Raw genomic sequence first — 64,248 nt, forward strand, 5'->3', positions numbered from 1 at the left:
CCGGTCTCCCGGTCCCGATGGAGTGATCCCGCCATTCCCAGTCACATCCCAGTCCCATCCCTGCTCCCCACAAACCTCCCGGTCCCGATGGGTGATCCCGCCATTCCCAGTCCCATCCCTGCTCCCCACAGACTTCCCGGTCTCCCTGTCCCCCGGGTGATCCCACCATCCCCAGTCCCATCCCAGTCCCATCCCTGCTCCCACAAACTTCCCGGTCTCCCCAGTCTGATGGCCCCCTCTTCCCGCTCCATCCCGCTCCCCTCCGCATCCCCGAGGTCCCTCCCCGATATCCCCCTCGGTGTCCCACAGTCCACTCTTCCCGCGGTGTCGCCCCGTTACCCCCTTGGTCACCCCCGTCCCCCAGACCCTTTTCCTCCCGCATTCACTCCCTCCCGATCCCCGTGTATCCCCCGTGTATCCCCCGTGTGTGCCCTGCCGATGCTCTCCCCGTGTATCCCCCCGTGTATCCCCCGTGTCCCCCCCGTGCTGTCCCCCGTGTATCCCCCGTGTACTCCCCCGTGTGTCCCCCGTGTATCCCCCGTGTCCCCCCCGTGTATCCCCCGTGTTCCCCCGTGTATCCCCCGTGCCTCATCCCCCCCGTGTCATCCCCCGTGTATCCCCACGTGTATCCCCCGTGTATCCCCCCGTGTCCCCCGTGTATCCCCCGTGTCCCCTCCCGTGTCCCCCATTGTCCCCCGTGTATCCCCCGTGTCCCCCGTGTGTCCCCCAGTGTGTCCCCCGTGTCCCCCAGTGTCCCCATCCCCCGTGTATCCCCCGTCGTGTCCCCCCTGTGTCCCCTATCCCCCGTGTATCCCCCGTGTCCCCCCCGTGTCCCCACGTGTTCCCCACGTGTATCCCCCGTGTCCCCCGCGTGTCCCCCGTGTCCCCCGTGTCCCCCGTCGTCCCGTGTCCCCCGTGTGTCCCCCGTGTATCCCCCGTGTGTCCCCCGTGTATCCCCCGTGTCCTCATCCCCCGTGTATCCCCCGTGTTCCCCCGTGTATCCCCCCCGTGTATCCCCCGTGTCCCCCCCGTGTATCCCCCGTGTATCCCCCGTGTCCCGTGTCCCCCGTGTATCCTCCCCGTGTCCCCCAGTGTATCCCCCGTGTATCCCCCGTGTATCCCCCGTGTATCCCCCGTGTCATCCCCGTGTATCCCCCGTGTATCCCCCGTGTATCCCCCAGTGTCCCCCCGTGTCCCCCGTGATCCCCATGTATCCCCCGTGTATCCTCCCGTGTATCCCCCGTGTATCCCCAGTGTATCCCCCGTGTCCCCCTCGTGTCCCCATCATCCCCCGTGTATCCCCCGTGTATCCCCAGTGTATCCCCCGTGTATCCCCCGTGTATCCCCCGTGTCCCCCGTGTCCCCCCGTGTATCCCCCCGTGTATCCCCGTGTCCCCCGTGTCCCCCCGTGTATCCCCATGCTGTATCCCCCGTGTATCCCCCGTGTATCCCCCGTGTCCCGTATCCCCATGTATCCCCCATGTGCCCCCGTGTATCCCCCGTGTATCCCCCGTCTATCCCCCCGTGTATCCCCCGTGTATCCCCCGTGCCTGTATCCCCCGTGTCCCCCCGTGTATCCCCCGTGTCCCCCCGTGTCCCCCCCGTGTCCCCCTGTATCCCCCGTGTCCCCCGTGTATCCCCCGTGTGTCCCCCCCGTGTCCCCCCGTGTATCCCCCAGTGTATCCCCCCGTGTATCCCCCGTGTATCCCCCGTGTATCCCCCTGTATCCCCCCTGTGTCCCCCCGTGTCCCCCGTGTCCCCCCGTGTATCCCCCCGTGTATCCCCCGTGTCCCCCCCGTGTCCCCCCGTGTATCCCCCGTGTATCCCCCGTGTATCCCCCCGTGTATCCCCCGTGTATCCCCCCGTGTCCCCCCGTGTCCCCCCGTATCCCCCGTGTCCCCCTCCGTGTCCCCCCGTGTATCCCCCGTGTCCCCCGTGTCCCTCCCCGTGTCCCCCCGTGTCCCCCGTGTCCCCCGTATCCCCCGTGTATCCCCCGTGTATCCCCCGTGTCCCCCGTGTATCCCCACGTGTCCCCAGTGTCCCCCCGTGTATCCCCCGTGTATCCCCCGTGTATCCCCCGTGTATCCCCCGTGTCCCCCGTGTATCCCCCGTGTATCCCCCGTGTGTCCCCCCGTGTATCCCCCCGTGTATCCCCCGTGTGTCCCCCTGTGTATCCCCCGTGCATCCCCCATGTGTCCCCCGTGTATCCCCCAGTGTCCCCCGTGTATCCCCCGTGTCCCCCCTGTGTCCCCCGTGTGTCCCCCCCGTGTCTCCCCGTGTATCCCCCGTGTATCCCCCGTGTATCCCCCCTGTATCCCCCTGTGTCCCCCTTTGTCCCCCATGTCCCCTTTGTCCCCCAGTATCCTCCATTGTGTCCCCCAGTATCCCCCCTTTGTCCCCCTTTCTCCCCGTGTCCTCCCTGTGTCCCCCTGTGTGTCCCCCTTCTGTCTCCCATTGTCCCCCTGTGTCCCCCGTGTCCCCCGTGTATCCCCCGTGTCCCCCTTTGTCCCCCTGTATCCCCCATGTCCCCTTTGTCCCCCTGTATCCCCCCTGTATCCCCCATATCCCCCTTTGTCCCCCATGTGTCCCCCTTTGTCCCCTTTGTCCCCCGTATCCCCCGTGTCCCCCCTTTGTCCCCCAGTATCCCCCGTGTCCCCCCTTTGTCCCCCTGTGTCCCCCTGTATCCCTCCATGTATCCCCCTTTGTCCCCCAGTATCCCCCGTGTATCCCCCTGTTCTCCCGTGTCCCCCCTGTGTCCCCCATATCCCCCATATCCCCCCTTTGTCCCCCCTCTCACCGTCGCTCACGAGCATCGCTCTGGCCCCGCAGCTCCTCAGGCGGTGCCGGAGCCCTGCGGGTCTCAGCGCGGTTCCCAGGAAGGCCGGGCGGGCTCCGAGCGCGGCGAGCCCGAACCATCCCCACACGAAGCGGGGCTCGTTGCCCACCAGGAGCCCCACGGTGTCCCCGGGGCCCGGCGGGGCCCGCAGAGCCCGCAGCGCGTTCGCCACCCTGGCCACGGCCCGGGCCGCCCTGCCGAGGGGCTGCGACCCCCGACCCGCAGGAAGGGCCGGGCCGGGGCCGAGCGGGCCAAGCGCAGGAACCGAGCGACCACCGAGCCCCCCGGGCCGCGCCCCGCCCGCCGCCGGCACCGAGCAGCCCGCACGGCGAACGCCAGGTCGGCCCAGAGGTGCGGCCGCAGCCGCCGCTGCAGCGCCAGGGCGGCCCCCGCGACCACCAGAGACCCCAGGGCCACCAGCGCCACCGGAGACCCCCGGCACAGACCCCCCAGCAGCGACCCCAGCGATCCCAGCGCCGCCGCCATCGCCCCCCCGCCCGCCCTCCCTCCCTCCTTCCCTCCCTCCTTCCTCCTCCCTCCTCCTCCTCCCTCCTCCCTCCCTCCCTCCTTCCCTCCTTCCTTCCCTCCCTCCTCCCTCCTTCCCTCCCTCCCTCCCTCCTTCCTTCCCTCCTTCCCTCCTTCCTTCCTTCCCTCCTTCCCTCTTTCCTTCCTTCCTCCTCCTCCTTCCCTCCCTCCTTCCCTCCTTCCCTCCTTCCCTCCCTCCCTCCTGGACGGGGCGGACACGCCCACTTAGGCCACGCCCACATTTTTTGGGTCACGCCCATTCACTTTTTGGTGGTCGCGCCCTCTTTTATTACGCCCACCGCGGTCACGAGCCCGCGGGACCCCCTCCCCGCGACATCCCCCGACATCCCCACGTTCCCCGTGTCCACCCTCCCCTGACATCCCCCACGTCCCCGTGCCCACCCTGTCCCCCCGACATCCCCCACGTCCCCCGTGCCCCTGCACCCCCACGCACCCTGTTGTGTCCCCACGGACCCCCTTGTCCCTTCCACGCCCCCCAAGCCCTATCCCCTTATCCCCCTTCACGGGCTCCCATGGCCAACTCCCCCGTGTCCCTCCTCCCCCGTGTCCCCTCCCTGTGTCCCCCTTCGCGGCCTCCCTCGTGCTCCCTCCGTGTCCCTCCCCGTGTCCCCCCTCGTGTCCCCTCCCGTGTCCCCTCCCCGTGTCCCTCCCCGTGTCCCCTCCTGTGTCCCTCCCTGTGTCCCCTCCTCGTGTCCCCTCCCCGTGTCCCCTCCCCGTGTGCCACCCCTGTGTCCCCTTCGCGGCCTCCCCTCGTGCTCCCTCCTGTCCGCTCCCCTCGTGTCCCCTCCCCCGTGTCCCCTCCCCGTGTCCCCCCGTGTCCCCCGTGTCCCCCATGTCCCTCCTCCCCTGTGTCCCTCCCCGTGTCCCTCCATGGCCTCCCTCGTGCTCCTCCCTGTCCCCTCCCCCGTGTCCCTCCCCGTATCCCTCCCCGTGTCCCCCTCCGTGTCCCCCCCGTGTCCCCCTCGTGCTCCCTCCCTGTCCCCTCCTCGTGTCCTCCCCGTCTCACCCCCCGTGTCCCCCCTCGTGTCCCTCCCTGTCCCCTCCCCGTGTCCCCCCTCGTGTCCCACCCCCGTGTCACCCCCCGTGTCCCCCTCCGTGTCCCCTCGTGTCCCCTGCCGTGTCCCCTCCACTGGCCTCCTCGTGTCCCTCCCGTGTCCCCTCCCGTGTCCCTCCCGTGTCCCCCTGTGTCCCCCTCATGTCCCTCCGTGTCCCCACCGTGTCCCTCCTGTGTCCCCTCCCCGTGTCCCCCTTCGCGGCCTCCCTCGTGTCCCCTCCCCATGTCCTCCTCGTGTCCCCTCCCCATGTCCTCCCCGTGTCCCTCCCTGTGTCCCCTCCCCGTGTCCCCTCCATGTCCCACCCCGTGTCCCCCTCCGTGTCCTCCCGTGTCACCCCCTGTGTCCCCCGTGTCCCTCCCCGTGTCCCCTTCGTGGCTCCCCTCGTGCTCCCTCCCTGTCCCCTCCCCCGTGTCCCTCCCCGTGTCCCCTCCCCGTGTCCCCCCTCCGTGTCCTCCTCCTGTGTCACCCACCCGTGTCCCCTCCTCTCCCCGTGTCCCCTCCCGTGTCCCCCGTGTCCCCTCCCTGTGTCCCCCTTCGCGGCCTCCCCTCGTGCTCCCTCCCTGTCCCCTCCCCCGTGTCCCCTCCCCGTGTCACCCCCGTGTCCCCTCCCCGTGTCCCCTCCATGTCCCACCCCCGTGTCCCTCCCCGTGTCCCCCTCGTGTCCCCTCCCATGTCCCACCCCCGTGTCCCCCTCATGTCCCTCCCCGTGTCCCCCTCGTGTCCCACCCCCTGTGTCCCTCCTCGTGTCCCCTCCCTCGTGTCACCCCCCGTGTCCCCTCCCCGTGTCCCCTCCCCGTGTCCCCCTCATGTCCTCCTCCCCTCGTGTCCCCCTCGTGTTTCCCCTCGTGTCACCCCCGTGTCCTCCCCGTGTCCCCCTCCCGGCCTCCTCGTGCTCCTCCGTGTCCCCTCCTCCCCGTGTCCCCTCCCGTGTCCCCCGTGTCCCACTCCGTGTCCCCTCCCTGTGTCCCCTCCCGTGTCCCCCGTGTCCCCCCATGTCCCTCCTCCCCCGTGTCCCTCCCCGTGTCCCCCCCGTGTCCTCCCTCGTGTCCCCCGTGTCCCCCCGTCCCTCCCTGTCCCAGATTCCCGGCCCGTTTGTTTTTGGGATGGGGGTGGATTTGGCAGCTCGGCATTCCCGGGGATCCACGTGCCCACGCGTGACCCCGCCCCAATTTCCCCTCCTCCCCTCCTCCCCCTCCCCACGACACAAAATCGGGGCCGTTTGGTACAAAAAACAGGGCGGGTTTTTATTGCTGGTTTTTGTTTGTTTTTTTCTTTTAAAAACACGAAAAACGCTGACTCAGCCCCGCGGGGGAGGAGGGGCGGGGTGTCACCCCTCCTCACTCGGTGTGACCAGGACCGACCCTCCCATCCAAACCCACCCCTCCCAAGGGGTCTCCCTTGTCGCCTCCCAAGGTGGGGGTGGGAGGGGCTCTGGGGGTGGTCGATGTGTCCCCTCCCCTCCCTCCCCCGTGTCCCCCTCCCCAAATCATCCCGGAGCATCGACAGTTCCACCTTTATTTACATTTCTATACCAAAATTTGGGGAGGGGGTTGAGGGGTTGGGTGTGTCTCCCCCTCATTTCACGTGTCCCTCAGGGAGGGACCCCATAGAGGATGGGGGACACTCGAGACCCTCCCCACCTTGTGAAGAAGGGGGGTCCTGGCCCTGTTCCCATGGGATGTGCTGGCACCGGTTTGGGGGTCCCCACCCTCACTGGGGGGGTCCCATCAAGATGGGGGGGTCCCAACCCTCACTATGGGGGTCCCATCAAGATGGGGAGAGGTCCCAACCCTCACTATGGGGGTCCCATCAAGATGGGGAGCCCATTGAGGTTGGGAGGTCCCATTGAGGTTGGGGATCCCATCAAGATGGGGAGGGTCCCAACCCTCACTGTGGGGACTCCCATCAAGATGGGGGTCCCAACCTCACTTTGGGGTCCGATCAGATGGGGTCTCAACCCTCACTGTAGGGGTCCCATCAAGATGGGGGTCCTATTGAGGCTGGGGTCCCAGCCCTCACTGTGGGGAGTCTCATCGAGTGGGGATCCCATTTAGATGGGAGGGTCCCATGAGGCTGGGGGTCCCAAACCTCACTGTGGGGTCCACTGAGATGGGGGTCCTATCGAGATGGAGTTCCCAACCCTAACTGTGGGGGTCCTATTGAGATGGGGTCCCATCGACCCAACCCTCACTGTGAGGTCCCCACGATGGGATTCCATTGGGGGAGGTCCCAACCCTCACTATGAGGGGTCCCATCAAGATGGGGGTCCCAACCTCACTATGGGGGTCCCATCAAGATGGGGAGCCCATTGAGGTTGGGGAGGGGTCCCATTGAGGTTGGGGGGATCCCATCAAGATGGGGGAGGGTCCCAACCCTCACTGTGGGGGGACTCCCATCAAGATGGGGGGGGTCCCAGCCCTCACTTTGGGGGTCCCATCAAGATGGGGGTCTCAACCCTCACTATGGGGGTCCCATCCAAGATGGGAGGCCCATTGAGGCTGGGGGGTCCCAGCCTCACTGTGGGGGGTCTCATCGAGGTGGGGGATCCCATTTAGATGGGGAGGGTCCCATTGAGGTTGGGGGGGGTCCCAAACCCTCACTGTGAGGGGTCCCACTGAGATGGGGGGGTCCTATCGAGATGGGGGTTCCCAACCCTAACTGTGGGGGGGTCCCATTGAGATGGGGGGGTCCCATCGACCCAACCCTCACTGTGAGGGGTCCCATCGAGATGGGGGATTCCATTGGGGGGTCCCATGGAGATGGGGGTCTCATTAAGGTGGGAGGGTCCCAACCCTCACTGTGAGGGGTCCCATCGAGATGGGGGATTCCATTGGGGGTCCCATGGAGATGGGGAGTCCCATTAAGGTGGGGGGGGTCCCATTGACCCAATCCTCACTGTGAGGGGGTGCCATGGGGGTGGGGGGTCCCACCCCTCACTGTGAGGGGGGGTCCCACAGAGATGGGGGTGTCCCAGGGGAGGAAAGGGGGGGTGCTCCCACCCCTCACTGTGAGGGGGTCCCATTGAGATGGGGGTGTCCCAGGGGAGTTAAGGGGGGGGTGCTCCCACCCCTCACTGTGAGGGGGTCCCATTGAGATGGGGGTGTCCCAGGGGAGGCAAAGGGGTGCTCCCACCCCTCACTGTGAGGGGTCCCATTGAGATGGGGGTGTCCCACCCCTCACTCTGAAGGGGGGGTCCCACAGAGATGAGGGTGGAGGCAAAGGGGGGGTGCTCCCAACCCTCACTGAGGGGGGGTCCCAAAGAGATGGGGGTGGAGGCAAAGGGGGGGTGCTCCCTCCCCTCACTGTGAGGGGGGGGTCCCACAGAGATGGGGGTGTCCCAGGTGAGGCAAGGGGGTGGGGTCCCACCCTCACTGAGGGGGTCCCACAGAGATGGGGGTGTCCCAGGGGAGTTAAGGGGGGGTTGCTCCCACCCCTCACTGTGGGGGGTCCCATTGAGATGGGGGTCCCACCCCTCACTGTGAGGGGGTCCCATGGGGTTGGGGGGTCCCACCCCTCACTGAGGGGGGGTCCCACAGAGATGGGGGTGTCCCAGGGAGGCAAGGGGTGGGAGTCCCACCCTCACTGAGGGGGTCCCACAGAGATGGGGGTGTCCCAGGGAGTTAAGGGGTGGGAGTCCCACCCCTCACTGAGGGGGTCCCACGGAGATGGGGGTGGAGGCAAAGGGGGAGTCCTCCCTCCCCTCACTGAGGGGGGGTCCCACAGAGATGGGGGTGGAGGGAAAGGGGGGTTGCTCCCTCCCCTCACTGAGGGGGGTCCCACAGAGATGGGGGTGTCCCAGGGGAGTTAAGGGGGGGTTGCTCCCTCCCCTCACTGAGGGGGGTCCCACAGAGATGGGGGTGTCCCAGGGGAGTTAAGGGGGTGGGGATCCCACCCTCACTGAGGGGGGGTCCCACAGAGATGGGGGTGGAGGCAAAGGGGGAGTCCTCCCTCCCCTCACTGTGAGGGGGGGTCCCACGGGGATGGGGGTGTCCCAGGGGAGTTAAGTGGGGGTTGCTCCCTCCCCTCACTGTGAGGGGGTCCACAGAGATGGGGGGTCCCAGTGGAGGCAAAGGGGGGGTTGCTCCCCCTCAGTCGCTGTCAGAGCCCACGGCGGACGAGCCTTTCCTTTTCCTCTTGGCGGGTTTGGGTTTGGTGTCCTCTTCCTCCTGCGTGGGAGTGGGGGATCATTTGTGGGGTGTGGGGGTGAGGAGGGGGTCCGGGGGGTCAGGGGGTGGGTTGGGGTCTCACTGAGGCGCTGCTGGATGCAGACTCCTCCTCGGTGTTGGGGGCTGCGCGGCGCTCTTGCGGCTCCGCTGGCTCGCCAGAGCCGGAGCCTTCCGGCGGCTCTTGGGGCTTTGGATGAGGAGTCCTCGTATTCCTCAGCCAGGAAAACAGGTCAGAAAACCTGGAAAAAGGGAAAAGGGGAAATCAGGGGTTTGGGGGAGGGGAGGAGGAGGGAGGGGAGGGAAGGAAGGGAAGGAAGGGAAGGGAAGGAAGGGAAGGGAAGGGAAGGGAAGGGAAGGGAAGGGAAGGGAAGGGAAGGTTTGGGAAGGGAAGGAAGGAAGGGAAGGGAAGGGAAGGGAAGGAAGGGAAGGGAAGGGAAGGGAAGGTTTGGGAAGGGAAGGTTTGGGAAGGGAAGGGAAGGTTTGGGAAGGAAGGGAAGGGAAGGGAAGGGAAGGGAAGGGAAGGGAAGGTTTGGGAAGGGAAGGTTTGGGAAGGGAAGGGAAGGTTTGGGAAGGGAAAGGAAGGGAAAGGAAGGGAAGGGAAGGTTTGGGAAGGGAAGGGAAGGGAAGGGAAGGGAAGGTTTGGGAAGGGAAGGGAAGGGAAGGGAAGGTTTGGGAAGGGAAGGGAAGGGAAGGAAGGGAAGGAAGGGAAGGGAAGGGAAGGGAAGGGAAGGGAAGGGAAGGGAAGATTTGGGAAGGGAAGGGCTCACTTCATCTTGTGGGCCTCGTCACAGCTGGCCTGGACGTGCTGCAGCGCCTGCAGGATCGGGGTCTGGCTGAAAACTGGGGGTGAAAAGCAGGAATGGGGGGTCATGGAATGTCATCCCACACGGATCCCACCCCACCTGGAGGCTCTGGAGATGGGGCAGAGCCTCCCAGTGCACTGTGGGGTCACTGGGATGGGAGAACCCCCCCTGTTGCTCCCATTATCCCAGGGTATTCCCACTGGGATGGTCCCTGCAGGCAGAGGAACCCCTCCCCATCACCCCCATCCCACCCCATCCCACATTCCCGGCATTCCTGGCATTCCCAACATTCCCAGAGCCCCTGGGGGCACCCACAGTTGTGTTTGGTGTTGGTGAGGTTGAGCCTGAGGTTATCCAGGTGCTCCAGGATCTGCTCCAGGGTCAGCTGGGCCAGTTTGCTGCTGGAGCTGCGCAGGCTGGGGGGGAAAAACACAGGGAATTTGGGATTTGGGATGGGAAAAAACCCCCCCCAAATCCAGGGGGAGGTTACCCAGGACAGGGCAGGACCCCTCCCGAAAAAACAAGGGGTGGGAATTGGGAATTCCATGGGAATGGGGTACAGCTCCTTTCCAGGATGAGTGAAGAACACACCAATCCCATTCCATAGGTTGGGAATTCTCTGGGAAGGGGGCACAGCTCTTTCCAGGACAGGTGAGGAACCCCAATCCCATTCCTTAGGTTGGGAATTCCATGGGAATGGGGCCTAGCTGTTTCCCAGGACAGATAAAGAACCCCAATCCCACTCCACAGTTGGGAATTCCATGGGAATGGGGCACAGCTCTTTCCAGGACAGCTCAGAAACCCCAATCCCATTCCTTAGGTTGGGAATTCCATGGGAATGGGGCCCAGCTCTTTTCCAGGACAGATAAAGAACCCCAATCCCATTCCTTAGGGGTGGAATTTCATGGCACAGCTCTTTTCCAGGACAGCTAAGAAACCCCAATCCCATTCCTTAGGCTGGGAATTCTCTGGGAATGGGGCACAGCTCATTCCCAGGACAGGGTGAGGAACACCCATCCCATTCCATAGGTTGGGAATTCCATGGGAATGGGGCCCAGTTGTTTCCTAGGACTGGTAAGAAATCCCAATCCCATTCCTTAGGTTGGAAATTCCAATGGGAATGGGGCACAGTTCTTTCCAGGACAGCTAAAGAACCCCAATCCCATTCCTTAGGGGTGGAATTCCATGGCACAGCTCATTCCCAGGATGAGGTGAGGAACCCCAATAATCCCATTCCATAGGTTGGGAATTCCACAGGAAGGGGGCACAGCTCTTTCCAGGATAGACAAAGAACCCCAATCCCATTCCTTAGGTTGGGAATTCTCTGGGAATGGGGCCCAGCTCCTTTCCAGGATGAGTGAAGAACACACCAATCCCATTCCTTGGGAATTCCATGGGAATGGGGCCCAGCTCTTTCCAGGACAGATAAAGAACCCCAATCCCATTCCTTAGGTTGGGAATTCCATGGGAATGGGGCCCAGCTCTTTCCTAGGACAGATAAAGAACCCCAATCCCATTCCATAGGTTGGGAATTCTCTGGGAAGGGGGCACAGCTCTTTCCAAGATGGGTAAGAAACCCCAATAATCCCATTCCTTAGGGGTGGAATTCCATGGCACAGCTCTTTTCCAGGATGGGGGATGGGGTGAGGAACCCCAATCCCATTCCTTAGGTTGGGAATTCCATGGGAATGGGGCACAGCTCTTTTCCAGGACAGCTAAGAAACCCCAACCCCATTCCTTAGGCTGGGAATTCTCTGGGAAGAGGGCACAGCTCTTTTCCAGGACAGATAAGGAAATCCAATCCCATTCCTTAGGCTGGGAATTCTCTGGGAATGAGGCACAGCTCTTTCCCAGGACAGATAAAGAACTCCAATCCCATTCCTTAGGGGTGGAATTCCATGGGAAGGGGGTACAGCTCTTTCCAGGACAGCTAAAAAACACCAATCCCATTCCTTAGGTTGGGAATTCCACAGGAAGGGGGCACAGCTCATTCCCAGGACAGGGTGAGGAACACCAGTCCCATTCCATAGGTTGGGAATTCTCTGGGAATGGGGCCCAGCTCTTTCCAGGACAGATAAAGAACCCCAATCCCATTCCTTAGGTTGGGAATTCTCTGGGAATGGGGCCCAGCTCTTTCCAGGATGAGTGAAGAACACACCAATCCCATTCCTTGGGAATTCCATGGCACAGCTCATTCCCAGGACAGATAAAGAACTCCAATCCCATTCCATAGGTTGGGAATTCCATGGGAATGGGGCCCAGTTGTTTCCTAGGACTGGTAAGAAATCCCAATCCCATTCCTTAGGTTGGGAATTCCATGGGAATGGGGTACAGCTCCTTTCCAGGATGAGTGAAGAACACACCAATCCCATTCCTTAGGTTGGGAATTCCATGGGAATGGGGCCCAGCTGTTTCCCAGGACAGATAAAGAACCCCAATCCCACTCCACAGTTGGGAATTCCATGGGAATGGGGCACAGTTCTTTCCAGGACAGCTAAGAAACACCAATCCCACTCCATAGATTGGGAATTCTCTGGGAAGAGGGCACAGCTCTTTCCAGGACAGCTCAGAAACCCCAATCCCATTCCATAGGTTGGGAATTCTCTGGGAATCAGGCACAGCTCTTTCCAGGACAGCTAAGAAACCCCAATTCAATTCCTTAGGTTGGGAATTCTCTGGGAATGGGGCCCAGCTCTTTCCAGGATGAGTGAAGAACACACCAATCCCATTCCTTGGGAATTCCATGGGCAGGGGCACAGCTCATTCCCAGGACAGATAAAGAACTCCAATCCCATTCCTTAGGTTGGGAATTCTCTGGGAAGGGGGCACAGCTTTTTCCCAGGACAGATAAGAAACACCAATCCCATTCCTTAGGTTGGAATTCCATGGAATGGGGCACAGCTTTTCCAGGACAGATGAGGAACCCCAATCCCATTCCTTAGGTTGGGAATTCCTGGGAAGGGGCACAGCTCTTTCCAGGACAGGCTGAGGAACACCAGTCCCATTCCATAGGTTGGGAATTCCATGGGAATGGGGGCCCAGCTCTTTCCAGGACAGATAAAGAACCCCAATCCCATTCCTTAGGTTGGGAATTCTCTGGGAATGGGGCCCAGCTCTTTCCAGGATGAGTGAAGAACACACCAATCCCATTCCTTGGGAATTCCATGGCACAGCTCATTCCCAGGACAGGTAAGAAACACCCATCCCATTCCATAGGTTGGGAATTCCATGGGAATGGGGCCCAGTTGTTTCCTAGGACTGGTAAGAAATCCCAATCCCATTCCTTAGGTTGGGAATTCCATGGGAATGGGGTACAGCTCCTTTCCAGGATGAGTGAAGAACACACCAATCCCATTCCTTAGGTTGGGAATTCCATGGGAATGGGGCCCAGCTGTTTCCCAGGACAGATAAAGAACCCCAATCCCACTCCACAGTTGGGAATTCCATGGGAATGGGGCACAGTTCTTTCCAGGACAGCTAAGAAACACCAATCCCACTCCATAGGTTGGGAATTCTCTGGGAAGAGGGCACAGCTCTTTCCAGGATGGGTAAGAAACCCCAATCCCATTCCATAGGTTGGGAATTCTCTGGGAATCAGGCACAGCTCTTTCCAGGACAGCTAAGAAACCCCAATTCAATTCCTTAGGTTGGGAATTCTCTGGGAATGGGGCCCAGCTCTTTCCAGGATGAGTGAAGAACACACCAATCCCATTCCTTGGGAATTCCATGGCACAGCTCATTCCCAGGACAGATAAAGAACCCCAATCCCATTCCTTAGGCTGGGAATTCTCTGGGAAGGGGGCACAGCTCTTTCCCAGGACAGATAAATAACCCCAATCCCATTCCTTAGGTTGGGAATTCCATGGGAATGGGGCACAACTGTTTCCTAGGACATGGTGAGGAACCCCAATCCCATTCCTTAGGTTGGGAATTCCATGGGAATGGGGCCCAGTTGTTTCCTAGGACTGGTAAGAAATCCCAATCCCATTCCTTAGGTTGGGAATTCCATGGGAATGGGGCACAGCTCTTTCCCAGGATGAGTGAAGAACAAACCAATCCCATTCCATAGGTTGGGAATTCCATGGGAAGGGGGCCCAGCTCCTTTCCAGAACAGATAAAGAACCCCAATAATCCCATTCCTTAGGTTGGGAATTCTCTGGCAATGGGGCCCAGCTCTTTCCCAGAACAGATAAAGAACCCCAATCCCATCCCTTAGGTTGGGAATTCCACTGGAAGTGGGGGGGGGACACAATTTACCAACCAGCACCGGCACCAACCACCCTCCCCGCCCCTTTCTGCCCCTTTCCCGCATTCCCAAGGCCGGGAATGCCTCCCCACCTCTGCCTCTTCCTGGGCAGGCTGTTGTTCTTGATGAGCAGGGCCTTGATGTGCTCGCCCAGGAGGTCGTCGTGGCGCAGCCCCCAGTGCCGCAGGATGCTGGTGGTGAACTGGTCCTCGGGGTGGCAGGGCCGGCTCAGCACCATCTTCACCATCTCCTCGCTGGGCCTGGGGATTCCAGGGGATGGGAGGCATCAAAATCAACCCCCCTACTCATCCTCACCATCTCCCCCCACCCATCTTCACCATCTCTCCGGGCCTGACGGGATGGAGGCACAAATGCCAATCCCACCCATTTCATCATTTCCTCGCTGGGCCTGGGGGGTTTGGGGGATGGGAGGCATCAAAATCAACCCCCACCATCTCCCCCCACCCATTTCAGCATCTCCCCACCCATTTCACCGTCTCTCGGGCCTGGGGATTTGGGGATGGGGAGGCAACAAAATGACCCCATCTCACCCATTTCACCATCTCCCCACCCATCTTCACCATCTCCCCCCACCCATTTCACCGTCTCCTCGCTGGGCCTGGGAATAGGCATGGGGAGGCATCAAAACATCCCCCACCATCTCCCCCCACCCATTTCACCATCTCCTCGCTGGGCCTGGGGGATTTTGGGGGATGGGGAGGCAACAAATACCAATCCCCCACCCATCCTCACCATCTCCCCCCACCCATTTCAGCATCTCCTCGCTGGGCCTGGGGGATTTTGGGGATGGGAGGCACCAAAATATCCCCCCACCCATCTTCATCATCTCCCCACCCATTTCACCATCTCCCCGCTGGGCCTGGGGGGATTTTGGGATGGGAGGCATCAAATCACCCAATCCCACCCATTTCATCATCTCCTCGCTGGGCCTGGGGGGTTTGGGGATGGGGAGGCATCAAAATCAACCCCTACTATCCTCACCATCTCCCCCCACCAATTTCATCATCTCCTCGCTGGGCCTGGGGGATTCCAGGGGATGGGGAGGCATCAAAACCCCATCCACCCATTTCATCATCTCCCCACCCATTTCAGCATCTCCCCACCCATTTCAGCATCTCCTCGCTGGGCCTGGGGGGTTTGGGGGATGGGGAGGCATCAAATGACCCAATCCCACCCATTTCATCATCTCCTCATTGAGCCTGGGGGGATTTTAGGGGATGGGGAGGCACCAAAATATCCCCCCACCCATTTCATCATCTCCCCCCACCCATTTCACCATCTCCTCGCTGAGCCTGGGGGATTATGGGGATGGGGAGGCATCAAACATCCCCACCCATTTCATCATCTCCCCCCACCCATCTTCACCATCTCCTCGCTGGGCCTGGGGGAAATCCAGGCATGGGGAGGCATCAAAACATCCCCCACCCATCTTCAGCATCTCCCCCCACCCATTTCACCATCTCCTCATTGAGCCTGGGGGGATTTTAGGGATGGGGAGGCATCAAAATATCCCCCCACCCATCTTCATCATCTCCCCCCACCCATTTCACCATCTCCTCGCTGGGCCTGGGGGGATTGTGGGGATGGGAGGCATCAAAACCAACCCCCTTACTCATCCTCACCATCTCCCCCCACCCATTTCAGCATCTCCCCACCCATCTTCATCATCTCCCCCACCCATCTTCACCATCTCCTCGCTGGGCCTGGGGAAATCCGGGCATGGGGAGGCATCAAATCACCCCATCCCACTCCATTTCATCATCTCCCCACCCATTTCAGCATCTCCTCGCTGGGCCTGGGGGTTTGGGGATGGGGAGGCATCAAAATCACCTCCATCCCACCCATTTCAGCATCTCCCCCCACCCATTTCACCATCTCCTCGCTGGGCCTGGGGGATTTTAGGGGATGGGAGGCATCAAAATCAACCCCCCTACTCATCCTCACCATCTCCCCCCACCCATTTCACCATCTCCTCGCTGGGCCTGGGGGTTTAGGGGATGGGGAGGCATCAAATGACCCAATCCCACCCATTTCAGCATCTCCCCCCACCCATTTCACCATCTCCCCCCACCCATTTCACCATCTCCTCGCTGGGCCTGGGGGGGATTTCGGGGATGGGGAGGCATCAAATGACCCAATCCCACCCCCCAGAGCTGCCAGGAGTACCCCCAGGGTGGGGTTTCCCCCCCTACCCCACCCCAAATGAGGGTTCCAGGGGGTTTTCCCAGGGGATCCCGCTCCTGGGGGGCAATGGGGTGGCTGGAACTGCCCCTTGGTGCCCCCACAAACCATCCCCAAATCCAGGACCCCCAGGACCCACCTCGGATCCCCCCGGACCCCCTCAGTGACCCCAGACCCCCTCAGTGCCCCCAAGACCCCTCAGTGCCCCCAGGACCCCCTCAGTGCCCCCAGGACCCCTCAACGACCCCAGACCAACCTTGGATCCCCCAGAGCCCCTCAGGACCCCTCAGTGACCCCCCAGTGACCCCAGACCCCCTCAGTGCCCCCAGACCCCTCTCAGTGACCCCAGACCCCCTCAGTGACCCCAGGACCCCTCAGTGTCCTCCCAGGACCCCCTCAGTGCCCCCCAGGATTCACCTTGGATCCCCCACAGACCCCCTTAGTGCCCCCCTCCAGAATTCCAGGCACTGCCAGGGCTCCCTTCTATCCCAGTTCATCCCAGTGCATCCCAGCTGCCAGGGGACACTCCCAGTGCTCCCTGCCCCCCTCAGCCCCCCAGGACCCCCAGAGCCCCCAGGACCCACCTTGGATCCCCCAGAGCCCCCTTCCCCCAGAATTCCAGGCACTGCCGGGCTCCCGTTATCCCAGTTCATCCCAGTGCATCCCAGTTCATCCCAGCTGCCAGGGGACACTCCCAGTGCACTCCTGCCCCCTCAGCCCCCAGGACCCCTGAGCCCCCAGACTCACTTCTCCCTGCGCAGCTGCAGCAGGAGGCAGGACAGGGCCTCGGGGTGCTCTGGGGAAAGGAGGAGGGAACGGGATCAGCCCCGGGGGGGGTCCCAGAGTGTCCCCCCTGAGTCCCCCCCGGGGCTGGGGACAGTCCCCAACCTTGTGTTTGAGGGGCTGTAGGATTGGGATGATGATGGGGATGATGGGGATGATGGGGATGATGATGAGGATGATGAGGATGAGGATGATGGGGAAGGTCCCTACCCTTGTACTTGAGGTGCTGTAGGATTGGGATGATGATGGGGATGATGGGGATGATGATGGGGATGATGATGGGGATGATGATGAGGATGATGGGGATGATGGGAAGGTCCCTACCCTTGTACTTGAGGGGCTGTAGGACTGGGATGATGATGGGGATGATGGGGATGGGGATGATGGGGATGATGATGAGGATGATGGGGATATCCCTACCCTTGTATTTGAGGTGCTGTAGGATTGGGATGATGGGGATGATGATGGGGATGATGGGGATGATGATGAGGATGATGGGGATGATGGGGAAGGTCCCTACCCTTGTACTTGAGGTGCTGTAGGATTGGGATGATGATGGGGATGATGATGGGGATGATGGGGATGATGGGGATGATGGGGATGATGAGGATGATGGGGATGATGGGGATGATGATGATGGGGATGATGAGGATGATGGGGATGATGGGGAAGGTCCCTACCCTTGTACTTGAGGTGCTGTAGGATTGGGATGATGGGGATGATGATGGGGATGATGATGGGGATGATGATGGGGATGATGAGGATGATGAGGATGATGGGAACATCCCTACCCTTGTACTTGAGGTGCTGTAGGATTGGGATGATGGGGATATCCCTACCCTTGTACTTGAGGTGCTGTAGGATTGGGATGATGGGGATGATGATGGGGATGATGGGGATGATGGGGAAGGTCCCTACCCTTGTATTTGAGGTGCTGTAGGATTGGGATGATGGGGATGATGGGGATGATGGGGATGATGATGATGATGAGGATGATGGGGATATCCCTACCCTTGTATTTGAGGTGCTGTAGGATTGGGATGATGGGAACAGTCCCTACCCTTGTATTTGAGGTGCTGTAGGATTGGGATGATGGGGATGATGATGAGGATGATGGGGATGATGGGGAAGGTCCCTACCCTTGTATTTGAGGTGCTGTAGGATTGGGATGATGGGGATGATGAGGATGATGGGGATGATGGGGAAGGTCCCTACCCTTGTACTTGAGGTGCTGTAGGATTGGGATGATGATGGGGATGATGGGGATGATGATGGGGATGATGGGGATGATGATGGGGATGATGATGGGGATGATGATAGGGATGATGAGGATGATGGGAACAGTCCCTACCTTTGTATTTGAGGTGCTGTAGGATTGGGATGATGGGGATGATGATGGGGATGATGAGGATGATGGGGATGATGATGGGGATGATGGGGATGATGGGGATGATGGGAACAGTCCCTACCCTTGTACTTGAGGTGCTGTAGGATTGGGATGATGGGGATGATGATGGGGATGATGAGGATGATGGGGATGATGATAGGGATGATGAGGAAGGTCCCTACCCTTGTACTTCAGGTGCTGTAGGATTGGGATGATGGTCTCCAGGGGGATGCTGTGGGCCAGGAACAGTTGCCACGTGCAGTACTGCTCGAACGTCTCCCAGTCCAGGCTCTGGACTGTGGGGGGACAATGGGGACAGGGGGACAGAGGGGACAATGGGACAGTGGGGACAATGGGGGGACATTGGGGACAGAGGGGACAGTGGGGACGAGGGGACAGATGGGACAGCAGGGACAATGGGGGACAGGGACAGGGGACAGAGGGACAGGGGGACAGAGGGGATGGGGACAGTGGGGACAGAGGGACAGAGGGGACAGGGGGACAATGGGGACAAGGAGGGACAGAGGGGATGGGACAGTGGGGACAGAGGGGACAGGAGGAGCAATGGGGACAGGGGGACAATGAATGGGGACAGAGGGGACAGGGGGACAATGGGGAGCAGAGGGGACAGGGGGACAATGGGGACAGGGGGACAATGGGGACAAGGGGACAAAGAGGGGACAATGAGAGGACAGAGGGGATAATGGGGACAGTGGGAGCAGTGAGAATGGGGACAATGGGGACAATGGGGATAGTGGGGACAAGGAGGACAGAGGGGATAGTGGGGACAGAGGGGATGGGGGATAGTGGGGACAGAGGGGACAGAGGGCACAGGGGGACAATGGGGGCAGTGACAGTGGGACAGAGGGGACAATGGGGGACAGGAGGGACAGAGGGACATTGGGGACAGGGGGACAATGGGGGATATTGGGATCAGAGGGGACAATGGGGACAAGGGGACAGATGGGGACAGTGGGGACAGAGGGGACAGGGGGGATGGGGGGACAGGGGGGACAGCAAGGACAATGGGGACAGAGGGGACAGTGGGGACAAGAGGGATAATGGGGACAAGCAAGGAGAAGGGGACAGTGGGGACAGAGGGGACAAGAGGGACAATGGGGACAACAGGGACAAGGACAATGGGGACAACAGGGATAACAAGGATAATGGGGACAGTGGAACAAGAGGGACAATGGGGACAAGAGGGATAACAAGGATAAGGGGGATAACAAGGATTAGGGGGATAACAAGGATTAGGGGGATCACAGGGATGCCAAGGACAACAAGGACAGGGGGGACAAGAGGGACAACAGAGGGACAAGGGGCACAAGAAGAACCCGTCACAAACCTTCCCTTCCCTTCCCTTCCCTTCCCTTCCCTTCCCTTCCTTCCCTTTCCTTCCCTTCCCCTTCCCTTCCCTTCCTTCCCTTCCCTTCCTTCCCTTCCCTTCCCCTTCCCTTCCCTTCCCTTCCCCTTCCTTCCTTCCCTTCCCAAACCTTCCCTTCCCTTCCCTTCCCTTCCTTCCCTTCCCTTCCCTTCCTTCCCCTTCCCTTCCCCTTCCTTCCCTTCCCCTTCCCTTCCCTTCCTTCCCAACCTTCCCTTCCTTCCCTTCCCAAACCTTCCCTTCCCAAACCTTCCCCCTTCCCCTTCCTTCTCCTTCCTTCCCCCTTCCCTTCCTCTTCCCTAAACCTTCCCTTCCCTTCCTTCCCTTCCCTTCCTTCCTTCCCTTCCCTCCCTCTTCCCTTCCTTCCCTTCCCAAACCTTTCCCAAACCTTCCCAAACCTTCCCAAACCCTTCCCAAACCTTCCTTCCTTCCCAACCCTTCCCTTCCTCTCTCCCTTCCCTTCCTTCCCTTCCCTTCCCTTCCCTTCCCTTCCTTCCTTCCTTCCCTTCCCTTCCTCTTCCCTTCCCCAAACCCTTCCCTTCCCAAACCTTCCCTTCCCTTCCCTTCCCAAACCTTCCCTTCCCTTCCCTTCCCAAACCTTCCCTTCCCAAACCTTCCCTTCCCTTCCCTTCCCTTCCCTTCCCTTCCCTTCCCTTCCCAAACCTTCCTTCTTCCTTCCCTTCCCTTCCCTTCCCAAACCTTCCCTAAACCTTCCCTTCCCAAACCTTCCCTTCCCTTCCTTCCCCTTCCCTTCCCTTCCCTTCCCTTCCTTCCCTTCCCTTCCCTTCCCCTTCCCTTCCCTTCCCTTCCCAAACCTTCCCAAACCTTCCCTTCCCTTCCCTTCCCCTTCCTTCCCTTCCTTCCTTCCCTTCCCCTTCCCTTCCCTTCCCTTCCCTTCCCTTCCCAAACCTTCCCTTCCCTTCCCAAACCTTCCCAAACCTTCCCTCCCCTTCCCTTCCCTTCCCTTCCCTTCCCTTCCCAAACCTTCCCTTCCCAAACCTTCCCTTCTTGGGCCCCCTCCCCCCTCCCCACCCCCCTCTGGAGCCCCTGGAATGGGGTTGGAATCCCTGACCCGGGAAGGGGCTCTGGGATTAACGAGGCTCGTTAATTAACAAGGGGCTTATCCCGCTGCTTCCTGCTCAGTGAGCCCAGTGCTGGAACAGCGGGATCAGCTCCAGGAACTCGGAAATCCGGGAATTCCGAGGACCCCACGGAACTGGGATGGATTCTGGGATTTTTTTCCCCCCTTTCCTTGGTTTGTTTTAGGATTCCCAAGGATTCCCCTGCCCTGGCACTCTGGGAATGCTGCAGCTCCCGGGAATCCCACCCAGAAAAACCGGGAAAAGGGTTTGGATTGCAGGGATAAAAAATCCCCCCCTCCCCTCAATCCTCTTTGGGGGCCACGAGATCCTTTAATCCCCCAAATCCAACCAAATCCAAACCTCGGGATAACCCTGGGGCAGCTCCAAGCAGGAGGATCCCCCTGGTTGGTTGGGGGGTTGTGGTTTTTTTTTTCCCATCCCAGGAATTGCTGTTCCTTCATTCCCATCCCAGGGATTCCCAGCCCAGGAATTCCCATCCCAGGAATTCCCATCCTCAGGAATTCCCATCCCAGGAATTCCCACCCCTCAGGAATTCCCATCCCAGGGATTCCCATCCCAGGAATTGCTGTTCCTTCATTCCCATCCCAGGGATTCCCAGCCCAGGAATTCCCATCAGGAATTCCTTCAGGAATTCCCATCCCAGGAATTCCCATCCCAGGAATTCCCATCCCAGGAATTCCCATCCCAGGAATTGCTGTTCCTTCATTCCCATCCCAGGGATTCCCACCCCAGGGATTCCCATCCCAGGAATTCCCATCCCAGGGATTCCCATCCTAGGAATTGCTGTTCCTTCATTCCCATCCCAGGAATTCCCATCCCAGGAATTCCCATCCCAGGGATTCCCATCCCAGGAATTCCCATCCCAGGAATTCCCACCCCCCAGGAATTCCCATCCCAGGAATTCCCATCCCAGGAATTCCCATCCCGGGAATTCCCATCCCGGGAATTGCTGTTCCTTCATTCCCATCCCAGGGATTCCCACCCCTCAGGAATTCCCATCCCAGGAATTCCCATCCCAGGAATTCCCAGCCCAGGAATTGCTGTTCCTTCATTCCCATCCCAGGAATTCCCATCCCAGGAATTGCTGTTCCTTCATTCCCATCCCAGGAATTCCCATCCCAGGAATTCCCATCCCAGGAATTCCCATCCCAGGGATTCCCACCCCAGGAATTCCCATCCCAGGAATTGCTGTTCCATGAATTCCCATCCCAGGAATTCCCATCCCAGGAATTCCCATCCCGGGAATTCCCATCCCAGGAATTGCTGTTCCTTCATTCCCATCCCAGGAATTCCCATCCCAGAATTCCCATCCCGGGAATTCCCATCCCAGGAATTCCCATCCCAGGAATTCCCATCCCAGGGATTCCCATCCCAGGAATTCCCATCCCAGGAATTGCTGTTCCTTCATTCCCATCCCAGGAATTCCCATCCCGGGGATTCCCACCCCAGGAATTCCCACCCCTCAGGAATTCCCATCCCAGGAATTGCTGTTCCTTCATCAGAATTCCCATCCCGGGATTCCCATCCCAGGAATTCCCATCCCAGGAATTCCCATCCCAGGAACTGCTGTTCCTTCATTCCCATCCCAGGAATTCCCATCCCAGGAATTCCCATCCCAGGAATTGCCACCCCTCAGGAATTCCCATCCCAGGAATTCCCATCCCAGGGATTCCCACCCCAGGAATTCCCATCCCAGGAATTCCCACCCCTCAGGAATTCCATCCAGGGATTCCCACCCTCAGGAATTCCCATCCCTGCAATTCCCATCCCAGGAATTCCCATCCCAGGGATTCCCATCCCAGGAATTCCCACCCCAGGAATTCCCATCCCGGGAATTCCCATCCCAGGGATTCCCACCCCAGGAATTCCCATCCCAGGAATTGCTGTTCCTTCATTCCCATCCCAGGAATTCCCATCCCAGGGATTCCCATCCCGGGAATTCCCATCCCAGGAATTGCTGTTCCTTCATTCCCATCCCAGGAATTCCCACCCCAGGATGCTATCCTTCATCCCATCCCGGGAATTCCCATCCCAGGAATTCCCATCCCAGGAATTCCCATCCCAGGATGCTGTTCATTCCCATCCCAGGAATTCCCACCCCAGGAATTCCCATCCCAGGAATTCCCATCCCAGGAATTCCCCCCGGCTCACTGAGGATGTTGAGCACGGAATCCTTGCGGAACATCACCAGGTTCCCCATCATCACGTGGCACACCAGCTCCTGCAGCTGGAAAAGGGCATGGGAAAAACTGGGAATCAGGAGGGATCTGGGATATGGGGAGGGTTCCCAGCTGGGATCCGGTGGGAAAAGGGGGAAGGAGAAATCCTTGGGATTCCTGGGGGGGTGGGAGGTGAGGGGGGGAAGTTCCCTGCACACAGAGACCACTTTGGGGTCAAATCTTCCAGGAATGGGGGGGAAAAGTTGGGAAGGAGGAGAGGGAGGAGGAGGAGGAAGAGGAGGAGGAGGAGGAGGAGGAGGAGGAGGAGGAGGAAGAGGAAGAGGAAGAGGAAGAGGAAGAGGAAGAGGAAGAGGAGGAGGAGGAGGAGGAGGAGGAGGAAGAGGAGGAGGAGGAGGAAGAGGAGGAGGAGGAGGAGGAGGAAGAGGAAGAGGAGGGAGGAGGAGGAGGAGGAGGAGGAGGAGGAGGAAGAGAAGAGAAGAGAAGAGGAAGAGGAAGAGGAGGAGGGAGGAGGAGGAGGAGGAGAGGAGGAGGAGGAGGAGGAAGAGGAGGAGGTGGAGGAGGAGGAAGAGGAAGAGAGGAGGAGGAGGGAGGAGGAGGAGGAGGAGGAAGAGGAAGAGGAAGAGGAAGAGGAAGAGGAAGAGGAAGAGGAGGAAGAGGAGGAGGAAGAGGAGGAAGAGGAGGAGGAAGAGGAGGAGGAGGAGGAGGAGGAGGAAGAGGAAGAGGAAGAGGAGGAGGAAAAGGAGGAGGAGGAGGAAGAGGAGGAGGAAGAGGAAGAGGAAGAGGAAGAGGAAGAGGAAGAGGAGGAGGAGGAGGAGGAGGTGGAAGAGGAGGAAAAGGAGGAGGAGGAAGAGGAAGAGGAAGAGGAAGAGGAGGAAGAGGAGGAGGAAGAGGAGGAAGAGGAGGAAGAGGAGGAGGAGGAAGAGGAAGAGGAGGAGGAGGAGGAAGAGGAAGAGGAAGAGGAAGAGGAAGAGGAGAGAGATTTTGGGGCCCAGATTTTAGGGGCCCAGATTTTAGGAGGATGTTTTAGGGGGTCAAATCTCCTGGGAATGAGAGGCCAGGAATAATTCCCACCTGGAAGGAGTCGATGACGGCCACGATCATGTTGAGCAGCTCCCCACTCCGCAGGGTCTCGTCTGGGAACTGGGAAAATCCCAAAAAAAAAACAGGGAAAAAGTTCAGGGAGAGACCCCCAGGGGGAAAAAAAAACAAAAAAAGCCTTTCCCAAAAAAAAAAAGCTTCCAATTCCGACGGGAAAAACTCCACGGGGTGAAGCATCCGAGGGGTGGCAGCCTCAGAGATCCTGGAATTCCTGGAGAGATCCTGGAATTCCTGGAGAGATCCTGGAATTCCAGGGGATCCAAAGGATGGGGAGGGATCCCAAGGAGTGGTGTAGATGGAAGAGGGGAGGTGCAGGGGCTCAGTGGGGGGGTCCCAGGGGGGTCTCACCTCGGTGTAGATGGAGGGGGTGAGGAGTAGAGGGTCAGTGAGGGGTCTCAGGTGGGTAGGTGTCTCAGGGGATGAGGTGCAGGGGGTCACTGAGGGGTCTAGTGTGGGGTCTCAGGTGGGTGGGGGTCTCAGGGGGTTTCACCTTGGTGTAGATGGAGAGGTGAGGTGCAGGGGGGTCAGGGGGGTCATGTGAGGGGTCCCAGGTGGGTGAGGGGTCTCAGTGGGGTCTCACCTGGTGTAGATGAAGGGGGTGAGTGCAGGGGGTCAGTGTGGGGTCCCAGGTGGGTGGGGGTCCCAGGTGGGGTCTCACCTCTGTGTAGATGGAGGGGTGAGGTGCAGGGGGTCACTGAGGGGTCTCAGGTGGGGTTTCAGTGAGGGGTCCCAGGTGGGTGGGGGTCCCAGGGGAGGTGCAGGGGGTCAGCTGGGGGTCTCACCCTGTGTAGATGGAGGGGTGAGTGCAGGGGGCTCAGTGCAGGGGGTCTCAGGGGGGTCTCAGGGGTCTCACTCGTGTAGATGGAGGGGTGAGGTGCAGGGGTCACTGAGGGGTCCCAGGTGGTGGGGTCTCACCTCAGTGTAGATGGAGGGAGTGAGGTACAGGGGGGTCTCAGGGGTTCACCTCGGTGTAGATGGAGGGGTGAGTGCAGGGGGTCTCAGGGGATCTCAGGGTCTCACCTCAGTGTAGATGGAGGGGCTGAGGTGCAGGGGGTCACTGAGGGGGTCAGTGTGGGGGTCTCAGGGGGGTCTCACCTCGGTGTAGATGGAGGGGGTGAGGTACAGGGGGGTCTCAGGGGGTCTCACCTCGGTGTAGATGGAGGGGTGAGGTGGAGGGGGTCACTGAGGGGCTCAGTGTGGGGGTCCTAGGTGGGTGGGGGTCTCAGGGGGTCTCACCTCGGTGTAGATGGAGGGGTGAGGTACAGGGGAGTCACTGAGGGGTCACTGAGGGTCTCAGGTGGGGGGTTCAGTGAAGGGTCCCAGGTGGGTGGGGGTCTCAGGGGAGGTGCAGGGGGTCTCAGGGGGGTCACTGGGGGTCTCACCTCGGTGTAGATGGAGGGGGTGAGGAACAGGGAGTCACTGAGGGGTCACTGAGGGGTCACTGGGGGGTCACTGAGGGTCTCACCTCGGTGTAGATGGAGGGGCTGAGGTGCAGGGGGTCAGTGTGGGATCAGTGAGGGGTCCCAGGTGGGTGGGGGTCCCAGGGGAGGTGCAGGGGGTCACTGAGGGGTCTCAGGGGGTCTCACCTCTGTGTAGATGGAGGGGGTGAGGAAGCAGAGCAGCCTGACATCATCCTCCTGGCAGGCCTTCATGTCCATCATCAGGCAGGTGTGCAGCTCCCCCAGCTGAGTGGCCTGGGCAAAGGACTCGTAGAGACTCATCTTCCCAACTGCTGCTTTGCTGGGGACACACAGGGACAACTCAGGGACAGGGGACACGGCAGGGACACAGCAGGGACAGGGGACACCTCAGGGGACACAGCAGGGACAGGTGGGACATGGGCAAAGGACTCGTAGAGGCTCATCTTCCCCACTGCTGCTTTGCTGGGGACACACAGGGGACAGGGGACACCTCAGGGACAGGTGGGACATGGCAGGGACAGGTGGGACATGGGCAAAGGACTCGTAGAGACTCATCTTCCCCACTGCTGCTTTGCTGGGGACACACAGGGACACATCAGGGACACCTGAGGGTCAGGGGACACCTCAGGGGACAGGAGACACCTCAGGGACACCTCAGGGACACCTCAGGGGACAGGGGACACATGAGGGGACAGGTGGGACACCTCAGGGGACAGGTGGGACATGGGCAAACGACTCGTACAGGCTCATCTTCCCCACTGCTGCTTTGCTGGGGACACACAGGGGACAACTCAGGGACACCTCAGGGACACCTCAGGGACACCTCAGGGACACCTCAGGGACACCTCAGGGACACACAGGGACACCTCAGGGACACCTCAGGGACACCTCATGGACAGGGGACACCTCAGGGACACCTCAGGGACAGGGGACACCTCAGGGACAGGGGACACAGGGACAGGTGGGACACAGCAGGGACAGGTGGGACATGGGCAAAGGACTCGTACAGGCTCATCTTCCCCACTGCTGCTTTGCTGGGGACACACAGGGACACCTCAGGGACACCTCAGGGACACCACAGGGACACCTCAGGGACACACAGGGACACACAGGGGACACCTCAGGGACACCTCAGGGACACATGGCAGGGACACCTCAGGGACAGGTGGGACATGGGCAAAGGACTCGTACAGGCTCATCTTCCCAACTGCTGCTTTGCTGGGGACACACAGGGACAACTCAGGGACACCTCAGGGACACACAGGGGACAGGGGACACCTCAGGGACACCTCAGGGACAGGGGACACAAAAGGGACACGGCAGGGACACAGCAGGGGACAGGGGACAGAGGGGTCAAGGTGAGGGAGGTGGAAGGAGAAGTGCCCAGGTGAGAAGGAGGTGCCCAGGGAGGTGCCCAGGTGAGAAGGAGCTGCCCAGGTGAGATTGAGCTGCCCAGGGAGGTGCCCAGGTGAGAGGGAGGTGCCCAGGTGAGATTGAGCTGCCCAGGTGAGGTGCCCAGATGAGATGCCCAGGTGAGATGCCCAGGCAGGTGCCCAGGTAGGTGCCCAGGTAGGTGCCCATGGAGGTGCCCAGGCAAAAGGGAGGTGCCCAGGTGAGAAGGAGGTGCCCAGGGAGGTGCCCAGGCAGGTGCCCAGGTAAAAGGGAGATGCCCAGGTGAGAGGGAGGTGCCCAGGGAGGTGCCCAGGTAGGTGCCCAGGGAGGTGCCCAGGCAAAAGGGAGGTGCCCAGGTAGGTGCCCAGGGAGGTGCCCAGGCAAAAGGGAGGTGCCCAGGTGAGAAGGAGGTGCCCAGGGAGGTGCCCAGGCAAAAGGGAGGTGCCCAGGTAGGTGCCCAGGGAGGTGCCCAGGCAAAAGGGAGGTGCCCAGGTAGGTGCCCAGGGAGGTGCCCAGGCAAAAGGGAGGTGCCCAGGTGAGAAGGAGGTGCCCAGGGAGGTGCCCAGGCAGGTGCCCAGGTAAAAGGGAGATGCCCAAGTGAGAAGGTGCCCAGTGAGCTGCCCAGGTGAGAGGGAGGTGCCCAGGTGAGAAGGAGGTGCCCAGGGAGGTGCCCAGGTGAGAAGGAGCTGCCCAGGTGAGCTGCCCAGGTGAGATTGAGCTGCCCAGGTGAGGTGCCCAGATGAGCTGCCCAGGTGAGATTGAGCTGCCCAGGGGACTGCCCAGGTGAGAAGGTGCCCAGGTGAGAAGGTGCCCAGGTGAGAGGGAGGTGCCCAGGTGAGAGGGAGGTGCCCAGGGAGGTGCCCAGGTGAGGTGCCCAGGTGAGAGGGAGCTGCCCAGGTGAGAAGGAGGTGGAAGGAGAGCTGCCCAGGGAGGTGCCCAGGTGAGAGGGAGCTGCCCAGGTGAGAAGGAGGTGGAAGGAGAGCTGCCCAGGGAGGTGCCCAGGTGAGATGGAGCTGCCCAGGTGAGAAGGAGGTGGAAGGAGAGCTGCCCAGGGAGGTGCCCAGGTGAGATTGAGCTGCCCAGGTGAGCTGCCCAGGTGAGACTGAGCTGCCCAGGGAGGTGCCAGGCAGGTGCCCAGGTAAAAGGGAGGTGCCCAGGTGAGATTGAGCTGCCCAGGTGAGAGGGAGGTGGAAGAAGAGGTGCCCAGGTGAGATTGAGGTGCCCAGGGAGGTGCCCAGGGAGGTGCCCAGGGAGGTGCCCAGGTGAGATGCCCAGGCAGGTGCCCAGGTGAGCTGCCCAGGTGAGGTGCCCAGGCAGGTGCCAGGCAGGTGTGCCCACCTGGCCCTGAGGTAGTAGAGCAGGTGGTAGCCGATCTTGGGCTGTTTCTGGTAGAGCTCGGACAGCAGGTCCAGCAGGAGGGAGAAGCCGCTGTTGTCCTCCTGCATCTGGCACAGGTTCCTTGGGAATGCCGGGAACGTCACCGGGATCACCACGGGCAGCCTCCCCCCCACACCCCATTCCAACGGAATTCCCATGGAATTCCAACAGAATTCCAACAGAATTCACCCAGAATTCACCCAAAATTCACACAGAATTCCCACAGAATTCCCCCCCATAATTCCCACAATTCCCACACAATTCCCACAGAATTCACCCAGAATTCACCCAGAATTCCCCCAGAATTCACCCCCATAATTCCCACAATTCCCACACAATTCCCACAGAATTCACCCAGAATTCCCACACAATTCCCCCAGAATTCCAAGAGAACTCCCCAGAATTCACCCAGAATTCCTCCAGAATTCCCACAGAATTCCTCCAGAATTCCCACAGAATTCCCCCAGAATTCCCACACAATTCCTACAGAATTCCCACACAATTCCCCCACAATTCCCACAGAATTTCCCCAAAATTCCCACACAATTCCCCCAAAACTCCCCCAGAATTCACACAGAATTCCCCCAGAATTCCCACACAATTCCCCCAGAATTCCCCCAGAATTCCCACAGAATTCCCAGAATTCCCACAGAATTCCCACACAATTCCCCAGAATTCCCCAGAATTCCCCAGAATTCCCACAATTCCCCAGAATTCCCCAGAATTCCCCACAGAATTCCCACAGAATTCCCAGAATTCCCAGAATTCCCAGAATTCCACACAATTCCCACAGAATTCCCCAGAATTCCCACAATTCCCCAGAATTCCCACAGAATTCACCACAGAATTCTCACAATTCCCAGAATTCCAGAATTCCCATCAGAATTCCCACAGAATTCCCACACAATTCCCACAAAATTCCCCAGAATTCCCACAATTCCCCCAGAATTCCCACACAATTCCCACAGAATTCCCCCAGAATTCCCACAGAATTCCCCCCAAATTCCCACACAATTCCCCCAGAATTCCCCCAAAATTCCCCCCACACAATTCCCCAGAATTCCACAGAATTCCCCAGGTTCCACAGAATTCCCACAGAATTCCCTACAATTCCCCAGAATTCCCCAGAATTCCCACAAATTCCCCAGAATTCCCACACAATTCCACACAAATTCCCCAGAATTCCCACACAATTCCCCCAGAATTCCCACAGAATTCACCCAAAATTCACACAGAATTCCCACAGAACTCCCCCAGAATTCCCACACAATTCCCCCAGAATTCCCACACAATTCCCACAGAATTCACCCAGAATTCCCACAGAATTGCCCCAGAATTCCCACAGTTCCCACACAATTCCCACACAATTCCCAAAGAATTCCCACAAAATTCCCCTACAATTCCCCTGGAATTCCCACACAATTCCCACAAAATTCCCCCAGAATTCCCCAGAATTCCCTCAGAATTCCCACACAATTCCCACACAATTCACCCAGAATTCCCACACAATTCCCCCAGAATTCCCACAAAATTCCCACACAATTCCCCAGAATTCCCACAGAATTCCCCCCCAAACAATCCTGGATTCCCAGCAGGCAGGGAGAGGCTCCGGGGATTTTGGGATGGGGTGGGAAGGAGCTCAGAATTCCAAGGGAATTCCTACCGGAATATCAGGTAGAGGGGCTTCCCCACCGACTCCTCCAGGGACCTGTGGGATCAAAACACCCCCATTCCGTGTTTTCCTGGGAAAAAAACCTGGATTCTGATCAATTTTCCCTTCCCAAACAGCTCCAATTCCAAAAAACCTTGGATAAAGATCCTTTTGGGAGCTCAGTAAGGAATTTCCTTCCCAAACAGCTCCAATTCCAAGAAAAACTTGGATAAAGATCCTTTTTGGGGAGTTGAGTGAGGAATTTCCTTCCCAAAAACTCCAATTCCAAGAAAACCTTGGAGAAAGATCCTTTTAGGGAGTTGAGTGAGGAATTTCCTTCCCAAAAAAAGGGAGATCCAGGTTTTTTTTCCACCCCTTGGGAAAAACCCCCTGGATTTTGCTCCCTTTTCCCTTCCCAAACAGCTCCAATTCCAAGAAAACCTTGGATAAAGATCCTTTTTGGGAGCTCAGTAAGGAATTTCCTTCCCAAACAGCTCCAATTCCAAGAAAAACTTGGAGAAAGATCCTTTTTGGGGAGCTCAGTAAGGAATTCCCTTCCCAAAAAGGGGGATCCTCTTTTATTTTCCCCCTGGAAAAACCCCCTGGATTTTGCTCCCTTTTCCCTTCCCAAACAGCTCCAATTCCAAGAAAACCTTGGAAAAAGATCCTTTTGGGAGTCCAAAAAGCTCCAATTCCAAGAAAACCTTGGAGGAAGAACCTTTGGAGAGTTCAGTGAGGAATTCCCTTCCCAAAAACTTCAATTCCAAGAAAAACTTGGAAAAAGATCCTTTTGGGGAGCTGAGTGAGGAATTTCCTTCCCAAAAAACTCCAATTCCAAGAAAACCTTGGAGGAAAAACCTTGGGAGTCCAGTAAGGAATTCCCTTCCCAAACAGCTCCAATTCCAAGAAAACCTTGGAGAAAGAACCTTTTGGGAGTCCAAAAAGCTCCAATTCCAAGAAAACCTTGGATAAAGATCCTTTTTGGGGAGTTGAGTGAGGAATTTCCTTCCCAAAAAGCTCCAATTCCAAGAAAACCTTGGAGAAAGATCCTTTTGGGGAGCTCAGTAAGGAATTTCCTTCCCAAAAAACTCCAATTCCAAGAAAAACTTGGAGAAAGAACCATTTTGGGAGCTCAGTGAGGAATTTCCTTCCCCAAAAAAGGGGGATCCTGGGTTTTTTTCCACCCCCCAGGAAAAACCTCCTGGATGTTGCTCTCTTTTCCCTTCCCAAACAGCTCCAATTCCAAGAAAACCTTGGATAAAGAGCCTTTTGGGAGTCCAAAAAACTCCAATTCCAAGAAAAACCTTGGAGAAAGATCCTTTTTGGGGAGTTGAGTGAGGAATTCCCTTCCCAAAAACCTCCAATTCCAAGAAAACCTTGGAGGAAGAACCTTTGGAGAGTTCAGTGAGGAATTCCCTTCCCAAACAGCTCCAATTCCAAGAAAACCTTGGAGGAAAAACCTTTGGAGAGTTCAGTGAGGAATTCCCTTCCCAAAAAAAGGGAGATCCCAGCTTTTTTTTTCCCCCTGGGAAGGGACAGGAGAGCCATCCCAGGGAATTCCTGATCCCAGGGGATTCCCAATCCCAGGGACTCCCAATCCCAGGAATTCCCACTCCCAGGGAATTCCCACTGCTTACTCCTCGGTGATCTCCTCGGGCAGGACCTCCCCTCGGAACTGAGCCTTGAAGAGCTCCTGGAGGCAGGAGGCGAGCACGGAGAGCTGCTCCGAGTCAAAATCCTCCTGGAAAACGGGAAAGTTGGGAATTTCCAGCCCCTAATTAACAGCCAGGGATTAATTAATACCCAATCAACCCCTCCCCCCTTGTCCCGGGGATTCCAGGAGTTCCAAGGAAAATGGAACTGAGGGGAAATTGAGGATTGAGGATCCTGATCCTTTCCAAACATTCCCATCCCTTCCCACCCCTTCCCAACCATCCCAAAAAAAGTTTGGGAACGTCCCAGGTCGTTCCCAGCGATCCCAGATCACTCCCAGGGATCCCAGACCATTCCCAGATCACTCCCAGCAATCCCAGATGTCTCCCAGACCATTCCCAGCGATCCTGGGTCTCTCCTAGACCATTCCCAGTGATCCCAGATGTCTCCCAGACCATTCCCAGCTATCCCAGACCATTCCCAGCAATCCCAGATCTCTCCCAGACCATTCCCAGTGATCCCAGATCACTCCCAGCAATCCCAGATGTCTCCCAGAGCATTCCCAGTGATCCCAGATCATTCCCAGTGATCCCAGACCACTGACAGGGATCCTGGATGTCTCCCAGTGATCATTCCCAGCTATCCCAGACCATTCCCAGCAATCCCAGATTACTGACAGGAATCCTGGATCTCTCCCAGACCATTCCCAGCTATCCCAGACCATTCCCAGGGATCCCAGATGCCTCCCAGACCATTCTCAGATATCCCAGATCACTCCCAGGGATCCTGGATCTCTCCCAGACCATTCCCAGATATCCCAGATCACTCCCAGCAATCCCAGACGTCTCCCAGACCATTCCCAGAGTTCCCAGATGTCTCCCAGACCATTCCCAGATATCCCAGATCACTCCCAGGATCAATCCCAGACATTCCTGGATCCAGATCTCCCAGAATCCGATTCCCAGGCATCAGTGATCCCAGACCATTTCCAGTGTTCCCAGATGTCTCCCAGACCATTCCCAGGGATCCTGGATCACTCCCAGCTATCCCAGACCATTCCCAGCTATCCCAGACCATTCCCAGGGATCCCAGACCACTCCCAGCAATCCCAGATGCCTCCCAGACCATCCCCAGGGATCCTGGATCTCTCCCAGACCATTCCCAGAGTTCCCAGATCACTGACAGAGATCCTGGATCACTCCCAGCTATCCCAGACCATTCCCAGCAATCCCAGATCTCTCCCAGACCATTCCCAGGGATCCCAGACCATTCCCAGATAACCCAGATCACTGACAGGGATCCTGGATCACTCCCAGACCATTCCCAGGGATCCCAGACCATTCCCAGAGTTCCCAGATGTCTCCCAGACCATTCCCAGGGATCCCAAACCATTCCCAGGGATCCCAAACCATTCCCAGGGATCCTGGATCTCTCCCAGATCATTCCCAGAGTTCCCAGATGCCTCCCAGACCATTCCCAGTGATCCCAGATCACTGACAGGGATCCTGGATGCCTCCCAGAGCATTCCCAGCATTCCCAGATGTCTCCCAGACCATTCCTAGGGATCCCAGACCATTCCCAGTGTTCCTGGATCTCTCCCAGACCATTCCTAGGGATCCCAGACCATTCCCAGCTGTCTCCCAGCAGCTCCTGGGAATGCTGAGGCTCTGGGAACAGGGACACAAATCCCTCACGGATCCCAGGAGGAGCATCCTGAGCTTCCCAAAGCCCATCCCAGACGGATTCCAGGCCCTCCCCCCCCTCCTGCATCCCAAATCCCAGGGATTGGGAGCTCCATCCCAGCCCGGGGTTACCTCCAGGACCTGATCCACGATCTCCTGCATCACCTCACACTGCGCCTCCGTGTCGCTGGGCCCGGAAAAAACAGGGAATTCCCAGTTATTTGGGAAAATCCGGAGAGCAGGGATGGGGGAGGGGTGGGAACGGGGCTGGGGGAGGGGATCCAACCCTCTGGAATGCCTGGAATCTCCAGGGATTGGGAATGGCCAGGATCTGGATCAGGATCCAATTCCCTTTGGATCTGAATCCAACTCCCTGGAATGTCTGGAATCTCAGGGGAATGGCCAGGACCTGGATCAGGATCCAATTCCCTTTGGATCTGCATCCAACCCTCTGGAATCTCAGGGGAATGGCCAGGACCTGGATCAGGATCCAATTCCCTCTGGATCTGGATCCAACCCTCTGGAATCTCTGGAATCTCAGGGGAATGGCCAGGACTTGGATCAGGATCCAATTCCCTTTGGATCAGGATCCAACCCTCTGGAATCTCTGGAATCTCAGGGGAATGGTCAGGATCAGGATTAGGATCCAATTCCCTTTGGACCTGGATCAGGATCCCATTCCCTTTGGATCTGGGTCCAACCCTCTGGAATCTCTGAAGCTCCAGGGAATGGGAATGGCCAGGACCTGGATCAGGATCCAATTCCCTTTGGATCTGCATCCAACCCTCTGGAATTTCTGGAGCTCCAGGGATTGGGAATGGCCAGGAAAGCCAAACTTAACAGCCTTTCCCTTTGGATCAGGATCCAACCCTCTGGAATCTCTGGAATCTCAGGGGAATGGCCAGGATCTGGATCAGGATCCAATTCCCTTTGGATTGGGATCCAACCCCCTGGAATCTCTGGAGCTCCAGGGATTGGGAATGGCCAGGACCTGGATCAGGAATCCCAGGAGCAATTCCAGGTGGAATTCCAGGAGGAAAACACTGGGAAAAACACCCCCTTCTCCATCCCAACATTCCCAACTCCCCCTTTCCTCCAATCCCAACACCAGGGGGTGGGAAAATCCAGGAGCTTTTCCCTTCCCCTTAATCCCCCTGATCCAGAGGAATTCCTGTCTGCCCAAGGGAAAATTCCTTCCCCACTGGAAAAACTTGGGAATTGCTGCCCTGGGGAGGTTGGGGTGGATCCCTGGGAATGGGAATGGGAATGGGAATGGGGATGGGAATGGGAATGGGGATGGGAATGGGAATGGGGATGGGAATGGGAATGGGAATGGGGCTGGGAATGGGGATGGGAATGGGGATGGGGATGGGAATGGGGATGGGAATGGGAATGGGAATGGGAATGGGAATGGGGATGGGAATGGGGATGGGGATGGGAATGGGAATGGGGATGGGAATGGGGATGGGGATGGGAGTGGGGATGGGAATGGGGATGGGAATGGGAATGGGAATGGGAATGGGAATGGGGATGGGAATGGGGATGGGAATGGGAATGGGGATGGGAATGGGAATGGGGATGGGAATGGGGATGGGAATGGGAATGGGAATGGGAATGGGAATGGGAATGGGGATGGGAATGGGGATGGGAATGGGGATGGGAATGGGGATGGGAATGGGAATGGGAATGGGAATGGGGATGGGAATGGGGATGGGAATGGGGATGGGGATGGGAATGGGAATGGGAATGGGAATGGGAATGGGGGATGGGAATGGGGATGGGAATGGGAATGGGGATGGGAATGGGAATGGGGATGGGAATGGGGATGGGAATGGGAATGGGAATGGGAATGGGGATGGGAATGGGGATGGGAATGGGAATGGGGATGGGAATGGGAATGGGGATGGGAATGGGAATGGGAATGGGGATGGGAATGGGGATGGGAATGGGGATGGGAATGGGAATGGGGATGGGAATGGGAATGGGAATGGGAATGGGGATGGGGATGGGAATGGGGATGGGGATGGGGATGGGGATGGGGATGGGAATGGGAATGGGAATGGGGATGGGAATGGGAATGGGAATGGGGATGGGGATGGGAATGGGGATGGGAATGGGGATGGGAATGGGGATGGGAATGGGAATGGGAATGGGAATGGGGATGGGGATGGGGATGGGAATGGGAATGGGGATGGGGATGGGGATGGGAATGGGGATGGGGATGGGAATGGGGATGGGGATGGGAATGGGGATGGGAATGGGGATGGGAATGGGGATGGGAATGGGAATGGGAATGGGAATGGGAATGGGAATGGGAATGGGGATGGGAATGGGGATGGGAATGGGAATGGGGATGGGAATGGGAATGGGGATGGGAATGGGGATGGGAATGGGAATGGGAATGGGAGTGGGGATGGGAATGGGAATGGGGATGGGAATGGGGATGGGGATGGGAATGGGGATGGGAATGGGGATGGGGATGGGAATGGGAATGGGAATGGGGATGGGAATGGGAATGGGAATGGGGATGGGAATGGGAATGGGAATGGGGATGGGGATGGGAATGGGGATGGGGATGGGGATGGGAATGGGAATGGGGATGGGGATGGGAATGGGAATGGGGATGGGAATGGGGATGGGAATGGGGATGGGAATGGGAATGGGGATGGGAATGGGGATGGGAATGGGAATGGGAAAGCTCCCACCTGCCCTTCTGCAGCTGCAGGACTTTGTCCTTGAGGGATTCCTCCAACTGCTCCAGGAAGGGCGTGATGTCCACGGGCTCCTCCACGATGGAGTCCTTGATGGGATGGAAGCGGAACTCCCTCTTCTTCCCTGAGCCGAGGAAAATGGGGGGGGAAAAATCAGGGAATTTCTCCTTGGAGGAAAGTTCAGGAAAAAAAAACCTGGGAAAGGCAAAAGGATCCGAGCAGATCCAGAGGGGGGGGGTGGGAGGAGCTGGAATCTCTGGAGCTCCAGGGATTGGGAATGGCCAGGATCTGGATCTGGATCCAATTCCCTTTGGATTGGGATCCAACCCTCTGGAATCTCTGGAATCTCAGGGGAATGGGAATGGCCAGGACTTGGATCAGGATCCAATTCCCTTTGGAGCTGGATCCAATTCCCTGTGGATCTGGATCAGGATCCAATTCCCTGTGGATCTGGTTTAGGATCCAATTCCCTTTGGATCTGGATCAGGATCCAATTCCCTTTGGATCAGGATCCAATTCCCTGTGGATCTGGGATCCAATTCCCTCTGGACCCTCTGGAATCTCTGGAGCTCCAGGGAATGGCCCAGGATCTGGATCTGGACCCAATTCCCTTTGGATCAGGATCCAACCCTCTGGAATCTCTGGAATCTCAGGGGAATGGCCAGGACCTGGATCAGGATCCAATTCCCTTTAGATTGGGATCCAACCCTCTGGAATCTCTGGAGCTCCAGGGAGTAACAGCCAGGATCTGGATCAGGATCCAATTCCCTTTGGATCTGGATCTGGACCCAATTCCCTTTGGCTCTGGATCAGGATCCAATTCCATTTGGATCTGAATCAGGATCCAATTCCTGTGGATCTGGATCAGGATCCAATTCCCTGTGGATCTGGGATCCAATTCCCTTTGGATCAGGATCCAACCCTCTGGAATCTCTGGAGCTCCAGGATCTGGATCAGGATCCAATTCCCTTTGGCTCTGGTTTAAGATCCAATTCCCTTTGGCTCTGGTTTAGGATCCCATTCCCTTTGGATCTGGATCTGGATCCAACCCTCTGGAATCGCTGGAGCTCCAGGGAGTAATGGCCAGGATCTGGGATCAGGATCCAATTCCATTTGGATCTGGATCCAATTCCCTTTGGATCTGGACCCAATTCCCTGTGGATCTGGATCAGGATCCAATTCCATTTGGATCTGGGATCCAATTCCCTTTGGATCTGGATCCAACCCCCTGGAATCTCTGGAGCTCCAGGATCTGGCTCTGGGATCCAATTCCCTTTGTATCTGGGATCCAACCCTGGAATCTCTGAGCTCAGGGATCTAACTCCCGGATCTGGATCTGGATCCAATTCCCTTTGGTTCTGGATCCAATTGCCTTTGGCTCTGGATCTGGACCCAATTCCCTTTGGATCAGGATCCAATTCCCTGTGGATCTGGTTTAGGATCCAATTCCCTTTGGACCTGGATCAGGATCCAATTCCCTTTGGATCAGGATCCAACCCTCTGGAATCTCTGGAGCTCCAGGATCTGGATCAGGATCCCATTCCCTTTGGCTCTGGATCAGGATCCAATTCCCTTTGGCTCTGGTTTAGGATCCCATTCCCTTTGGCTCTGGATCCAATTCCTGTGGCTCTGGATCCAACCCTCGAATCGCTGAGCTCCAGGAGCAATGGCCAGATCTGGATCAGGATCCACTCTTTTGATCTGGATCCAACCCCTTGGATCTGGCTTAGGACTCCAATTCCCTTGACTGGATCGGATCCACCCCTGTGGATCTGGTTTAGATCCACTTCCTTGATCTGGATCCAATTCTTTGGCTCTGGATCCAACCCTCTGGAATCTCTGGAGCTCCAGGATCTGGATCAGGATCCAATTCCCTTTGGCTCAGGATCCCTCCCTCTGGAATCCCTGGAGCTCCAGGATCTGACTCTGGGATCCCTCCCCGCTCCAGGCTCCGGGAATCCTCCCCTCCCCACCCTCTGGCATCAACCCCCAGCAAAAAGCCACCTCATATCCGGGAATCTGCGCTTCCCCTTGGGAATTCCCGGCTGGAATTCCTGGATTTTCCCTGACCTTTGGAGCCGAGCTCGTCCTCGTCGTCGCTGAACGCGGCCTCGGCGCTGTCGTAGCTGCCGTCGTCCTTCTCGCCCAGGGGGCTTTCCAGCTCCAGAGGCACCGGATCCTCCAGCTTCACTGAGGGATTGGGAATGGGGAGAGGGGTTGGGAATGCTGAGAGAGGCACAGAATTCCTGGAGGGCTTCACTGAGGGATTGGGAATGGGGGAAGAGGGGTTGGGAATGGGGGGAGAGGGGTTGGGAATGCCGGGAGAGGGGTTGGGAATGCCAGGAGAGGCACAGAATTCCTGCAGGGGCTTCACTGAGGAGTTGGGAATGCCAGGAGAGGCACAGAATTCCTGGAGGGGCTTCACTGAGGGGTTGGGAATGTCGGGAGAGGGGTTGGGAATGAGGGGAGAGGGGTTGGGAATGGGGGGAGAGGCACAGAATTCCTGCAGGGGCTTCACTGAGGGATTGGGAATGGGGACAGGGGTTTGGAATGGGGGGAGAGGGGTTGGGAATGGGGAGAGGGGTTGGGAATGCTGGGAGAGAATTCCTGGAGGGCTTCATTGTGGGATTGGGAATGGGGGGAGAAGAGTTGGGAATTGGGAAAAGAGGGGTTGGGAATGGGGGGAGGGGTTGGGAATGCCGGGACAGGGGTTGGGAGCAGGGAGGGAATTCTTGCAGGGGCTTCACTGAGGGATTGGGAATGCCGGGAGAGGGGTTGGGAATGGGGGGAGAGGGGTTGGGAGCAGGCACAGAATTCCTGAAGGGGCTTCACTGCGGGATTGGGAATGGGGGGAGAGGCACAGAATTCCTGCAGGGAATCCCCACTGAGGGATTGGGAATGGGGGAGAGGGGTTGGGAGCAGGGAGAGGGGTTGGGAATGGGGGAGAGGGGTTGGGAATGGGGGAGAGGGGTTGGGAATGGGGAGAGGGGTTGGGAATGGGGAGAGGGGTTGGGAATGGGGAGAAGGGTTGGGAATGCCGGGAGAGGGGTTGGGAATGGGGAGGGGTTGGGAATGGAGGGAGAGGGGTTGGGAATGCCGGGAGAGGGGTTGGGAATGCCGGGAGAGGCACAGAATTCCTGCAGGGAATCCCCACTGAGGGATTGGGAATGCTGGGAGAGGGGTTGGGAATGCTGAGAGAGGCACAGAATTCCTGGAGGGCTTCACTGAGGGGTTGGGAATGCCGGGAGAGGGGTTGGGAATGAGGGGAGAGGGGTTGGGAATGCAGGGACAGGGGTTGGGAATGCCGGGAGAGGGTTGGGAATGAGGGGAGAGGGGTTGGGAATGCAGGGACAGGGGTTGGGAATGCCGGGAGAGGGGTTGGGAATGAGGGGAGAGGGGTTGGGAATGCAGGGACAGGGGTTGGGAATGCCGGGAGAGGATTCCTGGAGGGGCTTCACTGTGGGATTGGGAATGGGGGAGAGGGGTTGGGAATGAGGGGAGAGGGGTTGGGAATGGGGGGAGAGGGGTTGGGAGCAGGCACAGAATTCCTACAGGGGCTTCACTGTGGGATTGGGAATGCTGGGAGAGGGGTTGGAAATGGAGGGAGAGGGGTTGGGAATGAGGGGAGAGGGGTTGGGAATGAGGGGAGAGGGGTTGGGAATGGGGGAAGAGGGTTGGGAATGGGGGAAGAGGGGTTGGGAATGGGGGGAGAGGCACAGAATTCCCACAGGGAATCCCCACTGAGGGGTTGGGAATGGGGGAGAGGGCTGGGAATGCCGGGAGAGGGGTTGGGAATGGGGGAGAGGGGTTGGGAATGGGGGAGAGGCACAGAATTCCTGCAGGGAATCCCCACTGAGGGATTGGGAATGGGGAGAGGGGTTGGGAATGGGGGAGAGGGGTTGGGAATGGGGGAGAGGGGTTGGGAATGGGGGGAGAGGGGTTGGGAATGAGGGGAGAGGGGTTGGGAGCAGGGAGAGGGGTTGGGAATGCTGGGAGAGGGGTTGGGAATGACGGGAGAGGGGTTGGGAATGACGGGAGAGGGGTTGGGAATGCCGGGAGAGGGGTTGGGAATGAGGGGAGAGGGGTTGGGAATGCTGGGAGAGGGGTTGGGAACAGGCACAGAATTCCTGGAGGGCTTCACTGGGGGATTGGGAATGGGGGGAGAGGGGTTGGGAATGCTGGGAGAGGCACAGAATTCCTGCAGGGCTTCACTGAGGGATTGGGAATGGGGACAGGGGTTGGGAATGCTGGGAGAGGCACAGAATTCCTGCAGGGAATCGCCACTGAGGGGTTGGGAATGAGGGGAGAGGGGTTGGGAATGACGGGAGAGGGGTTGGGAGCAGGCACAGAATTCCTGCAGGGGCTTCACTGAGGGGTTGGGAATGGGGAGAGGGGTTGGGAATGGGGGGAGAGGGGTTGGGAATGGGGGGAGAGGGGTTGGGAATGACGGGAGAGGGTTGGGAATGGGGAGAGGGGTTGGGAGCAGGGAGGGAATTCTTGCAGGGGCTTCACTGAGGGATTGGGAATGCCGGGAGAGGGGTTGGGAATGGGGGGAGAGGGGTTGGGAGCAGGCACAGAATTCCTGAAGGGGCTTCACTGCAGGATTGGGAATGGGGAGAGGCACAGAATTCCTGCAGGGAATCCCCACTGAGGGATTGGGAATGGGGGGAGAGGGGTTGGGAATGAGGGGATGGGGGTTGGGAATGCCGGGAGAGGCACAGAATTCCTGCAGGGAATCCCCACTGAGGGGTTGGGAATGGGGGAGAGGGGTTGGGAATGGGGAGAGGGTGGGAATGGGGAGAGGGGCTGGGAATGGGGGAGAGGGGTTGGGAATGGGGGAGAGGGGTTGGGAATGGGGAGAGGGGGTGGGAATGGGGGAGAGGGGTTGGGAATGCCGGAGAGGATTCCTGGAGGGCTTCACTGAGGGATTGGGAATGGGGAGAGGGGTTGGGAACAGGCACAGAATTCCTGGAGGGGCTTCACTGAGGGATTGGGAATGGGGACAGGGGTTGGGAATGTCGGGAGAGGGGTTGGGAGCAGGCACAGAATTCCTGCAGGGCTTCACTGAGGGACTGGGAATGGGGACAGGGGTTGGGAATGGGGAGAGGATTCCTGGAGAGGCTTCACTGAGGGATTGGGAATGGGGGGAGAGGGGTTGGGAATGCCGGGAGAGGGTTGGGAATGGGGAGAGGGTTGGGAGCAGGCACAGGAATTCCTACAGGGGCTTCACTGTGGGATTGGGAATGCTGGGAGAGGGGTTGGAAATGGAGGGAGAGGGGTTGGGAATGAGGGGAGAGGGGTTGGGAATGCAGGGAGAGGGGTTGGGAATGGGGGGAGAGGGGTTGGGAATGGGGGAAGAGGGGTTGGGAATGGGGGAGAGGCTACAGAATTCCTACAGGAATCCCCACTGAGGGGTTGGGAATGGGGAGAGGGGTTGGGAATGCCGGAGAGGGGTTGGGAATGGGGGAGAGGGGTTGGGAATGGGGGAGAGGGGTTGGGAATGGGGGAGAGGGGTTGGGAATGCCAGGAGAGGGGTTGGGAATGGGGAGAGGGGTTGGGAATGGGGGAGAGGGGTTGGGAATGGGGACAGGGGTTGGGAATGACGGGAGAGGGGTTGGGAATGCCGGGAGAGGGGTTGGGAATGGGGAGAGGGGTTGGGAATGCCGGGAGAGGGGTTGGGAATGCCAGGAGAGGGGTTGGGAATGGGGGGAGAGGGGTTGGGAATCCTGGGAATGCTCAGGGAATTTCAGGGATGGGATCCTGGGAATGCTCAGGGAATGCTCAGGGAATTCCAGGGATGGGAGGGAAGCAGTTTGGAAAGAGGGGAGGGTGCTCCTGGGAATGCTCAGGGATTTGGGAAGAAGGGAGAGGATCCTGGGAATGCTCAGGGATTTCCAGGGATGGGAGTTTTGGGAAGAGGGGATGGGATCCTGGGAATGCTCAGGGATTTCGGAAGAAGGGAGAGGATCCTGGGAATGCTCAGGAAATTCCAGGGATTGGAGGGAAGCAGTTTGGGAAGAGGGGAGGGGATCCTGGGAATGCTCAGGGAATTCCAGGGATTGAAGGGAATCTTGGGAATGCTCAGGGAGTTGGGAAGAGGGGAGGGGGATCTTGGGAATGCTCAGGGAGTTCCAGGGATGGGAGAGGATCCTGGGAATGCTCAGGGAGTTCCAAGGAGGGGATCTTGGGAATGCTCAGGGAATTCCAGGGAAGGGAGGGGATCCTGGGAATGCTCAGGGAATTCCAGGGATGGGATCCTGGGAATGCTCAGGGATGTGGGAAGAAGGGAGAGGATCCTGGGAATGCTCAGGGAATTCCAGGGATGGGAGCTTTGGGAAGAGGGGATGGGATCTTGGGAATGCTCAGGGAGTTCCAGGGATGGGATCCTGGGAATGCTCAGGGAATGCTCAGGGAATTCCAGGAATGGGATGGGAACTTTGGGAAGAGGGGATGGGATCCTGGGAATGCTCGGGAGTTCCACGGGAATCTCAGCCAAGCAATTGCAACCCCCCCACCCCCCCCCTCTTCCCAAATCCCAAATTTCCCTCTCCCTGGAGTCTCCCCAACCCTCAGTGCCGAAGGAATTCAAGGAATCCCCCCCAATCCCAGGCTGTCCCTTCCCTACCTTCCATGGGGGGCGAGGGGGAGCTGCAGAATTCCGGGAATTTCTCCCTCAGCATCGCCCGGAGCTCCTTGTCCAGCTTGGGGTTGTCAAACAGGGGGGCCAAATGCCTGGAATGGGATTGGGATGGGATTGGGATGGGATTGGGATGGGATTGGGATGGGTTTGGGATGGATTTGGGATGGATTTGGGATGGATTTGGGATGGGATTGGGATGGGTTTGGGATGGGATTGGGATGGGTTTGGGATGGATTTGGGATGGATTTGGGATGGGTTTGGGATGGATTTGGGATGGATTTGGGGTGGATTTGGGATGAGCAGGGAAAAGGGATGCAGGGATTTCAATCCCGTTGGGAATAGGGATGAAAGAGCCAGAATTCCACGAATTTGGCTCATCCCAGTGGGATATTCCCACTCTTTTGAGGCTGGAAATTCCCTCCCCATCATCCCTTCCCTTCCAGGGCGACCCCCCAAACACTTCCCAAGGGGTGGCTTTTCCCAAGGATTTGGGATGACATCACCACTTCCAACCCTTCCCCCCCTCCCTCAGAGCTCCAGGAGGCTCCCAATCCAAGGAAAATCCCAAAAAAAAGCAGGAAAATCAGGATCTCTCACGCCAGGACTCGCTTCTCCACGATGTGGGTGAGGGAGTTGAACACTCCCTGCCGGACGTGAACTTCCAGAGGGGGGTAAAAGTTGGGAATGATCTGGGAAGAGGGAGGGAAAATTCCCGTCAAAAAGCAGGGAATTCTCCGGGATTGGAGATTGGGGGGAGGGGGGGGATCCTAAAAAAACTGGGGTGATTCTGGGGAATTCCTGGGGCTGATCCCTGGGGTTGATCCCTGGGGATTCCTGGGGCTGATCCCTGGGGCTGATCCCTGGGAATTCTGGAGTTGATCCCTGGGAATTCCTGGGGTTGATCCCTGGGAATTCTGGGGCTGATCCCTGGGAATTCTTGGGGCTGATCCCGGGGAATTCCTGGGGCTGATCCTGGGGGATCCCTGGGGATTCCTGGGGCTGATCCCTGGGGCTGATCCCTGGGAATTCCTGGAGTTGATCCCTGGGAATTCCTGGGGCTGATCCCTGGGGATTCCTGGGGCTGATCCCTGGGAATTCCTGGGGCTGATCCCTGGGAATTCCTGGGGCTGATCCCTGGGGTTGATCCCTGGGAATTCCTGGGGCTGATCCCTGGGGCTGATCCCTGGGAATTCCTGGGGCTGATCCCTGGGAATTCCTGGGGCTGATCCCTGGGAATTCCTGAGTTTGATCCCTGGGAATTCCTGGGGCTGATTCTGGGGAATTCCTGGGGTTGATCCCTGGGAATCCCTGGGGTTGATCCTGGGGAATTCCTGAGTTTGATCCCTGGGAATTCCTGGGGCTGATCCTGGGGAATTCCTGGGGCTGATCCTGGGGATTCCCAGAGCTGATCCCTGGGGATTCCCAGAGCTGATCCCTGGGGATTCCCAGAGCTGATCCCTGGGACTGATCCCTGGGGATCCCTGGGGCTGATCCCTGAGAATTCCCGGGGCTGATCCCTGGGGATTCCCAGGGCTGATCCCTGGGGTTGATCCCTGGGAATTCCTGGGGCTGATTCTGGGGATTCCTGGGGCTGATCCCTAGGGCTGATCCCTGTGGATTCCCAGGGCTGATCCCTGGGGAATTCCTGAGGTTGATCCCTGGGGTTGATCCCTGGGAATCCCTGGGGCTGATCCCGGTGGAATTCCTGGGGCTGATCCCTGTGGATCCCTGGGACTGATCCCTGGGGATTCCTGGGGCTGATTCTGGGGAATTCCCGGGGCTGATCCCTGGGGTTAATCCCTGGGAATTCCTGGGGCTGATCCTGGGGAATTCCTGGGGCTGATCCCTGGGGATTCCTGGGGCTGATCCTGGGGCTGATCCCTGGGGCTGATCCCTGGGGCTGATCCCTGGGAATTCCTGGGGCTGATCCCTGGGGCTGATCCCTGGGACTGATCCCTGGGGCTGATCCCTGGGGCTGATCCCTGGGAATTCCTGGGGCTGATCCCTGGGGCTGATCCCTGGGACTGATCCCTGTGGATTCCCGGGGCTGATCCCTGGGGATTCCCGAGGCTGATCCCTGGGAATTCCTGGGGCTGATCCCTGGGGCTGATCCCTGGGAATTCCTGGGGCTGATCCCTGGGGCTGATCCCTGTGGATCCCTGGGGCTGATCCCTGGGGATTCCCGGGGCTGAACCCTGGGGTTAATCCCTGGGAATTCCTGGGGCTGATCCCTGGGGTTGATCCGTGTGGATTCCCGAGGCTGATCCCGGTGAATTCCCGGCTCACCCGGCACATGAAGTCCAGGAGGGTGGCAGTGATGGCAGGGTGGGGTTTCATGGAGTGGTGCATCACCAGGATGGCCGGCTCTGGAATGGGGGAGGGAAAACAGGGATGAGACCCCCCCAGGGAGAAGGAATTCCATGGGAACCTGGAAGGGAACGGGATGGGGAACCCCGAGGGATCTCCCCATGGAAAACCCACCCAGAGCCCATCCATGGAAAACCCAATCCCAATGGAGCCCATCCATGGAAAACCCAAACCCATCCATGGAAAACCCAAACCCACCCAGAGCCCATCCATGGAAAACCCAAACCCCATGGATGCAATCCAATCCCCATGGAGCCCATCCATGGAAAACCCACCCAGAGCCCATCCATGGAAAACCCAATCCCAATGGAGCCCATCCATGGAAAACCCAAACCCCATGGAGCCCATCCATGGAAAACCCAAACCCACCCAGAGCCCATCCATGGAAAATCCAAACCCCATGGAGCCCATCCATGGAAAACCCAATCCCAATGGAGCCCATCCATGGAAAACCCAAACCCCATGGATGCAATCCAATCCCAATGGAGCCCATCCATGGAAAACCCAAACCCCATGGAGCCCATCCATGGAAAACCCAAACCCACCCAGAGCCCATCCATGGAAAACCCAAACCCACCCAGAGCCCATCCATGGAAAACCCAATCCCAATGGAGCCCATCCATGGAAAACCCAAACCCCATGGATGCAATCCAATCCCAATGGAGCCCATCCATGGAAAACCCAAACCCACCCAGAGCCCATCCATGGAAAACCCACCCAGAGCCCATCCATGGAAAACCCAATCCCAATGGAGCCCATCCATGGAAAACCCAAACCCCATGGATGCAATCCAATCCCAATGGAGCCCATCCATGGAAAACCCACCCAGAGCCCATCCATGGAAAACCCACCCAGAGCCCATCCATGGAAAACCCAATCCCAATGGAGCCCATCCATGGAAAACCCAAACCCCCCATGGATGCAATCCAATCCCAATGGAGCCCATCCATGGAAAACCCAATCCCCATGGAGCCCATCCATGTAAACCCCACCCTCCTGGAGCCCATCCATGTAAATCCCACCCTCCTGGAGCCCATCCTTGTAAATCCCACCCTCCTGGAGCCCATCCATGTAAACCCCACCCTCCTGGAGTTCATCCTTATAAACCCCACCCTCCTGGAGCCCATCCATGTAAACCCCACCCTCCTGGAGCCCATCCATGTAAATCCCACCCTCCTGGAGCCCATCCTTATAAACCCCACCCTCCTGGAGCCCATCCTTATAAACCCCACCCCCCTGGAGCCCATCCATGTAAATCCCACCCTCCTGGAGCCCATCCATGTAAACCCCCACCCTCCTCTGGAGCCCATCCTTATAAACCCCACCCTCCTGGAGCCCATCCATGTAAACCCCACCCTCCCGGCCATCCATAAATCCCACCTCCTGAGCCCATCCTTATAAACCCACCTCTGGGAGCCCATCCATGTAAACTTCCACCTCCCGGAGCCCATCCCCATAAAACCCCACCCTCCCGAGCCCATCCCATAAACCCCACCCTCCCGGGAGCCCATCCATGTAAACCCCACCCTCCTGGAGCCCATCCATGTAAATCCCACCCTCCTGGAGCTCATCCTTATAAACCCCACCCTCCTGGAGTTCATCCTTATAAACCCCCCCCTCCTGGAGCCCATCCTTATAAACCCCACCCTCCTGGAGCCCATCCTTATAAACCCCCCTCCTGGAGCCCATCCTTATAAACCCCCTCCTGGAGCCCATCCTTATAAACCCCACCCTCCTGGAGTTCATCCTATAAACCCCCCTCCTGGAGCCCATCCTTATAAACCCCACCCTCCTGGAGCCCATCCATGTAAACCCCACCCTCCTGGAGCCCATCCATGTAAACCCCACCCTCCTGGAGCCCATCCATGTAAATCCCACCCTCCTGGAGCCCATCCATGTAAACCCCACCCTCCTGGAGCCCATCCTTATAAACCCCCCCCTCCTGGAGCCCATCCTTATAAACCCCACCCTCCTGGAGCCCATCCATGTAAACCCCACCCTCCTGGAGCCCATCCATGTAAACCCCAATCCCAATGGAGCCCATCCATGGAAAACCCAAACCCCATCCATGGAAAACCCAATCCCAATGGAGCCCATCCATGGAAAACCCAAACCCCATCCATGGAAAACCCAAACCCCCTGGAGCCCATCCATGGAAAACCCAAACCCCCCATGGATGCAATCCAATCCCAATGGAGCCCATCCATGGAAAACCCAAACCCCCCATGGATGCAATCCAATCCCAATGGAGCCCATCCATGGAAAACCCAATCCCAATGGAGCCCATCCATGGAAAACCCAAACCCCAAGGAGCCCATCCCAAAGAAGATCCCAATGGATGCAATCCAATCCCAATGGAGCCCATCCATGGAAAACCCCATGGAGCCCCCCCCTTAGGTCCAACCACATCCAACCTCCACGGAAAACCCCCAATGGAAGTGACCCAATCCCGGTGGATCCCATCCCAAAAAAAACCCATCCTTATAAACCCCACCCTCCTGGAGCCCATCCTTATAAACCCCATCCCCCTGGAGCCCATCCTTATAAACCCCACCCCCCTGGAGCCCATCCCATGGGGAAATCCCTGGAAAATCCCAGTGCTGACCGATGTTCATGATGCTGTCCTTGTCGGGGTTGAAGAAGAGCCAGTCGTAGAACAGCGCCAGCTTCGCGTTGGACGCCGCCACGTTGGACTGTGGGGACATTCCAGGTTATCCCATGGATAGGACAGACATTCCAGGGTTATCCCCATGGACAGACCCCCCCAGAACTGCCCGGACATCCCCAGGTTATCCCATGGATAGCATGGATATTCCTGGGTTATCCCAATGGACAGACCCCCCCAGAACTGCCCAGACATCCTGGGGTTATCCACATGGACATTCCAGGTTATCCCATGGACATTCCAGAGTTATCCACATGGACAGACCCCCCCAGACCCGCCCAGACATCCCCAGGTTATCCACATGGACATTCCAGAGTTATCCACATGGATAGCACGGATATTCCAGGGTTATCCCCATGGACATTCCCGAGTTATCCACATGGACATTCCAGGTTATCCCATGGATAGCATGGATATTCCCGGGTTATCTCAATGGACAGACCCCCCCAGAACCGCCCAGACATCCCCAGGTTATCCCCATGGACATTCCCAGGGTTATCCACATGGATAGCACGGATATTCCAGGGTTATCCACATGGACATCCCAGGGTTATCCCCATGGACATTCCAGGGTTATCCCCATGGACATTCCAGGGTTATCCCAATGGACATTCCGGGGTTATCCCCATGGACATTCCAGGGTTATCCACATGGACATTCCAGGGTTATCCCCATGGACATTCCTGGGTTATCCCAATGGACATTCCAGGGTTATCCCCATGGACAGCCCGGGGTTATCCCGACAGACAGACCCCCCAAACAACCACCTGGAACCCGGAATGGCCACCCCGAGAGACCCCCTGGGATCCATCCATGGAAAACTCCCACAGAGTCCATCCTGAGAGAGATCCCTGTGGGATCCATCCTTGAGAAACTCCCATGGGGCCCATCCCAAGAAAGATCCACATGGGATCCATCCATGGAAACTCCCACAGAGCCCATCCCAAGAGATCCCTGTGGGATCAATCCATGGGAAACTCCCACAGAGTCCATCCTGCGAGTGTGGGATCCATCCATGGGATATCCCCACAGAGCCCATCCCAAGAAAGATCCACATGGGATCCATCCATGGAAACTCCCACAGAGCCCATCCCAAGAGATCCCTGTGGGATCAATCCATGGGAAACTCCCACAGAGTCCATCCTGCGAGTGTGGGATCCATCCATGGAAAATCCCCACAGAGTCCATCCCAAGAGATCCCTGTGGGATCCATCCATGGGATATCCCCACAGAGCCCATCCCAAGGAAGATCCACATGGGATCCATCCATGGAAAATCCCCACAGAGTCCATCCCAAGAGATCCCTGTGGGATCCATCCATGGGAAACTCCACAGAGTCCATCCCTGAAGAGCCTGTGGGATCCATCCATGGAAAATCCCCACAGAGTCCATCCCAAGAGATCCCTGTGGGATCCATCCATGGGATATCCCCACAGAGCCCATCCCAAGGAAGATCCACATGGGATCCATCCATGCAAAACTCCAGTGGAGCCCATCCAGAATAAGACCCCCATGGAGCCCATCCATGGAAGATCCCCATGGATTCCATCCCAAGGAATCCCCCCTGGATCCCTGTCAGTACTCACAGTGCAGGTGGTGAGCAGAGCAATCTCCCCATGGATTCCATCCATAAAATCCCACCCCATCCCACAGAATTCCCCCTGGGAATGACTCACAGTGCAGGTGGTGAGCAGAGCAATCCCCCCATGGATTCCATCCCCCCTGGATCCCCCTGGACCCCCTGGATCCCTCTGGAATGACTCACAGTGCAGGTGGTGAGCAGAGCAATCCCCCCATGGATTCCATCCCATGGAATTACCCCCAATCCCACAGAATTCCCCCCTGGATCCCTGTCAGTACTCACGGTGCAGGTGGTGAGCAGAGCGATCCCCCATGGATTCCATCCGATGGAATCATCCCCTGGAATTCCCTGAGTACTCACAGTGCAGGTGGTGAGCAGAGCAATCCCCCATGGATTCCATCCCATGGAATTCCCCCTGGATCCCTGTCAGTACTCACGGTGCAGGTGGTGAGCAGAGCGATCCCCCATGGACTCCATCCCATGGAATTCCATCCCCCCTGGAATTCCCCTGGAATACTCACGGTGCAGGTGGTGAGCAGAACAATCTCCCCATGGACTCCATCCCATGGAATCCCCCCTGGAATTCCTCCCTGTCAGTACTCACAGTGCAGGTGGTGAGCAGAGCAATCCCCATGGACTCCATCCCATGGAATCCCCCCATGGATCCCCCTGGAATCCCTGTCAGTACTCACAGTGCAGGTGGTGAGCAGAGCAATCCCCTCATGGATTCCATTACATGGAATCTCTCCCTGGATCCCCCAATCCCACAGAATTCCCCCCTGGACCCTGTCAGTACTCACAGTGCAGGTGGTGAGCAGAGCGATCCCCCCATGGATTCCATCCCATGGAATTCCCCCGGAATCCTCCCCCAGTCAGTACTCACAGTGCAGGTGGTGAGCAGAGCAATCCCCCATGGATTCCATCCCATGGAATCCCATCCCCATGCATCCCCATGATTCCCTGGATTCCCCCTGGATTCACTCACAGTGCAGGTGGTGAGCAGAGCGATCCATGGCTCCATCCCATGGAATTCCCTGGAATTCCTCCCCGTTGACACAGTGGTGCAGCAGCAGAGCCATCCCCATGGATCTCCATCACATGGAATTCCATCCCTGATCCCTGAATCCTCACATGGATTCCCTGGATCCCTGGTCAGGTTCACTCACAGTGCAGGTGGTGAGCAGCAGCCATGATCCCCATGGATTCCATCCACGGGATTCATGGATCCCTGATCCTACAGACATTCCCTGGGAATGACCCACAGTGCAGGTGGCAGCCAGCAATCCCCGATGGATTCCAACTCCATGGAATCCCATCCATCCCCCTGGATCCATCCCCATGGATTCCTGGATTCCCTGGATCCCTGGATTCACTCACAGTGCAGGTGGTGAGCAGCCAGCCGATGATGGCCCAGCGGGGCAGGATGTCTGAGCTCAGCACCTCGTTGGACGGTGCAGCACCCCCTGGATCCCATCCCCATGGATTCCCATGGATTCCCATGGATTTCCCTGGATTCCCTGGATCCCTGGATTCACTCACAGTGCAGGTGGTGAGCAGCCAGCCGATGATGGCCCAGCGGGGCAGGATGTCTGAGCTCAGCACCTCGTTGGACAGGTGCAGCACCCCTGGATCCATCCCCATGGATTCCATCCCCCTGGATCCATCCCCATGGATTCCCTGGATTCCCTGGATCCCTGGATTCACTCACAGTGCAGGTGGTGAGCAGCCAGCCGATGATGGCCCAGCGGGGCAGGATGTCTGAGCTCAGCACCTCGTTGGACGGGTGCAGCACCCCCTGGATCCATCCCCATGGATTCCATCCCCCTGGATCCATCCCCATGGATTCCCATGGATTCCCTGGATTCCCTGGATTCACTCACTAGTGCAGGTGGTGAGCAGCCAGCCGATGATGGCCCAGCGGGGCAGGATGTCTGAGCTCAGCACCTCGTTGAGCAGTGCAGCACCCCCTGGATCCATCCCCATGGATTCCATCCCCCTGGATCCATCCCCATGGATTCCCTGGATCCCTGGATTCACTCACAGTGCAGGTGGTGAGCAGCCAGCCGATGATGACCCGAGGGCAGGATGTCTGAGCTCAGCACCTCGTTGGACAGTGCAGCACCCCCTGGATCCATCCCCCTGGATTTCCCTGGATTCCCATGGATTCCCTGGATTCCCTGGATCCCTGGATTCACTCACAGTGCAGGTGGTGAGCAGCCAGCCGATGATGGCCCAGCGGGGCAGGATGTCTGAGCTCAGCACCTCGTTGGACGGGTGCAGCACCCCCTGGATCCATCCCCCTGGATCCATCCCCCTGGATCCATCCCCCTGGATTCCCTGGATTCCCTGGATCCCTGGATTCACTCACAGTGCAGGTGGTGAGCAGCCAGCCGATGATGGCCCAGCGGGGCAGGATGTCTGAGCTCAGCACCTCGTTGGACGGGTGCAGCACCCCCTGGATCCATCCCCATGGATTCCCATGGATTCCCATGGATTCCCTGGATTCCCTGGATCCCTGGATTCACTCACAGTGCAGGTGGTGAGCAGCCAGCCGATGATGGCCCAGCGGGGCAGGATGTCTGAGCTCAGCACCTCGTTGGACGGGTGCACCACCCCGCAGATGTAGCGGATGAGGTCACAGCGCAGGGATTGACTGTCGGGGGTCGACAGGTACTGCCTCTGGAACCAGTCCTGGTAGCGCTTCTGCTGCCCGAAACGCACCTGGAATGGGAATTCCAGACGTGGGAGAGGGAATTTCAGGGGTGGGAGAGGGAATTCCAGCGGTGGGAGAGGGAATTCCAGCAGTGGGAGAGAGAATTTCAGGGGTGGGAGCAGGAATTGCATGTGTGGGAGAGGGAATTTCATGGGTGGCAACAGGAATTCCAGGGGTGGGAGAGGGAATTCCAGGGGTGGGAGAGGGAATTGCAGGGGTGGGAGAGGGAATTCTATGGGTGGAGAGGGAATTCCAGCAGGTGGGAGTAGGAATTCCAGCAGGTGGGAGTGGAATTCAGTGGTGGGAGAGGGAATTCCAGCGGTGGGAGAGGGAATTTCAGGGGTGGGAGCAGGAATTCAACTGGTGGGAGTGGGAATTTCATGGGTGGGAGAGGAAATTCTATGGGTGGGAGAGGGAATTCCAGCAGTGGGAGAGGGAATTCCAGCAGTGGGAGTGGGAATTCTATGGGTGGGAGAGGGAATTCCAGCAGTGGGAGAGGGAATTCCAGGGGTGGGAGCAGGAATTCAACATGGGCTGGGGGGGAATTCTATGGGTGGGAGGAATTCCAGGAGTGGGAGAGGGAATTTCAGGGGTGGGAGAGGAATTCCAGGGTGGGAGAGGGAATGCCAGCAGTGGGAGAGGGAATTCCAGGGGTGGGAGAGGGAATTTCAGGGGTGGGAGAGGGAATTTCAGGGGTGGGAGAGGGAATTCCAGGGTGGGAGAGGGAATTCGCAGGGGTGGGAGAGGGAATTCCAGGGGTGGGAGAGGGAATTTCAGGGGTGGGAGAGGGAATTTCAGAGGTGGGAGAGGGAATTCCAGGGGTGGGAGTGGGAATTCCAGGGGATGGGGGGGAATCCAGGAGGGGAGAGAGGGGGGAGCTCCCCGGGGAGGACCTTGGTTTGGCTGGGAGGAAATTTGGGAGGGAATTTTGGTGGAATTTGCTTTTGGAGGGCTCTGGTTTGGCTGAGCTGGGAGGAAATTTGGGAAGGGGATTTTGGTGGAATTTGCCTTTGGAGGGCTCTGGTTTGGCTGAGCTGGGAGGGAATTTGGGAGGGAATTTGGTGGAATTGCCTTGGAGGGCCCTGGTTTGGTTTGAGCTGGAACTTGGGAAGGAATTTAGTGGAATTGCCCCTGGAGGGCTCTGGTTTGGCTGGGAGGGAATTTGGGAGGGAATTTCCCAGAGAGGACCCTGGTTTGGCTGAGCTGGAATTTGGGAAGGAGTTTTTGGGGAATTGCCCCTGGAGGGCTCTGGTTTGGCTGGGAGGGAATTTGGGAAGGGGTTTTTATGGAATTATCCCTGGAGAACCCCAGCTCAGCCATTCCAGGGGGAATCCAGGATGGAATCCTGCTGGAATTATCCCTGGAGAACCCCAGTTCAGCTGAGCTGGAATTTGGGAAGGGGGTTTTTGTGGAATTGCCCTTGGAGGACCCTGGTTTGGTTTGGCTGAGCTGGGAGGGAATTTGGGAAGGGGTTTTTATGGAATTATCCTTGGACAGCCCCAGTTCAGCTGAGCTGGAATTTGGGAAGGGATTTTGTGGAATTGCCCCTGGAGAACCCTGGTTTGGTTGGGAGGGAGTTTGGGAGGGAATTTCCCAGGGAGGACCCTGGTTTGGCTGAGCTGGAATCTGGGAAGGAGTTTTTGTGGAATTGCCCTTGGAGGACCCTGGTTTGGCTGAGCTGGGAGGGAATTTGGGAGGAAATTTTGGTGGAATTTGCCTTTGGAGGGCTCTGGTTTGGCTGAGCTGGAATTTGGGAGGGAATTTTTGTGGAATTACCCCTGGAGGGCTCTGGTTTGGTTTGGTTTTCACCCCCTGCTTTTCTTTATATGGAGGACAAACTGTGTATTACTTTTATGTAAGGCGTGGACAGACTTGGTATTCTGGTAATGTTCTAAAAATTCAATGTCCCCAGTGATTAGAGAAAGCTCCAGTCTTAGCAGCCTCACATGGCTCAAGAGGCTGCAGGAAGGAGGATGTGGGATAGGAGATGCCACTGTACAAATCATGTGAGAACAAAAGTACAAATGCTGTTTGCAAGTGAAGCTCAGTGGGTCTGTGTGTTGAGATGCCATCTGCAGCATGGCTCAAAGTTAGCTTGAGTCCAAGGTCCCAGGGTCAGATGACCCCAGAAATGGAGAAAATTTCTCCTTTCTCCCATCATCTGCAGAAAGCAAACATCACTTGGTCATCCCTGGTTGACAAAGAAGACTGCCTTTCAGCTAATGGCTTCCCAAAAGGAATTCAAGCAGGTGGAAGAGGGGGAGGTTACAAGGAGAAAAATGCCTGCCCTATCCCCCAACTTCTTTTCCTTGCAAAGGAAGCCCAGAAGGCTCCAAGTTTTGTCTGATTATTTGTGTCAAAAATGTGCAACAAATACAGTAGCAGAGAAGAAGCATGAGTCTGTACTATATTAACAGCTAAGCACACTACATTTCTCATTTTCCTTATTTTTTTATGAAGCATTTACCAAAATACCTACTGGAATGTCATGGGGAAGAAGTGGTCCGAGATTGTTTAATGACCAATAAAAAAGCTTCATGCAGGTACAATTAGTTCTTCCAAGCACCAGCGGATTAAGTTGGTTTCTTTATAGCGAGCTCTGAGTCAAAACATCTTGCAAATGAAACACGTTACAGGAGACGGTGGGAAATTGGACTAGGAAGTCTTGATGAAGACAGTGACCCATAGCTAGAAAAATTCCTGCAGGGGTGGTCTGACAAAAAAGATGTTCCAGAAAGGCAGTGCTAGTAGCAGACATCCCAGGGAGGAGCCGAGCAGCAGGGGAAGATGGTCTGGCACTTTTCTGCGCTCGAACAGGAGCACACCACGTTCTCAGGCGTGTCTGTGTGTCATCCTCCACCCTCATACACCCCCTCATACTCACTCACTCTGTCTGCACTTCTGGAAACTCAGGGTTCGCCCCAGAAATGTTCTTTGTATGTTGCTCACAGGAGTGCGCATGAACTGGTCAGTCTGGCTGCATATTGCTGGATTCAGGGGAAAAAAAGAAGGTGAGCTTTAGTAAGTCTTTCTTCTCAAAAAAAAAAGAGACAGAGCAGATGTTTCTGAGACCTCCAGCAGCTTCTAACAGAACAGAAGCCATTGCTGGGTGGCTAGTGGCAACACAGTGATGGGGGTGTGCCAGAGATGATTGTCAAGTTCTTTTGCTGATATTGCCTTGGTGCAGCTTGACACTCTTTCCTCTTGGCCTCATGTACAAGTATGCTCAGAAAAGCTGCCCAGGTGATCAGGGAGGTATGTCCAACCCTGCCTGTATTTCAGATGCACTCTTGAGTGACATGCCTTAAGCACCCATTCAATACTCTGCAGAAAATCAGGCACCTGACAGCTGCAATACCACCATGTGATGGGTTATTTTTCAAGTGCCCAAGGAGGTGATGGCATTGAGTACAGAGGGGGTGATGTATTTTAGACAATATATGTGGGGCCTCATTTGCCACTGGAGAGGAGTGGTAAAATATGTCTCTGTTGTGTAATTAATGGTTTTGAAAAACGCAAGCTCGTGCTGGGGCTAAGCCGAATACTCTGAGAGTTCTGAATCCCAGCTATGTATCTTCTCAGGCAAGCCTTTCCTCTTTTTTTTTTTTTTTTCCCTTTCTTTTGCATTGCTGCTGTGCTTCAGTGGGTCTTTGTTTGCAGTTCTCATTCTGCTCCTCAGCCAGAGGGGCTGTGGTGTAGCATCTCCTCCAGGCCAGGGCTTCCCACCTGGCTGGGACCCTGTCTCCACCTCCAGTTGCCATCACTTCTCTTCAGGCTGGGGCTTTTGGGCAGGATAAAGGTGCTGCCAGGCCTGGCAATTGAAGCTGTCAGGTCTGCGCTGAGCAGTGAAGACCCCAAAGAAAGATGTGGGCTAGTCCCATAGGCAGTCAGCTGTGGGCATGGGGATCAGGGGCATCATGGGGCTCATATAGAACCTTCTCGGCCACTACATCTGCACATCACCTTGGGCAAATCACCACTTACTTTCCCTCTGATTTTCTCCTCCTCCCCATCCATCAGCTCGCGTGACAGAAATAAATCTATCCCCCTGTTGCCTTCTTGCATTAGGAGGCTGAACTTCAAAACCTCCCACAGCTGGTGTGAGCTGTACAGGAGTTTGCAACGTCCCCTACTCCTTGCACCCTCGCTCTTGTTCCCATTCCTGAAGTAGGTGACAAAGGGACACTCTTGTGCTCACCCATGCTGCCACAGCATACCCTCCAGACTACACTGCCTCTGCTGCATGATGGACACCCATGGGGGAGGAGGGGAGGTGCAGGCAGTTTGTTTTCTTGCTTAAACAAAACTCTGTCTCATAATCATAATGAAGGAGGGAAAGTAACAGCACTTGCAAAGCAACTTACATTAAGTGCACTTCACTAGACATGTTTATACTCTGCCGCTGAGAAATTCACTGCAGCATGGCAATAATGTATGGTGCTGGCAGTGAGCCAAGCTGGGGATTGACCCCCTGAGCCAGGTCCCAGCCAGGGTGGGCTCTGGAAGTCACCAGCTCATAGAGCTATATCAGTCAAGGACAGCTGTATAGATGGGGTTAGCATTCCGAGTGTCACAGGGCAAGTAGGCATAATGTAAATGCTGTGTGATGGGGGAGGAGGGACTTTCTTTTGGTGACAGAGTCAGCAGCTAGGAAGGCTCTGGGTGTAAAGAGAGAAGCAAAGATTTTGTAGAGACAATCAACACTTCTGAGCACGAGACCCTCACACAGGGTAGGGACCCTTGGGACTGCTAACAATTACTAATTACTTGGAAGGTAACCTCTGCTCACCAAAAGACCATGCCTGTAGCTTTTCAAAACAGCAGGTGGTATGCTTGTGCAGCACGGCAGGCGCAGTGTGTGTGTGTGTGTGTGTGTGTGTGTGTGTCCAAATGTATTTTTGTGCTGAGGGGGCGGAGTGCTTGTTCAAAGTAGTAGAGCTAAATGGCAGGTGATTCAGATGCTACCTCTCTATTCGGAACCACTTTCGGTTGTGCCAATTGAGTCCTCATCTTCATCAGCCAAAGATAACAGGGCCCAAAAGGCCCTCTAAAGCCCCCGGAAAGTCAACAGGCAAAGGGTTAATTGAATTCTACAAGTAGGTGGGAGCTTAAGTCAGAGTTTTAAGGATATCGTAGACATGTTATTTGAAAGCTTTTGGCAAATTGTGGAATTCCTCACCCAATCCAACTTCCCCACAGTTTAAAGAGAAAACTGCAGTGCTACTGGAGGTCAGCTACAGCTAAGTGAGACCCCCACGAACCTTGCCTGCATAACTGTGTGTGGGTATAGCACCCCGTCAGCTCTGCCTCCGTAGCGCTTAGCTTCTAACCCTCAGTGTAATCTCAGCGAAGCCTGCTGGATGCAGCCTTCAGTGCTCCTTGACCTGTATGAGCTGGAGGTGTCTCTTCCATCCCTGTGACGTTAGTGCTGTGTGTGATGCAAGGCCCTTCCTAACCTCCTGCACCGACCCTCTGCCTTTATCCGGGAGCTGTTTGCGCGTGACAGGTTGCCGAGGCGATGGTAGTTAGAGCTGCCATTGAAACACCTGCATGAGCAAATGTTCAATGAGACAACACAAAATTATTGGAAATAGTGCTTCCACTTCATCTGGCCAAAGTTTAGGGCATCCTAAGTTATGAGATGTGGCTACGGTGAGCCTCTAGCCATGCAAATACGTGACATGATTGATTATCAGCAAGTGTAATATCAGCAATGGAAATAGCAACCTGGGTTCAAATCTGCCTGCCTCTTCTCCATTTATTTTTTTCAGATGGGCTCTCTTTGCAGAAAGCGCCACCTCAGTCCACCAGGTAGATCTTCATGCAGAAAGAAGATTATTTTTGCCTGGAAGTTGCATAGATTTTTGCTGTATTCTTTTTGCATTAAAGGCAACCATTTCGGCATGTAATAGATCACACAGGTGCTTTCTAGTCAAAACAAGCACACTAACCACAGGAGGTACCTGTGACTGGAACAACCTCCTTCTCCACTAACCTAATCCAAAGGGGAAAATAAAAAGATGTTTTACAGAGATAATGAATTCCTGAGACTACATGTGATACAAGGAGAGAGAAAAATCTAGCAATGGATAAGTATCCCCTTTCCTTTTAGAGGAGTTGCTCTCCCTCCAAGAAACCCCCTTTAGTGTCAGAGGTGAGGAGTTATTTCAGTCCAGACCTGTTTGGTCCTCCCACTCTGGAGCTCCCTGTCATCGGGAGACGATGAGTGCCTGCAACCGCTGGATTCTAGAAGCTGCTTCGGTATCCCTGGATGAACCCCGCCTGTTTCCAGTGAGTCAGCCCAGGGGCTTCAGGCTCATTTGGGCAGGCTTGAGTACTACCCTACCCTAATTATCTCTCACGTGAGCATCATCTCATTTATGCCCTCTGAGCCACTGGGGTGTTTCAAGAGCTCCCATCCAAATCCCGTGCTGACCCCGCACGTAGGCAGCAGCTCCTGCCTACCCTAAGCCAGATCCATTCTGGGAGGGTGCAGTTCTTATGGGGATGCCTCACTGATCCCCCCAGGCCGCAATGCACCGGGGTACAAACCTCCAGTAGCTGATGCCTGTTTCATGGCCGCTCCTGACCCACCACCACCCTCGTCGTTCCCAGAGACCCACATGAGAAGAAAGTTGCAATAGCACTGTCGGGGGTATACAAAGTAAAAGATGACTCATCAACCTTTGCTCCCACCGGGAGGCAAACAGATGGGGAGTAATCTCCTGGGGAAGGGGGTGGAATTCTAAGTCAGACTGATTTTTTTTTTTTTCTGAAACCTTTCATTTAGTCTAAACAACCAGCTTGGGATGTTGGCACTTGCATTTTAAATTAAGCATGCTTTTTTTGGGCACGATTCTGTCAGAATAGCAGTGGCTGGAGCCAGGTTCTGGTCAGCAGAGGCAGAGGAAAGAGCCCCATATCCCTACAATAAAATGGAATACCAGTCCTTGAGCTTCGGTAATTGTCCTGGCTAATGGGGAGCATGGGAGGTGAGAAGCAGGGAAGGGTGCTATTTTGCAAGTGAGCTACATGGTCTGCATGAGACCACTGCAAAAAGCTGGGACAGAGGAAGTGATTTCTGCCGTGCTTGAGGGTTTTGGGAGTGGTTCCCTCCTCTGGCTGCTCTTCTCCTGCCACTAACATGTGGCCTCCATCTACCAAACATGCTGGCCCCCTGTGACTCACCTTTCTCTGCCCACCAGTTTCCAGCATCAGGATTGATTCTGTTATGCTTTTGCAAGACCACCTGATGGGAACAAGAGCCTCACAATGGGCTGTGGAGTGTGAGCACTTCTCTTGGTTCAACTCGGCTGTGCTCTACCTGGCTTCAGCGTTTGATGCCTGCCTGGGAAGACACTGCTGCCATGTGCTCACCCCAACAGCGGCTGCTTTCCCACCTGCTTCTTTGTCTGGCTTGGCCACAGCACAGGCTGGGGGAACCAGGCCCCAGTCACAGTGGTTTTTGCACAACCCGAGCTGCTCCAGGGCTCTCTGACAGACAGCCCCCTCCCTCAAAGGCTGGTTCTGAACTCTGCTGTCCTGCTGCCGCTTTGAGGCTTCGCAGAAGGCAAAGTAAAATGTGCAAGCCAGGATCCCAGATGGAACAGGGAAGGACAGCACTGCAATGAAGTTGGGGGACCTGCTGCCCTGAGGAGGTTTTCCTGCATGAAAGCACTGGTGTGTTGAACCTGGGTGAGTGCCCAAGCAGGAGTGCATGTGCAGGAGCCCATGTCTCTGCTGGGCTGCCCAGAGGATACACTCTCTGGCATTCATGTACAGTCAAATAGCACAGTTTGCAGCACAGGTTACAAAGGCATACAATGTGGTGTCAAGGGAAAGGCATCACACCAGAGCTCCCATTAGCCTGGGCGAAGAAGTTTTCTGCTTTTGCACCAGGTGTTGTCAAAAAGGGAATTTGTATTAGCATATGTGGAGGATATTATAGACTAAACCTGATTTTAGAGGGCTGCTTATATCTAAAGTGGATTTGCTGACAGCTTGGTTGTTCTTGCTGATTAGGAGCTAATTATAAAAGAAATCCAAATGAATCACTGCTTGAGCCACTTTGTATTGACTTTTTCTCCCTACTCCTTCACTGACCCCATCACAGGTTTTGCTCTCCCATCTTCCTGAAGGCTTCCCAGTCCTGCTTTGCTGTGAATGGACAGGTTTAGCTTTGAAGGAGTCACCCATGTCACAAGCAACTGCTGCCTCTCCTCTCAGATTTTTTTTGAGCAACTATAAACTTGAAATACTCAGACTGTCTGGGTCAAGACATCTCTATCTAAAAGCTGTAGGACCAAATCTCAACAGCACATGACATAGCTGGCAGGACAGAGAGTGTCTTCTACGGCAGAGCCGGCACAGATTTCTCCTCACCAGGGAGGGAAGACACTAATTGGAAAGCGAGTGCAGGGAGGAGGGAAACAATTCCTTCCTATGAACTTATCTCTCTTCCTTTGATCCTCGCATTGGGAAGGGAACACAGTAAGATCAGCAGGCTGCCCGGGGCTGGTGGCAGGTCTCACTGCCAAAGCATCTCAGCTGTAAGGGGGCACTGGCAAAAGGTTTTGTTCTCTAGTCAGAGATCTTTGCGGCCCATGGCTGTGCCCTCATCCATGCCCCTGCAGAGAGAAGCTCCCCTCATAGCAGTAGCATCACTCCCCGAGTGGCCTCCTACACGCCACGCCTTGGCAGGGTGCACTCGCTCACTGCCACCCTTGTGTATTCCCATTTCATCTTCAGGGGATGAAACTGAAAGAGGACAAGGGCTTGAAGTGCCAGCAAGAGCATCAGGCACATGGGAAGCTTCAGACACAGGCTTTGAGTGAACCAAGGGGGAATTCCTACATACCGCGGCACAGCACTGTACCCAGCTGCTCCTCAGAGCAAGCACCTGATGTCAGGGTGAGCAAATCAGGTCCCAGCTGAACAAGTAGTCACCTTCCATTCATTCAAACCATACCAATCTTCTGTGTCAACAGCTGGAACAGTCCCACGGGAGTAATTGCCTCAAGCTCCACCAAACAACCGAACCTGTAGCACAGATGGGCCTTAACTTCTAAACCTTCTAGACACTAAACTGCTCATAAAGGCACGGCACACCGTGTGCACCATCAGGACTCTTCTCTAGAACCACCATCTTGGCTGCAACCGAGCACTTCCTCAACCCTTTTTCAGATGGGCAGAATGAGCTTCCTTGCTCTCCAGTAGAGAGCGCATATTTCAGGCAGGTCAGATCATTCCTGCTGCTCCTTTCTGCTTCTTCCCCCCAGCTCCTTTCTCATCATCCCTGGATTTATTTATTTGGTGAAAATGTGTCCCACTGTATTTTATCAGGCTTGCAAAAGGGCTTCATCATGGGTGTAAGACTCAGGTTTCCCGTTGTTGTGCTCACCATGCACAACACCTTCCTAACACTCTGTAGCACTCAGGCTTCCCCTACTTAAACCTCACTCTGCCCAAAGGTGATTTAAATGACATTTATCTCATCCACAATCGCGAATCCCATCACGAGCTTGCACCTCAACACAAACCCCAGAGACACCTGACTTCACATTACATTGCTCTCTTTAAAGTTATTAGATCTGCTTTAGAGACAAGCTGCAAAATTGCCCATTGGCGCTTGGAAGCGCCTAACTTAAAAACCGTGGGGATCCACACATTTAGGAGGGGACCAGGCATGAATCTTTGATGATGTGTATTTGCAAAACTAATTATATTTCTACTACATGTATGTGAGGGAAGATGAGGCCCCACCACCACTGAGGCATTTCATGGAGAATAATTTAGACTCTTTCCTAACATAAGAGACTGTTACAGATATTGCCGTGATGTTAAGTGCTTCTCTAATTCACTAAAGTTACACAAATTTCTATCTGTGTGTGCTCCTTATTTGGCCTGTAAATTCAAATGAAACTCTGCCTAAAAAAAAAATGTTCGTCTGGTGGGCAGAGCTGAGCCTGAGCTTCCCACAACTCCCAAACCCACAGAGTGCCCCCTGACTTCAGCACTGATGCGAAGCACAACAACTGAGCTTGGTGTGGTGATGGAGGTACAAATTGCTTTGGAAATAAAATGCTATAGATGTGATTTCTTACTAATTGTTTTGCAGCAAATTACTTCAGTTGGAAAGTTTCTCCAAAGCCCAAAGTTAAGAGCCCAAAGCCAGAACTGAATGAATAGGGGAATTTCACTTGACAATTTAGAGCAGTCTCTGCAAAATTACCTCAAGCCTGAGAGGCTTGAGCATGTCCTCACTGTGTATCCCTCATCCAGTACCAGAGATCTCCAGAGGTGTTCCTGGCACATCCATTTCCCCATCCTCTCACAGCTGAGCATCACCAGGGTGGCAGCTGAGCCAGGGTGAACCTTTGTTTCATCAGGCTATCAGTCCAACCTTGAGTTTAATACATTTTCTCGGGACTTTCCAAGCTGTCCCCGTGCATCCTGAAGCTCTGAGCACTCCCTCTGCTGGCAATAGCATAATTTCATAGCCCTCATTAGGGCCTCATCCTCGGGAGGAGATGCCGGCTGTGGGTAATGGCTGTCCCTAACAGCAGAATAGCTGGTCAAAGCTGTGTCACGGCCGAGGAGCAGGTGGTGATCCCATGAAATGCCTTGTGTGATGTGTGGGAGTGAGAATTTGAGCACCAGCCCGTGGCAATGCTGGGTGGGGAGATGTCTAAGCTTTGAAACAGTAATGTTTCCATTCAGACAGATATCTAAGCTCCCTCAGTTCTTCAGTGCCAGGGCGTGAGCAGAAGAGTCGCCAGGGTGTTGTTGCACAGCATGGGCTCTTTGCAGCAGGAGGTTACTGCAGACCTAAACCTTGGTCTGCTCAAAGGGTGATTTTTGACTTGAATGCACAGGTCCAGGTGGCCCCAAACAGGACATAGGTACCTGCTACATCAGAGGAAATGTTGGGCAGGTCAAGTTTCCCAGAGCATACAGAAAAGAGGTGCACTTCAGGGTAACAAGTGACCCCGCGGTGAGGGTGCACTGGGGTGTGGGAGCCAGGCTGGCAGTCCCAGCTTCAAGAGTGCAGATATACAGAAAGGCACCCAAAATCTTCCTTGAAGAAATACCGCCTTTAATAAAGAGCAGAGCAAAAGCAGCAGCAGCAACCCAACTCATCTTCACTCAGGTCACTGGCCATGCCAGTGAGGGCTGGCATCATCAGTGGGAACTGTGGGTCAATGGGCAGTTTGTTCTCATTGCCCTGGCCATCTTCCCTGCTGTCCCAGCTCTGCTGGTCCCATGGCCTTGTAGGCAAAAGTCTTACTCCAACATCGCATCTTCAGCCAGTTTTCCTCCAGCATCTTGCACTGGTCTGTATTTATCAGTCTTTCTCCGCTATTTTTGCTGGGTCCCTGGTGGCCATGCCACCGTGCCCTGGCCTTTAGACGTTTGCTGCCAGCTGTGGGTTGACCTGCGCCCATCCCTGGCAGCAGCTGGGACTGCAAGGGAAGGCACGTGCCATCGCAGGAATCTCGGCACTACCAGATTTTGCTCCCAACATTTTTGTGTTGTCCTTTTAGCATCGGCGTGACAGAGTCCAGAAAGATGATTGCTTTGCCTCTGAACAGATGTGCGGAACCCGGGATCGCTTCCAGGTTGTGGGAGGGACTATGAAGCCCAACAGGAGAGGATGAATTCTCAGAAAGAAGCTCCAGAAACCAAACCACACAAGCCAGACCAAAGGAAGAACCAGGATATAAAAGCCTTTTGGAGATGAAGGCAGCAGTGACGTGAGGGCTAGCAAGGTCCAGATCGCAAATGGCTTGACTGTGCCGTTCCCAGTCCTGTGTTCTTAAATGGGATGCACGCCAAAATGGGGCAGTTCAAAGCCAATAGCTCCATGTAGGTGAAGAAGGGCAAGCATCTTGAGGAACGAGATCCGGCTCTGGTAGTCAAAACCATAAAGGAAAAAGTAGGCATTACATCAGTGCTCATTTGCTGCCCGATGTTCCTGGAGGTGGCGTCAGCAGGATCTTTCAGGAGCAAAGGTGAGCTGCTGCTGAGGAGTGCTTTACCAAGAGTGAACCCTGCCTTTGGTGGTCCCTCCCACATGCTTAGACATGTACCAGGCTGAGCTAGGCAGCTCCCTCCCGACCCTGCCGCTGTTTCCACTGCAGAGAAGCACCCATGGTTTGTCAGCTGCAAGGTGCACAGAGTACGTTGCATGCACATTGACACTGGGACTAGAACTGCAAAATTACCTGTCTACATTTCATCAGAATTTTATGGGGTCAATTTTTTTCATCATCCGGGATTGAAATTCATTATTTCAGACAAGGTGTCAGCATTTGGAAAACGTGGCCAGGCTTTCGAGGTTGCAGACATACTGAAAAAAAGCTGCTATTTGCGTAGAAATGGAGAGGAACACACAGTGGCTTGCAACCTCGGTGCGGCTTTACTAGGTCTTGGTATGGGGTCTGGTAACACCAGGTGCTGCAAAGTATCCTGAGTTGTAGTTCTAAGTACTCTGTTACACATGCTCTGTTGAATGCTTGTATGATTGGTTTAAGTTACCTGTGTGACGTGGCAGCATTTATTTGAAACTGCTATGTTGAATTCCTTTGAATAAACGCTTGCTACAC

At 56.6% G+C, this 64,248-nt stretch overlaps 1 protein-coding gene and 1 long non-coding RNA gene across 3 annotated transcripts; both read right to left on the reverse strand.

The window, feature by feature from the left end:
• Window positions 1–8,105: 8,105 nt before the first annotated feature.
• LOC126642844 (integrator complex subunit 3-like) lies at window positions 8,106–50,801 on the reverse strand. Its single transcript, XM_050320807.1, is given in 26 exon segments — window positions 8,106–8,287; window positions 8,417–8,455; window positions 8,521–8,603; window positions 8,686–8,720; window positions 8,723–8,791; window positions 8,794–8,826; window positions 8,829–8,842; window positions 9,371–9,443; window positions 9,722–9,822; window positions 13,745–13,912; window positions 16,602–16,650; window positions 18,207–18,320; window positions 22,663–22,738; window positions 23,763–23,831; window positions 25,376–25,529; window positions 27,941–28,060; window positions 29,643–29,687; window positions 31,268–31,371; window positions 33,098–33,152; window positions 35,671–35,800; window positions 37,747–37,866; window positions 42,302–42,408; window positions 42,914–43,005; window positions 44,603–44,682; window positions 47,289–47,376; window positions 50,639–50,801. Coding segments are annotated over 24 exon segments (2,106 nt in total). The 5' UTR covers window positions 50,771–50,801; the 3' UTR covers window positions 8,106–8,287; window positions 8,417–8,455; window positions 8,521–8,525.
• On the reverse strand, window positions 30,019–31,094 carry LOC126642845 (uncharacterized). Of its 2 annotated transcripts, none has more exons than XR_007629614.1 (3): window positions 30,989–31,094; window positions 30,557–30,647; window positions 30,019–30,085 (listed from the first exon to the last, which is right to left on the reverse strand). It is a non-coding gene; the product is annotated as an uncharacterized LOC126642845 (long non-coding RNA). The 2 variants fall into 2 exon arrangements; XR_007629613.1 differs by lacking the exon at window positions 30,019–30,085 and adding an exon at window positions 30,230–30,297.
• Window positions 50,802–64,248: the final 13,447 nt, after the last annotated feature.

Source organism: Myiozetetes cayanensis, unplaced genomic scaffold (genome assembly GCF_022539395.1).
Source record: "Myiozetetes cayanensis isolate MyiCay16 unplaced genomic scaffold, myiCay2020 scf256, whole genome shotgun sequence".
Lineage (NCBI taxonomy): Eukaryota > Metazoa > Chordata > Aves > Passeriformes > Tyrannidae > Myiozetetes > Myiozetetes cayanensis.